Below are 72,089 nucleotides of genomic sequence, written 5' to 3'. Positions count from 1 at the left end.
CATCATGAGCGTGGCATGTCATGTGGTCATGTTACATTACATGCATATCATTATTTTGATGTTAGAGTCTGTCGCTTGTATTAGCGATGCACTTATGTCGTATCATATCAGTATTGCAACAAATCATGTGAACGAAACCACCGCAAAAGCCGCAAGCCCATGAAATGTAAATCGTGACATTCATGACATACGTGTCATGATTTTCATGTTATGACTAGTCAGCTACGTTCGCCATAAGGTCATATTATATCATACCAAGTTTGGTATTGATACCAGTTTCCAAACAGCCAGGAGAGATAAATGTTGTAGGTGGCTAGATAGACAGATAGATCGATGGATTCGCTCAAAGTCGCCGAAATCGTCAAGAAATGCTTCGTATTTAGAAACAGAAAACAGCCCCACTGTCTTTCTTACAGACGTCGTGGTCAAATGACGCAATGAAGTCTGGCTAATCCAAATGTTCCAAGGAACCCCATCACAATATATCATACTGAAGGTTGAAATGGTAACTCCTTTCTTTTAATATGCCACCATGTCTCAATTGGACAGTGTGGTATGTAAAAAGTGTATTATACATGTCATCGCATACGTGTCATCTACGTAATTAAGGCTTCTGCGGTGTACTGCCGTTATCCATGCAGGCTGTCCCAGGGAATTTAACCAAAGGTTAAAAAGATGCCAGATGCACCGGAAGCAATTTTAACGAAACGCCTGCTATTAGGACCAGCATAAAAGTGTACTGCAGCTATTTAATATGCGAAGCATTTCTTTGCGACCTTCGGTAACTTTAAGCATATCTATCTATCTATCTATCTATCTATCTATCTATCTATCTATCTATCTATCTATCTATCTATCTATCTATCTATCTATCTATCTATCTATCTATCTTATCTATCTATCTATCTATCTATCTATCTATCTATCTATCTATCTATCTATCTACGACTTTTAGTTCTCCTGGCCGTTTCGTTGATGGTATCAATATCGAATTTCGTATGGCATAACATGACTGAATTACGAGCATAATTGACTGGTCATAACATGAATATCATGATATCTAGGTCATGAATGTTATGATTTATATTTCATAGTATTGTTGCTCTTGGGGTGGTTTCGTTCACATGACATGTTGCGAAATTCGCGTGGTATGACGTGACTGCATGGCGAGCACAAGTTGCAGACCCTAACGTGGAAATCATGACATGCATCTCATATAAGTCATGAGTCATGACTCCACGCCTCTCATGGTACGCTCGCAGTCGTTTCACTAGCTTCACATACACAAAATTTCCCGTGTGCTCAGATTTGGGTGCACGTTAAAGAACCCCAGGTGGTCTAAATTTCCGGAGCCGTCCACTACGGCGTCTCTCATAATCATATAGTGGTTTGGGACGTTAAACCGCACATATCAATCAATCATTACACAAAATTTGGTGTTACCTCGCGTGAATGCATGCGGAAGGTATATGACTGGTGCAAACATGATAGTCATGAGAGGCGTATCATGTAATAACATACCTAAATGCCACACTCATGATGCGCTCGGGGCCGCTTCGCTAGGTTCACATATTCCAGACTTGGTATTACGTCAAATGAATGGATGACACAGAAATCTGATGGTGCAAGCATGACATTGATGAGATGCGTGTCATGTGAGAGCAAGACAACATGCCACACTCAAGGCACCAATACACTTTGACGTGACTCGGTGCGCGTGCGCGCCGGCATTTGTTTCTACGTGTGACGACAGCGATGCCACGCCAGGCGCCGATCTGCCTGGCATATACTCGCAGGCGCGCGCCGCACTGCGTTGCTCTGACGCATTCGTTTTTTAGCGCGCCCGGCGTCCCTCCGTCACGAAGCTAGGCAGATGCGGTGCTGTCTGGGTAATGTCGTCAGCGCGAAATGCAGCATGTCGCATTTCGCACCGGTTGCCGCCGGATCGCGCCGACAGACGCTGGTCGCACCTGGGGTCAGACTGTATAGCGCTTGCGATTTGCTACCGCAGCGTCGCTGCGCCCAGCGTACGAGCGTCAACAATACGTCCAAGTTTATTTCGCGCTTCATGATGCGCCCGCCCCCGTTTCGCTAGCTTCACGCATACCAAGTTCGGTATTACTGAACGTGAATGGACGACGAACGTATGGGACTTGTGCAAACATGATAATCGTAAGATGCGTGTCGTGTAACAACATGACCGCCTGCCACGCTCATCATGTGTTCGCGGCTGTTTCGCTAGCTCCACATATACCAACTTTGCTTTTGCATAACGTGAATAGACAAAAAAGGTAAATGACAAGTCCGAACATGACAATCATGTTATGCATGTCAAGTAAACATGACTACATTCTACGCTCATAGCGTGCTCGCGGCCGTTTCCCTTGTTCTTCATATGCCAAATTTGGTATTGCGTGACGTCAGTCGATGACGAATGTAAATGACATGTCTAAACACGATAATCATGACATGCGTGTCATGTAAAACTGCATTACATGGTAAGCTCATAGCACGCTTGCGGCCGTTTTGCCAGCTCATCACATACCGAATTTGGTACCAGGTGACGTGAATAGATCAGATGACGAATGTAAATGACACGTTCAAACATGATAACCATGACATGGTAGTCATGCGTGACACAAATTATCTCCGCCTCGGAACGTCATGCTGATTTTAAAGTGACATATCAACTTCATTCGTGCTTCGCATATCAACTATTCCCACTGTACGTGGGATCTGGCATTTTCTTAAACAGTGCATGGTGCTGCCCAAGCAGACATTTATTCCGCCCATGGCTGAAATAATAATATTATCTTGCGTCATACGTCCCAACACCACGATATGATTAAGAGAAGCGCTTTAGTGGAGCACTGTGGATTAATTGTTCATGATGAAGCAAACGCTAAAAATGCACACACACACACAGAGAACCCAGACCATATTTGTCCATCTGCAGTTTTTTAACGCGCGCTGATAACGCACATTACATGGGCATTTATTATTTCGCCTCTAGCGAAATGTGATCGCCACGGCCGGGATTGAACCCGTCACCTTTGGGTGAGCAGTCAAGTGCCCTCATCGCTACTCCACCGCGGTGGACTGCGTGGTTTAAGGAAATTATTAATATCATGAATCGGCACGTGCTCTCTTTATCTTCTTCCTCATAGCCACCGTCATCGTCATCTTCCGGTTCGTTTCCATACCACGTGCGCCAATTTTCTGGCGTGAGATGCAATAGCTCTGATGGACGAAAGAACGAGAACACAGAGGCCGAGAAAAAACTAGAAGATACAGCAAGAGAGAATTCACACGGAGAAACTTTTCGCGCATGGCGAGACTCAACCCGCGTAATCAAAATCAGAATGACGAACTTTTGAACTATACTCGAATATCCGGCACGCCTGGAAGCCAAAGCTTAGCCTTGTAGAGCATAGCACAGCAAGTAGACGGGTAAAGAAAGTGATCTTGAGGAGGATCGACATGAAGCCGAAAATGCGGGAAAGCAAAAGGAATGAGTACAGAGAGGGCGATAGAAGCATAGAAATTCCAAGAAACAAATGAAAGAGAGAAAATGGTAGAAGCTCAGATAACGACTTGAGATAGAGAGAGAGCAAGAAAGGCGGAAACAGTTACAAAATAAGGTAGAAAGAAATGAGAAAGCGCATAGCCTTGTACAGCATAGAATAGCAAGGGCTGTGAAAGAGAGACGTCAGAAGGTAAACGGATTGTCAAGCCAGTGGGAGCGAGGTGCTCACCAGCTTTGCTGTAACCCAGTCATGCGCGACTTAGCGCAAGCTGCTCTAGTTTTTTACATGCACTAACTGGCTAATTATCTTTAATTGACATACCCATTAGTGGCGTGCGCACGTAGAGACACTCTTATTTCTCTTCCAATCGTATACGGTATGGAGCGCTGAACTGTTTTCCAGATATGCATAATTGTAATGAAAATAATTAAGGCACCATCGTACTAGTATTCCTAAACATGAAGGAACAATGAAAATGGAAGGCTTTTCTTTGTGGGAATCGCGATCGTTGCCCTCCGATAAAAACATGCGCTGCGTAGTAGGGGTGCGTGTGTCCCAGAGAGGAGGAGGAAGAAAGTTTAAGCGGAAAGACAGGGAGGTTAGCCAGTTCTTAGACCGGCTGGCTACCCTGTGCTGGGGAAAGGGGTGAGGTGAATGAAAGATGTTAAAAAGAAATGTTGCGAAGAGAGGGAGAAATTACAAAAAATATAAAAAAATTGCGACAGAGGAAAGACAACATCAAAGAGTATAAGACACTAAAGTCAGTCTCTGAGGCCAGTTGTCCGCAAAAAGCGCAGCAAAGCTTTCAAAGCCTTCTGGGCTGAAGGTGGGCTCGGCCAATGACCCAGAATCCTTTGTTCCGACAAAGGCAGATCGCTTACAGAAACACCAGCCACGGGTGTATGCAGCTATTTTTGAGGGGGAAGTGGCACCCCTTTCATATAATCAGGAGGGCACCCCTTTGATATGAGCGGTAGATGACCTATGTGGTGGCCATGAGGACTTCGGCTTGAGGGCTTAACCATTATTGTTCTTTGTACTAATACATTTAAAAATACGTGTTAAAACATATGTTTCAGATATACCCTAATACCCATATTTCTGCGCCCCGCCATGGTGGTCAAGTCGGTCAAGTACTCGGCTGCTGACCCGCAGATCACGGGATCGAATTCCGGCAGCGGCGGCTGCATTTTCGATGGAGGCGAAGATGCTGTAGGCCCGTCTGCTTTGATTTGGGTGTATCCGGTAAAGAGCTCCAGGTGGTTGAAATTCCCAGAGAATTCACTACGGCGTCTCTCATAATTATACGGTCGTTTTAGGACGTAAAACCCCACCTCTCAATCAAACCAACCTTTTGTTATATATTTTCGCTGCGATGAAAAGAAAGAAAATGACTAAACATCTCAACCATGCATTTGTTTCCTAAATTACCAGGCACGCAAGCTCCTTTGACGTCAGCGATATTTCCTGCATACGCATGCGTTGGTTCTCGTTTCATGCAATGTTGTTTTGTTTAACTTCAAATGTTAGACAGCGCTCGCACTGTGTTCTTCTGTATCGGTGCTCTGTCTTGTTCGCGCTGATTTTTCACAACGCACGACCAAACCACTGTATGGTTAAGACGAACGGTGAAATGGAAGGCACTGGAAATTTTGAGGATCTCTGCTCATTAACCCTGCACCGACATCGTTCTGTACGCGGCCTCCACCATTGCACCTCCTCCAAAATCGCACAACCGCACCCGGCAACGAATCCACGACCTCTGGGTCACCAGTCTGGCACCGTAAACACTGATCCACCGTGGACGACTTGCTTTACGACTGTTTATTTATTTATTTATCATTTATTTATTTATTTATTTATTTATTTATTTATTTATTTCTCTCTGTTCATTCTAGTTCTCTCACGCACCGAGTTATTGCATCCCACACCCGAAAAAATTGGCAGATCCGACGTACAGTAGGAATTCATGATATGGGAAGCACGAAAGAGGAAGGGTAACGGTTCACTTTATAATCAGCACAACACCAAGAAGTGGAAGTAAATTATGCCATACATGACTTCCGTGTCATGATTATCATGTTTGGGCGTTTTATTTACCTTCGTCATCTATTAATGTTATCTGACACCAACTTTGGTGGCGAGCTAAACGGTGGCGAGCAAGCCATGAGCGTAGCACGTAGTCATGTTTTACATTAATTCTATATCATGATTATCATAATCAGACGTGCCATTCACATTGTCAATTCTCGTCACGTAATACTAAATTAGATATATGTGGAACTAGTGAAGCGGCTGCTAGAACGCTTTGAGCGCGGCATGTAGTCGTGTTTTACATGAAACGCATATTATGATTATCAGGTTTGGACGTGGCATTTACCTTCGTCGTCTATTCACTTCCCTGAATTCTATACCGAATTTGCTACATGTGGAGCTAGTGCAACGGCGGTGAGCGCGTCATCAAGTGCCCAGTATACTCTGACGCAACGTTGATGCACGCGCAGGCTGGGTGCAGCGACGCCAGGCTAACAAAACCGGCGCGGCCAGCGTCGGTTGGCGCGGCCCGGTGGCAACCGGCGCGAAATGCGACATGCTTCATTTCGCACCGACGACGTTACTTAGACAGTACCACGTCTGCCTCGCTTCTTGACGGAGGGACGCCGTGTGCGCTCACAAGCGTGCATGTGTGAGTGCATGCGTGTGTGACTGCGTGCGTGTGTGACTGCGTGCGTGTGTGACTGCATGCCATATACTGGCAGGCAGGCACTTGCGAGTATATGGCATGCAGGTCCACAATGAGGGTCAGTGGACAGATCCACTGATCTCTACTAGACGGATATCGGCGCCGGGCGTGGCATCACCAGCGTGACGCAATAAAACGAACGCCGGCGCACAAGCGTGACGGCTCACGTCAAAGTATATCGGAGGCTTCAATGTGGCGTGTATTAATGTTCTTACATGACACGCATCTTATGATTATCATGTTTGCATCAGTCACACACCGTCGTCATCCTTTCACCTGATGTAACCCCATATTTTGGCATATGTGAAGGTAGCGAAACGGCCGCGAGCGCATCATGGGTGTGGGACGTATTTATGTAGTTACATGAAAAGGATATATTGATCATCATGTTTGGACGTGTCATTTCTTTATGTTGTCTGTTCGCGGCACGTAATATCGAATTTGGTACATGTGAAGCTAGCGAAACGGCCGCGAGCGCATCATGAGCGTAGCACGGGGAATAAATTTACATTATAGGGGACAATGCTAGCATGACGTATGTCATACACAAAATAAGGTTGAACAATGCACTATACCAGTCTCAATTGGAATGAAACAATGTAAAGAATTTACAAGCAGAAACCCTGCATACTAGCCGGCTACCTCAACGTCGACGTTAGGGACCTGAGGACCGAGCTACACTCAGTCGGCATCATTAACTTCGTCAAAATGCGTACTTTTTCGTTTTTGTAGTTTGTGCGCATTTTACTGAAGTCGCATAGGTGCCGAAAATGATGCCACCGAATGATGTCACAATGACATGTCATGTTTTTACATGACATGCATCTCATGATTATCATCTTTGCACCTGTCACGCACCTTTGTCATCCATTCACGTCCCGTAATACCGAATCAGGTTGATGAGAAGCTAGCGAAAAGGCCACGAGCGCATCATAAGCATTGTATGTAGTCATGTTGTTACATGACACTCATTTCGTGATTATCATGTTTGAACCAGTCACATACCTTTGTCATTCATTCACGTCCCGTAATATGAAATTCGGTGTATGCAAAGCTAGCGAAACGGTCGCGAGCACATCATGAGTGTGGCATGTAGTCATGTTGTTACATGACATGCATGTCATGATTTTGATGTTATGGTCTGTCGCTTGTGTTCGCCATGAAGTCATGTCTTACCAAACCAGTTTTGCAACATATTGCGACAAGGCAGTAGTGGGATTGGGGAATAAAGCAGTAGAGGGTCCCTGCCTGAAAAAAAAGAGTACGAAGTGGATAGAGACTCGTCCCAGTCCGCCAGTTTGCCAGGCATTGTCGTCGCGTGTAAACGTCGTAAATATCTACAAATATACGTTTCCTTGTAAGATTATTGGAGGAGGTGCTGGGTACGCCTACCTGGCTTTCCCGGCAAACCAACACGGAACTTCGGAGTGGTCGCCACCTTCGTTTTCCTGCAATGGCTCAACAGGCCCACCCACAAGAGCAACAGCAGCTGCAGCAGCAGCAGCAGCTGCCTCCTCTGATTCTCCTGCCTTCACGAGACCCCGGAACCTTCTCGGGCACAGGCAAGGACAAGGTGAATGTTGAAGATTGGGTCGCATTGTACGAGCGCATGAGCGAATACTATAGGTGGGACCCTACGTTGATGCCGGCCAACGTTGTATTTTACTTGCGGGATACGGCGCTCACCTGGTATGAGACGCACGAGTCGGAGTTGACCAGCTGGGACGTTTGCAAACTGAAGCTTGTCGAGTTGTTCAACAGGCCATTTGGGCGACAGCAGGCTGCGAGGAAAGACCTGGAATGTCGCGTGCAGACATCGACGGAATCGTATGTATCTTACATACAGGACGTATTGGGCCTCTGTCGAAAGGTGGACGAGAACATGAGCGAAACTAACAAAATCGCTCACATATTAAAGGAAATTGCCGATGATGCCTTCAATCTGTTGATCGTTAAAGATTGCGCCACCGTCGACGCGGTTGTGAAGGAATGTCAGCGCTTCAAGCACGCCAAGAACCGTCGCATAACCTGCCAGTTTGCGCGTCTGCCTAATACGGCAGCCACTTCGACCTGCGAAGACAGCCCCAAGTTCACGCAAGCTACATCGTCCGAAAATGTCCCCCGAATCGTTCGCCGCGAACTTGAAGCAAAGGCTCCTGCAGTCATCGCCTCCGACGGTCCTCAAGACAACGCATCCACCGTCTCCCTCATCCAAGCCGTCGTTCGCCAAGAAATAGCAAATCTCGGCATCGCACCTGTTTGCGCTATTCGCACTACCGAGAGCTCGGCTTCTGTTAACCAGATTCCGGTGTACCCTTCACGCTACCCTTCCCGCTACCGGAACCCTGCTGAATGGAGAACGTCGGATGATAGACCAATCTGCTTTCACTGCTCTCGCACCGGCCACATTGCACGCTACTGTCGCAATCGTTGGACATCCAATTCATCTTGGAACACTGGGACATGGCGTCGCTTTGAAGGCAATTCTCGCCGGTTTTCTACTCCGTACGATCAACAGCCTGCTCCTACTAGCGCTCAGGGCCGAAGGTTTTGCCGGTCACCATCACCCCAAGGCCGCCGATCTCTCTCGCCGATGATTTCTCGATCCAGGTCCCCTGCACGACCTGGGTCCTCAACCTCGGGAAACTAGACCATGCAGCTCCCGGAGGTGACGCTGCATTAACGACCTGTTCTGCAAATCCTCTGTTGACGATTCCTACACGCCGCAATATTTTGGAACTTTTGGTGGATGACGTTACCGTTACAGCCATCATAGACACTAGCGCACAAATTTCAGTCATGAGCGCCGCTCTCGGTATTAAACTGCAAAAAGTGATCACGCCTCCTACTAAGTGTGCAGTAATGCTTGCCGATGGGAGCACATCTACCGTTCTCGGCATGTGCACCTCTCGCGTGTGTATTGCTGGGCGCCAGACCGTCGTATTGTTCACCGTGCTTCAGCAGTGCCCACGTGACGTGATCCTTAATCTCGACTTTCTCTCTGCGCACTCCGCCCTTATTGACTGCTCGACGGGTCTTCTTGAGTTGGAACTGCCTTTTGACTCCACTGTTGCCCGTGATGCTCAAAGTCGCCTTTGTGCCACCGAGTTCCTGCATCTTCCGCCGCAAGCCGCGACCTACGTGCAGCTCGTGTGTGATCCGCCTGTGCTCGATGGTGAATATGTCGTTTCACCTATTACCGACATTGTGCTAAAGCACTTCATTGCTGTCCCGCACACCGTGGTGAGAGTACGCCACAACCAGACCCATCTGTCTCTTTTGAACTTTGGTTTCTCCGCGCACGTGCTGCCTCCTGGTATTAAACTAGGCGTCATATCATCGTTGCAAGAGTGTGATATTTCTGAACTGTCGGCTCAGCAACCTACTCCGCACGTCAACTTGCTCACTGCGCCCAACCTGTCAAGCATTGACATTGCCAAAATGATAGCGCCAGATCTTTCGCCCTCCGAAGCACAAGACCTGCACTGTCTGTTGACATCCTATGCGGACATATTCGATCTTGACAACCGCCCTTTAGGCCAGACATCAGTTGTGACCCATCACATCAACACCGGCGATGCCAAGCCAATTCATCGCCGCCCTTACCGCGTCTCCGCTGCCGAACGCTCTGTCATCCAGAAAGAGGTCGAGAAAATGCTCGCCAAAGGCGTCGTCGAACACTCATCTAGTCCGTGGGACTCCCCGGTCGTACTTGTCAAGAAGGACAACACATGGCGGTTTTGCGTCGACTATAGACATCTCAACAAGGTCACTAAGAAGGAGGTTTACCCCTTACCAAGAATAGATGACGCCCTTGACTGCCTTCATGACGCAAAGTTTTTCTCGTCCATTGACCTTCGATCTGGTTATTGACAGGTCGCTGTTGACCCACGGGACCGAAAAAAAACAGCATTTGTAACCCCCGATGGGTTATACCAATTTAAAGTAATGCCATTTGGGCTTTGTAATGCGCCGGCCACCTTTGAGCGCATGATGGATTCCCTTCTGCGCGGCTTAAAATGGTCCACTTGCTTATTTTACTTCGATGATGTAATTGTTTTTTCACCGACGTTCGCAAGCCATCTTGAGCGACTGTCCAGTATTCTCCAAGTATTCCGCAACGCTGGTCTTCAACTGAACTCCTCCAAATGCCGTTTCGGCCGTCGTGAAATAACTGTACTTGGTCACCTCGTTAACGCATCTGGGGTACAGCCCGATCCGGACAAAATTCGCGCAGTGACTCAATTTCCTGCGCCCTCTTCTCCTAAGGATGTCCGGAGCTTCCTTGGGTTATGCTCCTATTTTTGCCGCTTCATCCGGAATTTCGCCGATATCGCGTGGCCTCTCACCGAGCTTCTTAAAAAAGACGTCCCATTTACTTGGAATTCGCGCTAAAGTGCTGCATTTTCGGCGCTCATTGCAGCCCTCACGACTACGCCAATATTAGCCCACTTCGAACAGACTGCCCCGACAGAAGTTCGTACGGACGCGAGTGGCCACGGAATTGGTGCTGTTTTAGCTCAGCGTCAGCATGGACGTGACTGTGTCATCGCCTACGCCAGCCGCCTTTTATCCCCTGCCGAGAGGAACTATTCCATCACCGAAAGAGAGTGTCTTGCTCTTGTTTGGGCTGTCGCTAAATTTCGCCCGTACCTGTTCGGTTGCAGTTTTACTGTTGTAACTGATCATCATGCACTCTGCTGGCTTTCCTCGCTCAAGGATCCCACGGGACGTCTCGGTCGTTGGTCACTCCGCCTCCAAGAATACACCTTCTCGGTCGTGTATAAATTTCGTCACCTCCATCAAGACGCCGACTGTCTGTCATGGTATCCAGTCGATCCACCATATGCCACAGAGAGAGCTATGGAGGCTTGCGTCTTATCAATATCAGACTTTCTTGATATCGCTTCTGAGCAACGCAGCGACCCGGATTTACTTCCAATCATAGAAAGCCTGAGTTCCGCTACTCCACCCACTTCTCTGAACTTGTATTTCCTTCATGAAGGTGTTCTCTACCGCCACAACATGCGCCCTAATGGTCGTGACCGCCTTCTCGTTGTGCCTTCCCATTTGCGTGTAGATGTTCTTCGACAGCTTCACGATGAACCTGCCGCTGGTGACCTGGGAGTCACCCGCACTTATGATCGCGTCCGGCGCCGTTTTTTCTGGCTCCACCTATATCGCTTTGTGCAAAAGTATGTCGCCAGCTGCGACCTTTGTCAACGTCGAAAACGACCAACATCGCTTCCAGCTGGCCTTCTTAACCCTATTGAGATCCCTGCTGAACCATTCTACCGCGTAGGGCTCGACCTCCTCGGGCCATTTCCCACTTCTGCATCCGGGAACAAATGGGTTGCCGTGGCGACCGACTACGCGACACGTTATGCGATCACCCGCGCTCTTCCAACCAGCTGCGCTACCGATGTCGCCGACTTTCTACTGCATGACATCATATTGCATCACGGCGCTCCTCGACAGCTCGTTACTGACCAAGGCCGATACTTTTTATCTCGCGTCGTCCAGGATCTCGTACGTTCCTGTTCCACGAACCACAAGTTCACAACGACATACCATCCACAAACTAGTGGACTTACAGAGCGCCTGAATCGCACTATCACCGACATATTGTCAATGTATGTTTCTCCAGACCACCGTGACTGGGACGCAACGTTACCCTACGTCACCTTCGCTTACAACTCCTCCAGACATGACACCGCAGGCTATTCCCCGTTCTACCTTTATGGACGTGAGCCCTCTTTGCCTCTTGATACACTCCTTCCCGCTGGTTCAAACTCCCCTGTCACATGCGTCCGCGATGTCACAGAGCGAGCCGACGCAGCACGACAGATTGCCCGAGAACGACTCATACTTTCTCAAGCCTCTCAGAAAGAACGATACGATCATCACCACCGCGAAGTTTCGTATGCACCAGGTTCTCTCGTACTCTTGTGGACCCCATGTCGTCACATCAGCCTCTCAGAAAAACTTTTATTTCGCTATGACGGACCATACAAAGTCCTACGCAAGATCACCAACCTCACCTACGAGATACAGCGAGTCGTCGACGAAGCGCACTCAATGCCACCACCATCCACTGTTGTGCACGTCGTAAGACTGAAGCCTTATGTGTCACCCAACACTCCCCTTTCGTGACAAGCGCCGGGTCGGTGCTTTAACGCCGCGGGGTAGTGCCACAAGGCAGTAGTGGGATTGGGGCATAAAGCGGTGGAGGGTCCCTGCCTGAAAAAAAAAAGACTACGAAGTAGATAGAGACTGGTCCCAGTCCGCCAGTGTGCCAGGCATTGTCGTCGCGTGTAAACGTCATAAATATCTACAAATATACGATTCCTTGTAAGAATATCATATGAATGAAACCACCGCAAGAGCACCAATACCATCACATTTGAATCATGACATTTATGACATACATATCCCGATTTACATGTTATGACTAGTCAGTTGTGTTCGTCATACAGTCTTGTTATATCGTAATAAGTACCTACGCGTCCTGCCTAAGGTGGAGTAGACGTGTAGCTGAAGAAGGTTTGCAGCGCGGACGACGCAATAAAATTGGTAGTGAGGCCACGAGTAGACCTGGGACTGTTCGCTCATGAATACATGAAACGACAATGAGCATGGTGTTTCACCGAGGACGCACCTTTATCCAGCGGTTCTGCCAGAGTGAAATATGTGTGACACCAAGGCCACGCCCTCAGCAGGTGGTTTCGCTGTACCGGAACGAACTGCGCACTGTGTCCATGGCATTGGTAGCTGGTTCCTCTCGGAACACAGTCCGGAACGGGATCAGCTGTAGACCCTAGCTCGCACACTGGAATATCCTATCGGGGACCGAACATGCTCTCGGGGACAAAAGATATTGGGTACCGAACATACCGAACTAGTGCCACCATGCATGGTGGCGCTAGTTCGGTATGCTTGGTACCCGCAGGCCGAACGTCCGGCGCTTCTCAGTCCGCCAACCACGCTGACTTCACCCGTCCGCGTTCCAAAGCTCACGCGCATTCCGCCGTGTTGTTCAGTTTTGTTGTCCCTTCCTAATCACATTGTGAGACTGCGGGCAATCTGGCAGCCTTGTGCTACATGTTAAGCTAGTCATGACGCTGTTTCGTAGTTTTTTCTCGGCACGTGTGCACCATGACTGCATCGATGCTATAGCTGCTGCCTATTAAACGTATTTTCTTTATATCATTGCCTTGTCTACGGCACCGAGCTCTCACAACATCCTCTTACTACAACGTGTCTATGCCTCCTTCGGCGTAAGCACAGCCACATACGTTAGATTGATATTGAAGGTTTTGATACTTTGTGTCTTGCAGTCTAAGTGCAGCTCTCGTTCAGTCAAGTTGCTTCTTGCCCTGTTGCCAGTTGTCGTGAGTCATGACCACTCAGATTAATGTAGCATCCGTAACCATGAGTAACCGCAGCAGCTTTACGTCCCCCGTTGCCCCTTTTTTGCAATGAGCCTACTAGCCCTCTTCTGGTTGACTATGTTCAGATAGTTTCTGTTGACTTTTAGTGACCTTTCAGTCAAAGCTTGATTAGCGGTTAGCTGGACGCGAATTCCAAGTGTCATAAATGTGCTGCTTATTTCGAACCTTTCAGAATGTACAGAATGGAGAGGGATGTAAGTATATAGCGGAAATACTTCGGAGACAAACGCGGAGCGTTCAACTTGACGGTCGGGACCCGTGCGACAACATGCTGAATCGTGGATATGCTGTAAGCTACAGCTCATACACTGGCGTCCGACTGCGCATTCTAAACGATGCCATGATCATACGACCAGTTAAAGGTTCGGACGCCCAATGCATTGCTCACCGTTGTTCGATTTTTCAAATCGGCCACGCTGCATAACCAGAGTGACATGCGAAATAATAGGGACATTATTTACACACAACAACAGGAAGCTTCATTGACGGATGGCACACCTCAACGCTTTCACGAAGAAACAAGGAAAAATAAAGAAAAGTTCTCTTAGCTGACTGCACAAATAAAACACACAACAGCCACACATTGCTGAAGTACAAACTTAACTTCACTGTCCACCCAGAAAAAAAAACAAGCATGTACATGCTTCCCGGTGGCGCGTCCAGATGGCTTCAACGAAGGACGTTCGACACCTTTCCGTCTTCTCTCCTTGCTACTCAATGCTTCACCGCCATGAAAACACCGTTTCATTTTGATGTGAAAAGATGGTGAAACGATTCTTTGGTCCGCCGCTGCTTTAGGGAACAGTCTTCTTGGCAGCTGCACCAGTCTCGCAGTGTGAGTTGTTCCGGAAAACATAGCCGTGACCATGTCCCAAGTCAGCCATGATGGTCTCGACCTCGGCGGGCATTTTCAGTTCGTCGGGGACGAACTCCTGGTCGTCAAAGACAAAGGCTTGTTTGCGAGCCAATATAGGACTGATAGGAGGTTCGGTGAAAGATGCGTCACCTGAACCTGGTGTGAACGTCTCATCAATGTTGGCCTTTGCATCGTGAGAGAACCACGCATTGGTATCTCCACCGCCATCAGAGCTGTGCGCTGAGGGCCCGGGTTGTGGCAGATCCTGCGTGGATTTTCCGGTTTCTTCACACACATCCATTGCGGCGTCCTCCTCCTTGTCAGCGGATCTGAACTGAACGCCTTCCATTCGTGCTCGCCGACAGAAGAGAGCAATGCTTCCGAGTTTCACGATACAATCCAAGAAAACGTGGCCCACTTTATTCTCTTTTTTTTTCGCGCGCTGTAGAGGCTGTGATATATTTTTTTTTGTGATGTAAGCGCGCGAGCCGCTTGTTCCTATGCAGTTGTGAAGTGATGATGATGGCTCCCCCCTTCACGTGGCGCGAACAAATTCGATTTAGGCCTGTGATAATGAAAAATATAACGAAGCTCTGATAAATCAAGAGGATAATTATATTGCTAATGAAGTTATGAAATAAGCTTTTTTAGTGGTAAAGTAACGCGGCTAGATGTTCTTGTTAAAAAAGCTTCAATGAAATCTACTAAGGCGACATTTCAAGAATAAATAAGCACTCGTAATCAATAAAGAATTCATCTGAAACAGCGTAAACATTTCCGTGCATTAAACAGCAACTCAATAAAAGCAGATAAAACAATTATTCACCCTCAAAATTTGTTTCAATGCACTGTTTCGTCTCTTTCTTTCTTCAAGCATATGTGCCATTTTGTTTCTTCCTTCAAGGATATGTGCCATTTGTACTGCATCGAATGCAGCACAAACGAGTTTCGAACTCACTGTCTTTAGGCGGTGCCATAGCAGCACAAACGCACATACTCGTTTCAAACGCGCTGCATTCAAGGTGGTTTCAAGTCCAGTTGAACTCAAGGAGCGTTTATGAATACGGGGGTTAAAAGCTCCAAAAGTGGGGCCAGAAGAACTGCGCCGCACCGCACACTGACCAAAGGAAGCTGGGTTGCTCACACCGCCCCATCTCAATGTTTTCAAGATTCAGCGTTAGGGGCACACAGAAAAGAGACACGAGTATCCCGGGCACAATCCTATGTATCCCGGGCGCGATCCGCTGTCAGATGAAGGCCGCGAGACGTGCGTGTCGCGTTCCACTTTCACCGATGCCGTCTCAAGGTTTCTTTTTTTATCCGCCAGGCTATGTATTCCGGCGCTGCAGTCAGACTGGAAAACTCAACTGAACAGTGACTAGCGTTTCATCGCGCTTCCAGCGAACACGTTAATTCTGAATAAGGGGAATAAATAGCGAAGACATGTGTAGAACTATTACTGGACATCATTTCCTTGTTACTGCAGCAAAGTCTGCCAATTTTGCAAGCTGCTTGAAGGGAGATTTTGCTGATGCTTTATTACTTTGCCGAAAAAATACGAGGTTATGTTGAAGATTAAGAAGAAAGTTTGTTTAGTATTTTAATATCTCAGAGAGTATTTGCGAGCAAGTATTTGAATGTAAAAAGGTAAAAATTCTAGTGATTTTGGTGTGCTTCTGAACAAAAAAAAAATAATTATGGGCATTACCATTCTTTACCTTAAAAAGCTTAGGTCTTTCATGATTATCATCTCATAGCTTTCTCTTTAAAGAAAAGCTTTCTTGAAAAGCAAAACTCTGATGGCAACATCATTCTTTTCTTTTGAAAAGAGCACATGTTATTCAGAAACAAGTCCCAAAAAAACTTAATTTGGTAGATGCAATCGTGATGGTTCAGTGAACTGGGAGCGCGGGGGTAAACACAGGCACAAAGCAAAGAAGAGGCACACAGCACAACTTACTTCCACTCTAGGCTTCTTTGTTATGTGTCACCCTGCCTCACGCACCATCCTGACGGACTTGCGCTCGGCCTGTTCTCAGTACCTTCAGGGTTCCATTGCCCCGCTGGCGGCTAGCCTGCTACAGGCAGCCTCTTGGCGCTTTAACCCTCATCCCATTAGTATAGTCTGGACCTCAGGCCACTCGGGCCTGCCCGGCAACGAGGCGGCAAATGTCGCTGCCCGCGCTTCTCCTGTCTGGGCCGTTGCCCCGCCATGTCCCGAGACGGATTCTGGCAATACCAACCTGACGCGCTTTCGCAAAATTTTGGCTTATTACCGGGCTTCGCGCCGCCTCTACCCGGACCCCGCACGCGGTTTGGAGAAAGCGGACGAACAACTGCTACGCCGCCTGCAGACGAACACCTTTATCAGTCCGGCGGTCGCCAGGCACTTTTTGCCGGAAATCAATGGCACCTGCTCGACCTGTCATGTCCTCGCCGACACATATCACGTCGTAGCATCGTGCCCAGTTAATCCCGTCCCTTTCTCATCCCCTTTTCCTATCCCAACTAGAGAGGCTTGGGAGGAGCACCTGTTCGGCTGCTCTACCTTGGCTGCACAACGCTCCTTGGTGGAGCGCGCACGGGCAGCTTCCAGCTCCACTGGCGTCCCGGAATAGGGTCTTGCCACTCTAGCATGCCGATGGGCCACGTCGTCACTCTCTAGTAGACTTTTTCTGAAATAAATGTTTTTTACCACTACCACCCCGCACTCCCAATTCGCTGTACAATCATGAATTACGAACTATCCCACCTTTTCATCCTATTGAGATGCAATAGTTACGGAGAACATGTTCCTTTCCTTATGAAAAGTTTTCTCATGAAATGTGTCGAAAGACAAAAAGAAGACAGCCTTGTTGCTGTCACTGTCAGACACCCATTTCTGGCATTGCAACAGTGAACAGCACTTTCAAAGCGCTACAGTACTTGAAGAAAAGCGCTAGCCTTGGGCATAAATGTACGTTCCCGTATCAGAAGTTCTGCTTGTAATTAAGCAGCTGAATTTGCTGCTCTGCTGCTCGCCATAAACTGATATTGATGTTTGAACTGTGGGCCACCACCTCTACATTTTCTCCTATTGCGTGTGTGCGTACACGTGCGCTCGCGCATGTGTACGCAGACACTGAAATGGAAACAATTGACTTGATTGTCTCATTGATATTGCACTAGTAAGAATCAATAAATACTTCAATTAGGAAAGTAACAGCTTGTTTATTACACAAATGTTTTGTAATAAATTATTCACCCACCTTTACTGAAGATACGAAGGCACGTTCCCGTGGAAGTAGGCTTTTGACGCAATCCTGGAAGCTTCGTTAAAAGGCGTACATGAGGATTACGAAAAAGCCAACTTCTTGCTAGATGTTATGGTGCGACACTTATGTTTTGCAATATCTGAAAGCAGGAAGGACACTGCGAAACCACAAAGCACGCTGCAATGTCTGGTGCCACTCACGCAAGGGCTAGAGAGGTGTCGCTACAGTCACTATAACACCAACTACTCGCACGATATGAAATATGAGCAGAAGTTCGCGTTAACCTAGCTACCCCTCTCTGGCTACGAGCTTGCATGTGCACTCTCAGGTACCTACTTGAAAACATTCGAAATGAATCCAGCGGTAAGCAAACTAAAACTGCTCTTCTATGATTTCAAGTAAGCCACTATGAACTAGTAGTTCACCAAAGCGCATAATTCTACTTTATGAATCTCTTATAACGATGGTTGTTTTCAACCTATACGTAATGCTGTTGGGGTGGTGTTGTATGTGCCATAAAAACAGTTATTGATAGTTCACTATAGATCTACTGGTCTATGGCAAAGGACGCCGGCAGACGTCTTGAAACGAATGCTTCCCTTTGTGTAGCGCGCTATAGATAATCTGACATATTGGTGCTGCAAAATTCCTTTGTACATGCCTATGCTTTGCGCAAGAGTATCAGTAGCAGAAGCCGAAACTACCAAGCACATCCACCATTTATGGGGAACTGCTTTACTAGTTTAAATTTAGCTATAATGCATTGATGACAATAAATAGAGCTGAGGAAGTTACAAAGATAATGACGGTTTGTCGAAATCAGAAAGACGACTCTGATTTTTTTGCACTACATTCGTATGTATAAGAATATCAGCGTGGTTCTGATTCAGACTGGGTCCTACATCAGCAATCCACAAGAATTACACGAATATCTCCCATATCCGAGTCATCAAGATCGCGAGAGGTATATTTGTTGCAGTGTAGAGGAAAACTGATGCGTGTCAAAGGTAGGGTTTTCCTTACATCTTATAGCAATGATATCCGAAAAAACAAAACGCACGAATTTTCACTATGCAGGTCCCAGTGCTGCTCGTATATTTGGTCATCCAATGCCACGCACAACATCACACCAAGTTGGGTACCTGAGACCAGTATTCGCCGGTTACAAACCTACTGCTGTTTTGGTGCCCTACGGGAGATACGATACCTGTGAACCTGTGAGCACACTCGCTTCTACAATTACGCGCGTACTGGTCACGACAACGGTGGCGCACACAGTTTAATCTGACGTGAATGCACTATGAAACTCGTGACGCTTTCTGATTGTGAACCACAACGGCATGAGTCAACCTAAGGATCGAAACTGCATTAGAAGCGCATTGTCAATGCCAATATTTTTCAAGAATAATTTGCAGAACCTACCATTTAGCTGGCAAATTTCGTACTTTGTTGAACTTCCTGCTTCTCTTTTCCATCTAACTGGTATTTCTTTTGATCTACAATGAAAGCGTAAAGGTGGTAATTGGCGGCCAAACATCTTATGGCGTGTCTTGATCTCTGCTAGCACTTTGACAAATGTAACTGATTGTACTGAAAGCAAGCCCAAAATTGGTGAATGTTCTGAGAGGCCAAATTCTTTCGTTAACACCTCAATTTACTTATCTTGGTTCACTTTACGGGAAGCACTCAAGCTGCGTGGACTACAACTTGAGAATGGCACAGGCCTAGCTTGCTAGTTCCGTCGACTTTCCTGTAGTTTTCTCTGTGCAGATTCGTAATGGTGTTCGTACGTTTGTCGAGCTACTAATTGTATGGTGTCCCTTATCTCTTGCAGCGTCCTCAGCTATACAGTTTTGGCTACGACAATGTGGACGAGTTCGGTAACCGGCTGTTTCGCAGTGAGCAGGGTGATTCTAACAATGTCAAAACTGGCTCGCACGGCTATCGGGACACGTATGGTCTTTATGGGAGAGTGAACTACGTGGTGGACGCGTAGGGCTTCCGTGCCACCGTGGACACAACCAGCCTGGGACGGCCCCTGGAGCATGCGCTGACGCGGTCTTTAATGCTGCAACAGTTGTGGCGCCGGTTCCCTCAGGCATGGCGCTGGGTGGCGCATCTGCACTTCTTGCCGCGAAAGTAGTGGCCCCTACAATGCAGTGGGCTACAGTGACTACGGAACGTACGGATACAACCCTTACGTTAGAACTACAGGCGAGTACGGCTACGCTTCTCATGGACGTAAAGGGTGTGCTGCTAGTGCAGCTGTAATTGGGGAATTTGTCTATGGTGACCACTCTCCCTACGCCTATGGTGCAGCTGGCTACGCTCGTGGTCCCTATGGTGTCTCCGCTGCATATGGAAGCCGGGCTTCAGACTATCATAGATATCGTCGTCGTTAACAAATTCTGCTTGTCACTATGTGCAGCAAGAAAATAATGTTACCTTTAAAAACAGGAAATTAGTGGTGAAACGTGATTATTCTTATTTTTACTTCATTCGCATGCCGAAATACACATGTACATCGTGGAAAGATGGAAAGAGGAGGCTGAGTACTGTCTCGTAGAGAGTCACAACGCCTGCACGTACAATTTCGGTATGAGTAAAGAGATAGAAGAAAAGAGGATAGGATGACGAAAGAGATCCCAAGACAGTAGCGTAAACACCAAAAATTATGAGAATATGGACGAAAACAAGTAAAACATGCAAAACGAAAACCGCCATATTCACGAAGTTGATGATAATGACTGAGCGAAGCTTCAGAGGTAAACTATGAGTGGGCGAAGCCACGCTCATGCCCGCCCGCCACCAAAGAGTCTTTGAAAGTAGAGAACACTGTGTACTCGCAGTGTTCTTCTTGACTAGTGGCGGCAAACTCCCGCTATGGAACAGCGATGAAGATGGCGCTTGATTTCTCATTGCTTATGCTAAAGATGGTGGTCAAATTGCTATCGAACCACAAGCAGTCACCAACGTTTCAGCTGTGGCTGGAACTGCGATCTGGAAAGTCGCACCCAAAGTGCGCATCGGCGCCACCAACCTCATGTAGCGATCACTTCAGGCACTTGGCTTCAGGCGCTCACCCGCACCGCTTGAGGGTGCGCTTGCAGGTGCTTCCGTGCCGCCGCCGCTTCGCCAGCTCTCAGGCCGCATTCACACTGAGCATTCCGGCCGCCGAAAGTGCTCCGAATCCAGTTCGGTGGTGGCGAGATCCGCCGAAAGGGCCCTCTCCGCGCCGATCGCTCTCGGACCGATTTTTGCGGCGTCTGCCGCCGAATCAGTCCCCGCGGACCAATAGGAGCGCTAGTCAAGAAATTTTCAAAAATGGCAGCCAAGTCCTACTCACTTGTTATGCCGCAGTACACGTAACTGAATGTTGAAACCAACGGGAGTTTAACCTACTCTGTGCCTACTTTGCCTCCGTATTTCGTGAAAGAGGTGACCAAACTTGCTGTTGGCGTGACCGAGTTTGTTGCGGTTTTGCAGATCAAAACGAACCCACCAACGCCGCTGGCGTCGGTGGTTTTTCTGCTCTTCGTGCATTACAAAACAGCCACTTGCCAGCAAAGTAAGCAGTACTGTCTTTTCTTGCTTCTTGCGTACGAGAATCGTCGAAGTATACACCACCGTATAGCGTAGTGGCGTTTGCGAGGCGTGACAACAACCGGGTGACAGCGCATCCATCCCGTGTTCGCCCCGTAGTAGATGGCATATTCGGCGGCGCGGGGCGTGTCCAGTGCGAACGACGCTGCGTTTCGGCGGCAGGGGAATTTCGGTCGCTGTAGAAAGCGGATGTTTCAGTGTGAACTAGGCATCATCGTGCACGTTTCGTCGCCGTAGCGCGAGTCCTCGCCACCTTTGGCTTGTCGTAGTCGACGGCGAGCCTGCGCCGCTTCAGGTTCTCGAGCTTCTCCAGCTCTCACTTCGGAGTATTGACGGTGAGCCCGTGCTACAACCACCTTTCAAGCGCTCCGCTCCACCACCTTGTCTTCTTAAATCATAATGTTATTATCGAAGCTCACAGACTGACGACTGTTCAGAGAAAGAGATAGCGCGTTCGGTGGCACGTAGGACTGGCGCGTATGAGTGGAGCGAGTGCAACGAGTGCCACAGAGCCATCTAGTGAGCGTTCAAGTACTAACGATGTGAAAACGATCAAGCCTCGACCTAAAGAAAATTCGCCCTTTCCAAGTACAGAATTACACGTACAAATGAAATTGTTGTTATGCGTAGAAGACATAGGACCGAGGGCAGGGAAAGTGGATTAGGTGGACCCATGAGATTGAAAATTTTGCAGGTATACAGCGGCAGGACAAAGAGCAAGACCAGGTTGATTAGCAGAGCATGAGAAAGACATTTGTCCTGCAGAGGGTGTAGTCAGGCTGATGATGATGAAGCATGCGGACCGAAGGTGACTGTCGTGTAATCTTGTCGATTGAAACGTTGCAAAATGACACTAGAAATATGTACAAATATTGTACGAATATACATATTTGTTAGGATGAAGCACCTGTCTTGGATTTCCAGTTCTTCACAGTTACGTAACGACGCCAAGAGCAACGCCAGTGTTAAAAATACTAGAAAGTAGTGGCTGATATCTATCGCTTGTGCTTGCGAGTATAGTAGCCCTGGCTAGTCTTTCTGTGACTAACTTCAGTAGATGGCGCCTAAGTATACATTGAACTACATTAAACTTTAGCCCGATATGAGCATTGCATCATTGATTGATATATGATGTTAAACGTCCCAAAACCACCATATGATTATGAGAGACACCCTAGTGGAGGGCTACGAAAATTTCGACCACCTGGTGTTCTTTAACGTGCGCCCAAATCTGAGCACTCGTTCCTGCAACATTTGCGCCTCCATCGGAAATGCAGTCGCCGCAGCCGGGATTCGATCCCACCACCTGTGGGTCAGCAGCCGAGTACCTTGACCACTAGACCACTGCGGCGGGGCAGCATTGCATCATTGGGCTACATATGTATTACTTATAGAATGCGATAGGCAGTCCTGCGACTAGAATTGGCGTTTCGCCAACATTACGCAAGCATAGTCTTTTTTTCAAAGGAGCTAGGAGACTTGGCTTGGCTCAGTAATAAAATACTTTATTTCTATGCAGAATATTTGGTTTGATTCTCAATGGCACCATTTGCATTTGTCGGGTCAACACTGCCGATGTCGGTTTTTCTGAACATTCTTGCAGTTGCGCTACCTATGTATGTTCCGGCCGTTCCTCAGGAGACGTAATACTTAAAATACCTGTGGCACGTACGCGCATACCATGGCTGGTGGTACACAGGAATGTGCACCACGTGCCTAGAGTAAAGGATTTGACGGCGTACTCAACGAGATTTTCACAGTGTGTTATGATTAGACAGTTATTATCTTGAAACGTTCTCACCCTTCCATAATGATTCTGGTATACCCCAAGTTAATGAGGTGATCACTAGAGCATCCAGTCATAGGCGGCTGGATAGACAAATACCTAGATTGAAATGCTCAAGGTGTCTACAGTACGCAAATACATGCTTCTCTTTGAAACGTGTATAAGCGGATGGCAGGATTTAAATGCATGGTACTTCAAAGCCAGACGAGCTCTATATGTCTGGTCGCCTCGACACTCTGGGAGCGTAAAGTGAAAGTGGAAAGTAAAAGAATCCGGAGACAAAAACACCAACACGTTGCACTGGATGAGTGGTAAAAATCAATTGACATTATTACAGAATATACCAAAGAAGGCAGACCGCTAAGCGCATGCGCGCTGGTGCTGCTTCATTAATCAAGCATATAGAATCAAAAGAACTTTACTCCCTATCAATTATCAACATTCGCGTAGAACTAGACTGCGCTCAATCATGCAATTTGCTCCTCGTAAACTGTGAACATTGACAGCTAGGCTCTAAATATTGACTGAACTCAACAAACACTAAATATATGCTTGCTTCAGTGCAAATAAACTCAACAGCCTACCCATAAGAATGCCTATTCTTGAATGCGTTCGCCAGTCATATCTAATTAAGTGCACTGTAATTCTGCCTTGAAAATGGATTCAAGTGATGTTTCGCATGAAACGAACTCAATTATGAGGCTGTTGTCAGGATTGTATAACGTTACGTTCCGTGGTTCATGCAGCTCAATTGATATGTGGGGTTTAACGTCCCAAAACTACCAAATGATTATGATAGATGCCATCTTGTAGCTCGAGGAGTTAATCATTTTTGACATATGCTGTGAATGTAAGTCTCTAGAAGACTTAATAGTCCTGGTACACTGCTTGGCGATTGAAACTTGTTACTGGGCGTGTGTGGCTTAGGGCACTGAGAATGACAGTATGGGTGAAAGTTTACTATACACTAGGTGACACCAACCTGCGGGGAAACATTCATTTTGAACTGCTTTGCAGTGTCGGCGGAGGCTGCTTACCATGCTTGGGAAACAGCTGCACTAATCTTGCGTAAAGGATTTCAGCGGTCCGCCGGATCCACCGTCAACCACAAACCCAACGATCGTTTACCGGTTGCAGTCACCATGCGTCTCGATTGGTCTAACTCTCACTGTCTGTGACCCTCGCCACCAGCACAGCCATGCATGACAAGTACAGCGTTTCATTCGTCAAGCTTTGTACAGAAGGATCTTTGTGGGTAATTCAGGATGCGAATGATGTGCGTGCGTCGATCATGAGTTTTCTGCAAGGAAACAGTTCTAAAATGAAGTTATGCCCCCTTCTATTACTTTTGAAAGTGACAGTGCTTTAATAACACGAAACGGAACAAAACGATTTTTAACACATGCTGGAAGGTAACAATCTCAAAAATAGAGCACGAAAAGGACCACGTTCGTTGAGAAAAAATCTCACATTGGGTCTCGTTCATTCTCAACCGTAGGTGTGATTCTGTATGAGTTCATCACCGGCCAGAAGTCTTCTTGGCCCTCGAAGAAGTTTTTGGGTCGTTACCGTCGCTGACGAGTACCCCGTCACGACCACTGCTTCCGAGTGCCACGCCGTTGTGCTTATGCGGCCGCGAGCTTGCTGCTGCAGTCGCCTGGCTACCGCGCCGGCGCGAACGGGTCGCGTATGCGTCATTGCTGGTGGTGACCGTCGTAGTGGTGTTTGTCACCGTGGTCTTGGTGGTGCCGTTGTACGTAACCGTGACCGTCTGTTTGGAAGTCAAGTACGCCACCGGTCGACCCTGCGCGTCCACGTAGATCCATTCTTCTCGGGAGGGGTTGGTGAGCTCCTGCTTGGCCGCGCGTCGCCTGAGGATTTCGAACTTGCGCCTCCGACGAGCCCTGGCTTCGACCTCCTTGGGATCGGGCGCTACAGTGGTCTGGGAGGCTCTGGCTGAGCTAGGTGTGAGCAAAAAACTGAGGAAGAAGATGAGCCAAGATGAATAGAAACACAGGGCAGCTTTGCTTTGAAAATAAACACCTGCAATTCAAGTGAACAGCGCCTAATATCTTCTCACACGTCATCAGCTGCGAACATCATTCAGTCAGCTATCTATACGCATAAAATAGATTACTCTATTTAAATGTGAGCGAAAGAAACACAAATCTCAGAGGCATTACCGACTACTATTTTCGTTCACGTGCAGTGCGCAGAAACTGCAACACAGTACAATCTACAGGCCTCCCTAAACTACTCCATAAGTCCAACGAAACACCAAGACAATGGAAAGCAAGATAACGTCATGTTTTACACATTGGCCGCACGTCGTCTGAGGATCTCTAAGATTGAAGAAATCGCAAACGAGGAACGCTAGCACAAGCAGCTCACGTTGCTAAATATTTCAATTACTTTTTCCAGTCTTTGTTCACCAAAAATGCATACGCTAGCGTAGGCAAGCACTTACAATATTGTATACAAGCCATGGAAAAACTTATAATCAAACGGGAAGGAGTGTTTGAACTCCTCTTGAACCTAGACGGGAAAAAACCTAGTGGACTTGACGAGATTTGTTCAGGATTTTCGAAGCGCTACGCTAAATGAATATCGTATTGCCTTACAGGGATATTTGAGTAGTCGCTAAACACCCATCCCTTACCCTTGAACTGGCGCAGGGCAGCTGTCTTACCGGTATAAAAAGGAGGTCATCGCAGACTTATAAACAATTGCCACCCCATTTCACTCACATGTATTAGTTGCAAAATTTTGGAGCACATCATCACAAATCAATTCACAGAATTCACAAGAACATCACAGAACAACTTATTATACTCATCCCAGAATGTCTTTCGAGCTGGAATGTTGACAATTACACAATTACTCGAAGTTGTTTATGATTTTGTGGCAGCTGTAGATAATTAGCAACAAATTGATATCGTTTGTATAGACTTTGCAAAGTCTTTTGATAAAGTGACTCATGATAAGGTAATTTTTACGCTTCAGGATATTGGTATAGGTAGAACACTAGTGAATTGGATAAAAGAATACTTGAGTAAGCGAAAACAGACAGTACATTTGAATGACAGTTCGTCACGTATACTTCAAATGTTCTCGTGTATCCCCCAGGGTTCGGTATTAGGTTCTTTGTTATTTCTAATATATAATAACGATATCTTTTCAGTGGTTGAACACCTGGTACAAGTAAAACTAATGACTGCCTAATAAGCGGATGACTGCTTAATTTATTCAACTGTAACGAGCAAGCACAATCAAGTTAGAATTATTCGTTGCTTAGAAAAATTCAACCATTGCTGTAACCTATGGGATATGAATGTAAACTACAAATAATCAATATATTCATATATGACTAAAAAAAAAGAGGTGTTATGCCGTTTCAATAATGTATCGACGGAAATTTACCCCTCCATGCTAACCAATTCAAATATTTAGGAGCCACTATTACCCAAAGTTTGGCATGGTGTACACACATAGACAATGTGTGCTTGAAAGCGGTTTTTTAAGAAAACAAACTACATCAAGCTATACACGAGATATAAAACTTGTAGCTTACAAAACCTTCGTTAGACCACTACTAAAGTATGCCTCAGTTGCGTGGAGTCTTTATCAAGACAGCCTGAAAACAAAATTAGATAAAGTACAACGCTGTGCCGTCCGCTTCATATGCTCGAATTGGCACTGGTTAATTTCTCTCACGCAGATGTTCGAGTCCTGTGAACTGGAATCACTTGAGGCGCGAAGGAAAAAGAACCGGTTGAAAGCTGTTTTCAGAATACTGCAAGGACAGCTAAAAAATAACAAAGATGTGTACTTAAGAGTGCCTGGGAAACGAAGCAGTCGTGTTAATCACGGCTGTATATTACTACCGTACCCTTGTCAGAGGGATGTGTTTGGTTATTCTCTTTTTTTTTTTTCGAGTTGCGATTGAGCTTTGGATTGCGTTGCCAGGCAGTGTAGTAAATGGAAGCGATCTTTGCCAATTCGAAAACTTGTTGAACATGTGTTTGAGTGATTGAGCTGCCAGATGATAAGCTTGCATGTTTTCTTGAATTGAGTTTCTTTGTTTTCTTTTCTCCTAGCTGTGTTTAAGCCTTGAAAGGCATAACCAAGCATTGCAGTATAGGCAGACAGTTTTTGCCGATTTGATAAAATATTACACTTGTAATAATGATTGTGGTACCACCTGGGATAGCTGTATATTGGTTCGTTTGTATTTAATTGTACCCTCTCTGTAAGAGCCCTCAAGAGAGGGCTGACAGTAATATGAAATAAAAATAAATAAATTACAAAATTAAGCATAAATAAACCTTATCTGGCACAAAAAATCTCGCATAAATAAGCTATTTTATAAGTAAATAATAAATAAAAATACCTAAATAAATCATAATTCCGCTTCGCGGGCACCAATAAACCACGAAGGTGGTAGCTTACAAAAATGCCTTCGCTTCAGCAAATATTTTAGCTGGTTGGATAAAATGAGTTTTGAATGTGGTGAGCTAGTAGGAAGTGAGATGAAGTGGGCATGAGATGAAACGAAGTGGGTGAATAAAGCGCAAGGAGAGGCGGGAGCAGTGGTGGGAGTTCTCGTGAGCTACGGGAGCAATGAGTAGTGGAAGTGGTGGGAGTAGTGGCACATATACCTAGTTAGTTTCACTCAGTGTTTGGGACGCACAACTGTTTACGATTTATGACTGCCACCCGACATGAAAGCCTCAACTAAAGACAGTTTATCTGTTAATAAATAACCACCTGAGTAAATAAATCACAAAACAAAAATTTAATGAAAACAGGTAAGTTCTTTATAAAGAAAGAATGATGCTGCTTTGTAGCTTCAGTTAATACCTTGTTGTTTTATGTACCAGACCTTTACTGAACGTGCTGACCACGCATGTGATTAATTAAGGCTAGTTGGTGGGTGTAAAACTTGTGCATCCCAACAAGCGCAGTTCAATAAACACAACATAAAAAGACATGTACACAGGACGGGTGCACAAGTGCTTCACGTATACAACTTCGTGTAAGTTTTATCTCTATTGTGTATTCAAAATTTTGTTCTAAGTGCTCGTGCTTCACTAGAAATCAATCAATGACTCCAATGAGCCCCAAGATTAAGCGTGGCTACCACACTAAGGCATGACGTCACGCTGATAATGCGTTTTTATAAGTTTCCTTCACCATGCATGAAATAAAAGCGAGTGCACTTTTATGCATTCAGACGGAAATTACATGGTAGCGATACTTTCAAAATGCCTCTCAATTTTTGAAATAACTTGTTGAGAACATTCTAAATAAAACCAAGTATCTTGGTTGTGAAAAATGAAAGGATTCCTTCAAGCCGTATCAGTGTATGTATAACATGCTCAATATTCATCCTAACTAGATGATAATATTTACCCATAAGATGAAAATGAATTAGAATGTGGCATCCGAGAAAAATTGGCAGATCCCACGTACAGTGGGATTCGATGATACTCGAAGAACAAATGAGGCAGGTTGATATGTTACTTAAAAATAAGCACTACACAATGAGGTGGAGGTAAATGATGCCGTATATGACTACCATGTCTTGTCATAAATATCATGTTTGGACGTTTCATTTACCTTCGCCATCTATTCACGTCACCTGATACCAAAAATGGCATATGTGAAGCTAGCAAAACAGTCGTGAGTGTTCTACGAGTGTACCATGTAGCAAAGCATTATTACACGCAAATCAATATTATCATGATTGGACGTGTCTTTCACGTTCGTCATCCACTCACGTCCCGTAATATCAAATTTGGTATATGTGGAGCTAGCAAAACGGCCACGAGAGCATCATGAGCGTGGCATGTAGTCATTTTGACACATGACACGCATCTCATGATTAACGTGTTTACATTAGTCACATACGTTCGTCGTCCGTTCACGTCCCGTAATGCGAAATTTCGCATATGAGAAGCAAGCGAAACCGCGGTGAGCGCATCATGAATGGCCCAATATACTCCGACGTAACGTTGACGTGCGCTCACCGGGCGCTGCGACGACACGCTAGCAAAACGCGAGCACTCTTAAGTTGGGTGCCAGGCGCAACCGGCGTGACCAGCGTCCATCAGTACGGCCCGGTGGCAACCGGCGCGTAATGCGACATGCTGCATTTTGCACCGACGAGGTTACCTATAGAGAGCACCGCGTCTGCCTCTCTTCGTGATGGAGGAACGTCGGGTGCACTCAAACGCGCATGCGTCAAAGCAACGCAGCTCGGCGCGCGCCTGAGAGCAGGCAGATCGGCACCTGGCATGGCATCGCCAGCGTGACGCGACGAAACCAACGCCGGCGCGCACTTGCGCCGGTTCACGTCGAAGCGCATCGGCGCCTTAAGTTAGGCATGCAATCATGTTCTTACATGACACGTATTTCATGTTTCCACCAGTCCCATACTTTCCTCATCCCTTCACGTGACATAATATCGAATTTGGCATACGTGAAGGTAGCGAAACGGCCGCGAGCGCATCATGAATGTGGCATGTAGTGAAGTTCTTGTATTACTTACATTTCATGATTGCCATGTCTGTACGTGTCATTTACCTTCTTCATGCGTTCGTGTCATGCAATACCGAATTTGGTATATGTAGAGCTAGCGAAACGACCACGAATGCATCATGAGGGTGGCATGTAGGCATGTTGTTACATGACACGCATCTCATGATTATCATGTTTCCACTAGCTACATACCTGCGTCGTCTATTCCCGTTCCTTAATACCATATTTGGTATAGGTGAAGCTAGTGAAACGGCCCCAAGCGCATGATGAGCGTGGTATGTATAATATAGTCATGTTCTAATATGACACGCATGTCATGATTTCCACGTGAGGGCCAGTCACTTTTCGCCATGCAGTCATGTTATACCATACCAGTATTGCGATAGGTCATGTGAATGAAACCACCGCAAGAGCAGGAAGACCATGAAATGTAAATTATGACATTCATGACATACATGTCATGATTTTCATGTTATCGCAAGTCACCAAAGCTCGTCATACACTCATAATATGCTGTACCAATTTTCGTATCGATATCATTATCGAAACGGCCAGGAAAGCTAAAAGTCGTAGGTGGCTTTTAGCCACCTACGATAGATAGATAGATAGATAGATAGATAGATAGATAGATAGATAGATAGATAGATAGATAGATAGATAGATAGATAGATAGACGGACGGACGGACGGACGGACGGACGGACGGACGGACGGACGGATGGATATGATCAAAGTCATCGAAGTTCGCAAATGAAATGCTTCGCATCAAAGAAAAACCCCTTCGTCAATGATTTCGATGATGTTTAAATGCCGCAGCTGGCTTTGCAAGTTTCATGGTTTCAGTGCATTGTGAAGGCTTTGTATTTTGTCGGCAGTGCCCAAGACACTACATGAAATTGTCCCGTCAATATAGTGGGCGCACCATCGCTGTGGCGAGAAGAAAAGACATGCCACTCGCCATCTGCATTCTATACGAGTACGGTGAAATAGGTCATTGCAGAAGGAAGCCGCTGGGAGCTATCAAAAACTTTTCTAGGAGCTACACTGGCTTCCTATGCAGCATGCCAGTGGATATCGAACGATCGTAAACGAAACAAAGGGCTATCTTGTGACATGCTTCAAGCCAGGTGGCCACCGCGCCGTAATGAGCACCGGGAAAGATGCTGCACTACTGATGCTTTGAATAAATGCCATTCATACTCATCGTCATCTTGCACTGGTGTTTCCCTCCTGCGGGTCAGTGAAAGAGTGAGGACAACACCCAGCAAGCACGCAGTTACGGCGAAGACCAACACAAGTCTTTGCAGGCTTTCGTCCGAGACGCCGTCGTCGTCCTCTTGCAGCTTAAAAAAATATTCATTCATTGCTTTTCACCAGCACAGTCCAGCGAGCAAGTGGGATAGGGAGTTTATCAAAATGAGTGATACAACACCAACCTTTAGCTCACATGGAATACAACGTATCATGTTGCACTCCTCCTGCTTCAGGCCACCGTGCCGCCGCCAATGTTCAAATAACTGTCGCTTTCAAGAACATGTAATCTCCTAGGTTTTAGACTCGGTGCATTTGGGTGGTATTGGCGGTATTTTATTTTAATAAATGTACTGCCCATTTTAGCGTGCTCTGAGTCACTAAATCTTGAGAGCGAGTGAGCTGGCACCAAACGTAAACCCCTGCTACCAACTGTATATTCAATAAATGCATGATTAGACACAAGGTTATTCGTGGGCACTCACAGAATACCACCCATGTTCTAGATCAACGATCAGACAGCCGAGTGGGCCGTTCTGGTGCACCTATGGTAAATTACAAGTTAACGTCATAGTTAAACGAATGAAAGGCAAACAAATAAGAAAACCGGAATATTCAGCTGGTTTAATAAGTTGTGATAGCATACATACAGCCGTTACCTGAACCATTGCGAACAAGGTCTTCTTTGTCGTCCGTCTAACTGTCAGTATGTGGCCCTCACCCACTATGGGAAGCTGTATGAGGAAGTGGTGTATAAACAGAATGAAGTAAATTAGAAGTCTGCAGCAAAAATACATGCATAAAAGTAAGCTCCAAAAGATGCAACGTATCTTTTTGTAACCAAAGCAGCGAAGTGCACGAACTAAATAGACCCGTGTGCTTTCGCACCACGTTCCGCTTGCCGTCGTTAAAGGCGCAATCAAGAAAAGCCATAACTACAGCTCCGGCTCCCAACAGTGGGGTACGAGCTTGTCCACTTTGAATTTGGCGAATCCCAGTCGCGGGCTTCGTGGTGTCCGCCATCCTTGTAGAACAGAGTTCGTCGACTGTGACTGTGAGGCACGACTGTGAAGAAGCTGCCCGGGCTCAGGATCGGGCGGCAGTATCCTTATTGTTCTTTGAGAGTTCATTATTTTCCGGTAACTGTATTGGTCTTTTTCAGCTGAAGCGAGTCATTCAATCTTGATGTCATTGTGTTCCCCCGGCCAAGAACACTCCCCTTGGTTAGCTTCCACTCCCGCCAAGGATTGGCCGATAGACTATTTGTTACGCAGTGGAGCGAGAAGTGTCCCTGTGGCGCTGGTACCTACAGATGGGGGCAGTATTCCGATGAAGAACCCAAAGGCGATTCAAGTGGAGCTTCGAAAAGCCACTTCGCATCTCCAGGAGATCACTGAGGTCCGCCAGTTTGGTCGCGGAGGCATCATATGCTGTTCCGCAGATCAGGAATGCATTCGTGAGCTCCTGCAATGTTCCGAATTTGCAGCGCATCCGGTAAGCCCATTTATTCCGGCACACCTCGCATGCTCGAAAGGATTAGTCCGCGGTGTAGACACAAGCCTGACACCTGCAGAAGTGCTCGATTTGTTTTCGGTGGCGGGTGTAATTTCAGTGTACAGGTGCACCCGTACAATTGACAACATAAAATCCCCAACGGAATCGGTGATGGCGACCTTTTTAGGAACAGTCCGACCTTCCGAAATTAAGGCATGGCCACTGATCTATAAGGTAGAGCCACTTTCCCCCAAACCCCTGCAGTGTTTGAAATGTTGGCGATATGGACATAGCGTCAGAGGGCGCCGATCAGTTCTTAGATGCCGTCTGTGTGGTGAAAATCATGACAGCCGCAAGTGCAGCTCTGAAAAAGAGAGGTGCTGCTTATGTAATGGGGCGCACCCTGCAGACTCCGCAGACTGTGCAGCAAAAGAAAGGGAGCTTGCCATATTGGATATTGTAGAACGCAAGAGGTGCTCTCGGAGAGAAGCCGTTGCAGAAATGCAGGAGGGATCCAAAGGATATGCAGGTGTTGCAGCACGTAATACCACCGCCATGGATGCATCTCTCGCAACATCTATCGCAGAGGCCGTAGAGAAGGCTACGGAAAAGGCAATGGAACGCCTCGCAAACAATCTTTTTAAAAGCATGGCACAATTGGTTTCCAATCAACAATCTCAAATTCTAGGTGTAGCATCTACGAACGATTGGGCTCCTCAGACATCATTGGTATCGCAGCGTACGGAAATTGAAGTGCGACAACACGTCAGCGAGCGGTTTCTCCTGAGGCAGGGACTTCCAAAACAACGGAAGACGGTGATCTTACGGATGATTCGGAAGCATGTGCAGATATAGATATGGACTCTCATAAGGCTCTGAAGCGAACCCGATCTCCCCAATCAAAAAACTCTTCGCATAATTCGAAATCTAAAAAGTATCTATCCAAAAAAAATTCTTTGAGAACATGTCTAAGAAAGACTTTTTGCGAAAGGACATTTTGGACCAAGCAGTTTCTGCGACGGTTCTGTCGCCAAAATAGGTTCACTAACCGTATTACAGTGGAATTGCAGATCTATATTTTCCGCAGCCACAGACCTATCATACCATTCTTCACAACTTTCCGCGGATATTATATCACTGAAAGAAACCTGGCTTTCAACCAGCCAGAAGTTTTCCCTAAAAAATTATCGGCTATTTTGATTGGACCGACCTAGCAGAGGTGGTGGGCTTGCTGTCTTGATAGCAACTAAGTTTGGTCACAAAGCTACGATCTCTTATCGTTGTGTGACTCCAGATTGTGAAATTTTGATAGTAGACATAATATTACCAGACGCTTCTCCCTTGTCGTTTGTAAATGCGTATTTTCCAGCCGGGGTGCAAGACACACGAAGTCTAGACGATATGTTTTCTGCCTGCAGAAAGGATATATTAATCACTGGAGACTTCAATTCACATCATGTGGCCTAGGGTTTTAAAACAGATTTAAGCGGAAAACGCTTGTGGGAATGGGCTATTGACAAGAATTTATCTTGTTTAAATTCGCAATCTGCTACTTTTGTCCGAGGTCTCTCTAAATCTGTAATTGACTTGACATTTTCAGGCTCATCTCTAAATATATGTTCGTGGCAAACTTTAGACTGTGCTACTAACAGTGACCACTTGCCTATTAGTTTTGTACTGAACTTTCCAAGAATACATGTCGCCGAAAAGGCCCGCTCTTTCCTCAACTATAGAAAATTAGAAAACGACTTGAGGGCTACTTTTGATCACCGCAAGGACATACAAGGTGACATTAGGGCTATGAGTTTGTGTGCAGTGTTAAAAAGATCAATAAAAGACGCAACGTTTAAATTAGACCCGGCCACAAGAGGTTCTTTTAGTCCATGGTGGACTGAATAGTACATGAGGAGCTATAGAAAACGGAAAGCTGCATGGAAACAACTACTGGTCAACCAATGTCCAAAAAATTGATGTGATTATAAATTCGCAGCAGCAGACTTCAAACGCACAGTAAGTAATGCAAAATATGGTTATAATATGAAACGACATGAGTATCTTTCTAGGGCTAAAAACAAAAAGCGCTCTTCAGATTTTTAAGATCTCAAAAGATGTTACCACCCGCTGAAAACATTGCCTCTTCTGTTCTTTCCCCCCGTGAGCTCTCTGATTTAGTAGAAAATATTGCGAAAGGGCTCCAAGATAGATTTATGTCAACTATTCCACTGCACATTGTGAACCCAATGGCAGGCGAGGATTTCGAGGAGGTTACTTTAGATGAGCTGGCAGAGATAATAAGGCACTTATCTCCTTCGGCACCTGGACCAGACGGGGTAACAAATGCAATGATGAAAGTAATATTCGAGATTTGTCCAACTGAAGTACTTAATCTGGTGAATTTTTCTTTGACAAAAGCTTGGATACCTGCGGAATGGAAGCTGTCTAAAGTGATTCCACTTCTTAAAAAGCAGGAAAAAGGATTCGCCTTGGACAATGTAAGGCCGATATCACTCACGTCAAATCTGGTTAAGCTAATTGAAAGAGTTTTGAATGCCCGGGTAATAAAATATATTAATAATAACGCAATATTAAACCCCAGTCAAATTGGTTTTAAATCTGGTTGCTCAATATGGTGTGCGAATGTTGATTTAGAGAGCCGAATACAACTGGCTCGGCGTCGCCGCCAATACTGTGCTTTAGTTACTCTATATTTGGCTAAAGCGTACGATAGGGTTGAGCATTCAATTTTATTAAAACAGATGGAATATCACCACTTTCCCAACTACATCACTGCGTGGGTGTCGGAGTTTTTAAGAGGGAGAGAATATTACTGCTTTAAAGATGGGTACTCATCGAATAGATATAAGCAGACACGTGGCGTTCCACAGGGGGCTGTCCTGTCGCCACTTTTATTTAACATTTTCTTAACCTCCATTCCATCAACTAAGGATATTCAGTTATATGTGTACGCGGACGATATTGCTTTCTTTGCAAGTAATACCGACCTTCAATCATTATACCAGAGTCTACAAAATTATCTCAATATGATAGAAAAATGGCTTAAAAATATTCATATGACTCTGAACGTAAAGAAATGTGTGCTTCTTGCATTCTCTTTTCTGCCGCCTATCAACATCTCGTTAATGTACAGTAATGAGCTCATTCCGCAGGCGAATTCTCTTAAATATTTGGGCATCATATATAATGACACATTAAATTGGAGAAGTCACATTGATGATGTGTACTCCAAGGCAACACGGGCCATGGGGTGGCTACGGAAGCTTGCAAACCGTAAAGCGGGTTTAAGAAGAGATGTGCTAATAATGATATATAAACTTTATGTGCGGCCCATCATGGAATTTGGATGTGTATTATTTTCTGGCAGCGCAATTTATAAAATGAGACCCCTAATACTGCTGGAAAGAGAAGCGCTGCGTTTGTGTCTGGGTCTACCAAAGTTTGTTGCAAATAACGTGTTGTATACGGAAGCTCGCCTACCTTCTCTGCTAAATAGGTTTAAAATTCTTACTGTGCAAGCATTCTTAAAGATATACAGTTCACAACAAAGACTCTCATTTTACGCTTTCATTCAAGAACCGACTTTATTTTTCGAAACCCATTGGTCGCGACTACACACCCCGCAAATAGTATTTGCACAAGCGCTACTAAAGCAACTGAATGTAAAAATTAGACATATTGGTCCAATACACAACCTAAAGTCAATTCTTAGCATACAATTCGATGATATATTTCCTCATAACGCGAAACAATTGGCATATAGGTATTTAAATGACCAGTTAGCAGATTATCTAGCTCACCTAGAGATAAGCAATATCATAGCGACTGATGCATCTGTGTCAAAAGAAAAGGCTGGGGTTGGCATCTTCTTTCCTTCTTTGGACTGGTCCTTTTCGATTCGATTCCCAGATTATACCCCGGTATTCATTGCAGAATTATTGGCCATTGTTCTTGCCCTACGCAAATTGCCCTCAAGCGAATCATTAGCAGCCCATTACAGATTCGTTATCAGTTTGTAATGCACTTTCTGCGGCAGTAAATTCAGAGCTGATGAATACGTTTCGGCATTTAGTACCGAAAAACGTAAAAAAAACTGCATTTGCTATGGGTACCAGGCCACCGCAGATTATATTTGAACGAAATGGCGGACTCTTTAGCAGCAGTATCCCTGGGTGGGCCCACCATCCCAGTTTTGCCAGATACGGCTTACGTAACCGCACTAAGGTTCCGAAATGCTTGCCTGCAATGGGGAAAAGGTAATTTAGATAAATTCAAAGATTTCGAGCATTTGAGCTATTGCTGGAATAAACAGTGGTGTGTATCTCGCCAGTTAGAGGTCACCTATACCAGATTGCGTTGTGCAGTTCCACAACTAAATTATTACCTTAACAAAGCTCGGCTCAAGGCGTCACCGCTATGCATTTGGTGCAACGAAATTGAAACAATCGAACATTTCTTTTTATTCTGTCATCGTTATTCTTATCAGAGAAAAAGATTTTTAGTAGCCCCATTACAAAAGCTAGGAATACAAGTAAATCTACCAGTAATTTTATCAATTGGCGGAACTTCATTTGGTTACTGCCACAGGGATGTATGCTCCGCTGTGTTTGATTACATCAACGCAACTAAAAGATTACCATGCTAGTGATCCCCTACCTTTTCAGATCTTTAGTTTATAATTCGTAGTTATGTCTTTCAAAAACAAAAGATGGTTTGACCGCTTGCTCAGCAAACATTTTTGTTTTTTGGTAGTATTATTTTAAGCTACTTTTTCAGATTGGCTTCATTTTCATTTTAGTTTCATTTAAGTATCCTGCCGCCCGGTTCTTGGCCCATCCCCCTTTGTGGGTAAGCGCCATTCATCAGAGGTCATCAGCATCAGCATCAGTCGCAGCGACTGTACCTCGTTGGACGAAAAACGTTCGGAACCCGCACTCTTAGACTTAGGGGCACGTTAAAGGAACCCACAAAGTGTTTTTGACGTGATCAGAAAACATGGGCGATCGGCACTTGACGCTCCTTAGGAACACGTGAGTCAAACGCTGTTGCGCAAAAAAAAAGCCTTCTCTAATTTACAAATATTTCTCAAAGTCAGCTAGCTAGAAATCACTCCTTCTCTCAACAAATAATGCCTCAAGCTCAAATAGCGGTGCCATACACCCGTAGTTTGTGGCCTTTGGCTATTTTGAGCATCGTTATGAAAAAAAGAAAAGAAAGTGCTTAGTGACATGACGCGTGACGGACAAAAGTACCATCTTGGCCCCTTTTCATTACCCTCTGCGCGGCTTTCAGCATGCTCACTTGTATGAAAGGACGGGGAGAGCTCTCAAAGCGTGGGGCATGTTTCTGTAACTGTCCCCATATATACTTGGGGCAGTCGATTCGTGAGGTAATAGAATTCTTTGATAATTACATAAAGAAGTGTTGCAGAGTTCTTTTAAAAAATCTTAGGGGTGGAATTCCTCAGGGCGCTCCACTACGTTCTCCCTCAAATTCACATCGTGGTTTAATTTAAAGAACAATTATTTTTATAGGAACATGGTTACATGCGTGTCGCTAAACAAACCAGAGGTGAAGTGTATAGAAAGTGTTGCATACCTTTGAACTGTTTAACTACAGCACCGTTTTTTACTATGCTATTTGGGGATATGTATATGTCAAAAAAAGGAAACAAACAAATCTGCATTGTTGCTGCCTCTTTCATATAGCCATTTCATTAAATGTAACAGTGAAGAAGAGGTGGCAAGCACCGTAAAACTTATAAATCGGCAGCAATGCTTGCTGGTATATAATATTGTACCATAAGTTCTGTTTGTCTTTGGCCAACAACCTATGCAATAAAGTTGTCTTGACGTCTTCAATATGCACCACTATCTCTGCGTTTTCTGTTTTGTGTGTTTGTGCGAGTGTGCTAAGATCTCACTCGGAGTAAAATGTTGCAAATGTAATATAACTTCATAAATTGAATAAATGACTTGAATGCCTGTTTCGGACTTCAATTGCCGGAAGCTGTAGAAATTTTAAAGAAATAATAACATTGTATGGTATATGTTAATATAATCTAAAGAATATTTCAACAACATTTACTCTAATGCGACGGGTCGTTTTCCATTTGCACGACCCTGCAGGCTTCCTTACGAGGCATGAAAGACAATTACGTAATAAACCGACTTCCTGCTGCATGGCATGGCACGACACTACTGTTTTGCAATATGCGAAAGCAAGGAGGACACTGCGAAACAACAAAGCGCGCTGCAATGCCGGGTACCGTGCACGCAAAAGCTTGACAGGTGTCGCTGACGGCACTATAAAACGCACAATATAAAACCACGAGGAGGCATTCGCATTCACATAAGCTTCCCTCGCAGGATACGAGCTTGACTGTCCACTCTCGTCTGCCAGCTTCAGAACATTCGAAATGTCACCGGTGGTGAGCACCTATAATGGTGTCTTTGCAATGCACCCAGCATTTGTTGACAGAAGCATCTATTACGTTTTTGGAGATCAGTAATGTCGAAAGTTGGGTTAGTTGGTGATGGTTCATGATTACTTATGAAACAGCGCACGACGACAAGCAAAAAATGATAAAGTTCCTTTTGAGCTTGTCGTTGTGCGCTGCTTTCAAAGTAATCATGTTCTTCGAGAAATGGCGAATGTTCATTGTGAAGTTGAAGCACAACATTTTGGGGGGCTTTAGAATGCCCCACGATGGCAATACCGAGAACAACGGTATATGTTGCTAGGAAATGTGCTTAAATGAAAGCTTCAATATTGTACAGCGTAATCTAGCATGTGTGAGATGTCTGCGCTATAAACGTCGTCATGCACGTTTATCCTTTGCAGAAGTACAAAGCACATATTACAAACTCTGAGTGATTTTATCGCGGGCAATGCCCTTCATTAGTTCTGCATTGGGGTGACAACTATAAGAATTATATCTGAGATTTCATGATTACCATTTTGATATGTTTTGCTTTGTATTACAAAATGTAGTGAGCTCCATGGGAAGGTTTCATCTTTACATTTTGTACAGCATCAACTTACTACTCGGTTTGGAGTAAACAGAATGCCGACGTTTTCTCAAACCACAGGTGCAAGTGCTGCTCGTCTATCTCGTGGTTCAATGCCACGCGCTCAATCACCACCCCACAAACCAAGTTGGATACCCGGGTGCAGTATTCGCTGCTTACAGAGCTCCTGCTGCTACCGCTGTGCCTTACGGAAGATACAATCCCTACGAATCTGTGAGCTGACGTGTTTTTCTATGCTGCTAGCAGTCCGTATAAGAATATCAGTGATAAGGCACACAAGGCGCATGTACTGTAAAAGTGCCGTCAACAGGCTTCATAAATCAATGCGCTATTGAAACTTTGTGGCTTTTATATTGACGATACACAAACTCGAACAATACTAGTGCACTTCAGCAGCACTATCGCTTCTGTAGATTGACGTCAGTGCCGAAGTTTCCCATAAAGATTCTGAAGTACCTGCTATTTCACCTAGTTCATGTTCCTGCTTCTCCTTTCTCTCATATCTTTCTTTCATATTACCTACAATAATGGTGGGACAGGTGTAATGAATAACGAAAGTCTTATGGCATGCTCTTATCTGCCGTGTTGACATCTGTCAAATGCAGTTGACTATTGATTGACATGTTCTTAATGACTGAACTTTTTTTTGATGGAATTACTTTTGTTCATTCTACGGCAAGCACACAAACCAAGAAAATAACGTCTTGATAGTTATATAAGCCCAGCTCCAGTTTTCAGCAGAAAACATCCTGCAGTATTCTTTTTGTGGACTCTCAACGGCATCTGTTGCACAATTACTCTTGTTGGGCCTAAATTGCTTTGAATTTTTTTATCTCTTGCAGCCTCCTCAGCCGTACAGTTTCGGCTATGACAATGTGGACGAGTTCGGTAACCGGCAGTTTCACAGCGAGCAGGCTGACTCCAACAACGCCAAAACCGGCTCGTACGGCTATCGAAATGTCAATGGTCTGTATCGGAGGGTGAACTACGTGGCGGACGCGTACGGCTTCCGCGCCACCGTGGACACGAACGAGCCTGGGACGGCCCCTGGAGCAAGCGCCGACGCGGTCTTTAATGCTGCACCAGTGGTGCCACCGTTTACCTCAAGAAATGTGCAGGGTGGCGCAGCTGCAGCTTTCGCTACCAGAGTGGCGGCACCCTACAATGCTGGGAGTTACAGTGGCTATGGAAGATACAGATATAACCCCTATGCTAGCGCTACCGGAGCGTATGGATTCCCCCCATACGGGCGTCAAGAGTACTCTGCAGGGGCACCACCATTTATTGCACTTTAATACGTTGACCAGACATCATTCGGCTACGGCGCGGCTGGTTAAAATGCAGGCTACGCTCCTGGCAGCCCTTATGGAGCCCGTATTGAATACGGAAGCTGTATTTCGGCTTACGACGGAATTCGTCGTTGTTAAGGAATCTTTCGGTTTTGTTATCGGCTTAACAGAGAACAGTCTTATAAATCTTAGTTACACTTGTGGCAATGTACAGCAATAAAATAAAGTAATCTTTAACATACTAGTAGGAAAAGTGCTGTGGTTTATGTTCATTTTATATCGTATATGTGGGAATGTGCACCACTAGGCATTGACTAGTGTATATAGCAGGGCAACTTGACATGTATACATGTTAGCAAGCATCGTGATAAACAAGATGGTCACACAGGAAAAAAAAAGAAATATCAACAACACTTGTTCTTGTATTTTGTTCCTGTGTTAATGTGTCCATCTTGTTTTTCGCCCTGCTTGCTACCTCGTAAACATTCTTTTGCTCAAGAAGCAGCCTTGAAGGCCGACCATCGTCCTTCAGCTTTGAATAACGCGTGCTGACTTGAAGGTTAGGACTCATCGGTTCTTCAAAGCAACGTAAGTCACATATGTGAAAATTTAGGAGGTACAGCTACTATCAATGACGCCCGTGCGTGCATACGGCGAATTTGCAGCGGAGATGTTTTATGAAGTAGCTCCAGCAGCAAAAGTTTATTTCATTCGTGATTATTAGGATAGAGTTCAGGTCTTCATGCCCATTCTAGAATAGCTATGCTCATTTTAGAGAGAAAATATATCTCAACCATAATATCATCACACGAAGCAGGCAAAAGGTGTTCTATGATGTGGGAAAATGTAAATCGCTTCAATGTTAGTTGAAGGTCGCAGAATGTAGAACTAGCTGTTAGTAGTCAACTCACCAACAATATCACAAGTTAGGCATTTCACCCGAATGATTGTTCATATACACACAAGAAAACCATTATGCATAATCAAAGCAAAAAAATAGGAATATTATTTGTGGATTCGCGGTTAAGTAGCGAAGGAGGTTCAATAAATGGCAGAGACCTTGTGCTTACCTAAGCACCTAATGAAAAAGAAAGTCGTAGGCCAATGGCAACTTCTTGACAGTAGGGGTTTCGAGGAGATCGGTCAGGCGCTGCGCGAGGACGAACTGCGGCTGAAAGCAACTGTTGAAGATTGAAATAAACGCAAGAAAGGTTTAAAGTATACAATGTCAATTATAGCGTCAAGATATGAATATATAGCGGAAAAAGAAAACAAGAAAAAACCATAGACATATTGGCACACTGAAAGTAATCAAGCGATTGCTACACATTTAGTGGCAAGTTTATCAATTTAGACTGGATAAGGTGCGCACACAGACGCGCACACTAGAAGAATGGGAAAAATCACAGCATATCCACGGAGTGAATGATTATGAGTTGGGCGAAGCGTCAGACAGCCTGTTTTTGCTTATGTTCATCCACGTGACCATCCGTGCGTCCATCCATGTGTCCTTCCATCTGTCCTGCGTCCATCTGTACGTACGTCCGCGTATCCGTATGTTTATTCGTCCGTTCGTGCATTCATCTAGTAAACACTTCCCAAGTACCACCATCTCGCATCTCAGATCCCCTGTGGCACCTGCCCGCTCTAGAGCGGGTAGGTGCGAGTGGTGGCTATGCACAACATCGGAAGATGGACAGAGCCATGCCTTAGGGAGCTTTGCTTTAAAACGCAAGCACCATGAGTGAAACAGTTTATTGGAAAGAGAACAATGTTCTACATCTGTGTCATTTCTGTCACATGACCTGGCTATAGTGAAACAGCAAAAAATATTACCAGGCCTACACAGAACACGCAGCACAGTCACAGCGAAAGCTCGATCAACCTTCTTTGCAGAGCCTATTGTGGGGTAATTTTGGAGCAAACAATGCATGTGCACATGCAAGGTATACCTAACGCCATACACCATCCTAAACACCATGAAGATGGCATTTGGTTGAATGACAAGTGGGGTTTAACGTGCCAAAAGCATCATACGAGTATGAGAGACGCCGTAGTGGAGACACCAGAAATTTCGACAACCTGGCGCTCCTTAGCATGCACCAAAATCTGAGCACACGGGCCTACAGCACTTTCGCTTCCACCGTAAATGCAGCTGCCGCAGTAAGGATTCGATCCCGTGACCTGTCGGTCAGCAGCCGAGTACCTTAGCCACTAGACCACCGCGGTGGGGCTCATGAAGCAGGGAAAGAAGGCCCGCTATGCCGTTATTTATTGTTCTGTGGATAAGCGATGTACTTGCTACACACTTAGGCGTGACGACTGGTTGTTATTTTCTTCGATGACATATCGCACATGCTCACACGGTTGCCTGCCAGACTTGGCAACTGTATCGAGTGTTTTGCGAATGAGTTACAAGCACAACCATCATTATGTGGTTCAATACCCGACTGCCATGCAAAGAGCTCAGCCTCAAATCCCATTCATTCCCAGAAAATTTTTCTAACTATTTTTTTTATTTCGCACGGTAGTGGTGGCAGAAAAACATCGTTTGTGGGAGCGCATAACTACGGCGCCAATATCGGCTCTTGCTGTTATCTCTCACAACAACTTGCACTGTAATACATAAGACCCCAAACACCATCACTGTCACCATGGCCGAGAGCACAGAGTGGCTGCTTACGAACCACAGGGTAGGCGGTTGGTTCGATGAATGAAAAACTTTTTGGGGTCCTGAAGCATTCCACCCTAGTTTTAAAGAGGTAGGATTGCGGGCCGCTCCCCCGTAGGGACTAGGAGGTATAGCCTGACCACCGCATCGTGAGCCTTCTGGACAGCCTTGAGTTGTTGTATGAGGACCGGGCTCTTGAGCATGAAATGGAAGGCATTTTCCAAAAATTGTTTATACTTTCTTTGTAAAGAGGGGCACCTCCAGAGAATGTGGCCAAAGTCACTGCGATCGTGACAGTCCGGACAATGTTCTGAAATGTCGGAGTATAAGCTATACGTTGCGAGGTTGGGGTATGTTCCCATCTGAAGCATACGAAGATAGATTGCCTGTGGCTTAGACAATTTTTCGTGTGGCAGTGGAAAGGACCTATGGCCTAATTGATAGTGCTTTGTGATCTCATTGAAGATAGTCTAAATGTCCATAAAATGGAGGCTGGGGGCTGATTTCTCTGTGAAAACCGTGCAAGCCCCGGCGTTGTAACTGAAGCCTCGAGCCTTGAAGGGGGCTAGATGGTTGACATTGGAAAAGCCCTGTAGCTTCGAGTAAGCGAGGTAAGCAGGGAACCAAATAATAGTGTGGTGGGTAAGTTTCTTGTGGGCGAGTGTTCTAAAAGCTTCCTTACACTCGAAAGTAGAAGCGAAGACTTACAACAATCCGTATAAATATCAGTTCTCTGTGAATCAAGGAGAGCTAGTGCAAAGGTCATCTGCTATATAATTTGTGGGACAGCCAAAATTAACAGCCATCACTGATGGCACATGTCACCCAGGTCGATGTCTTCACCTTATCTTGAGAAGTGAGGTTAAAGGTATGGAAGCTTTTCCACTCTGTGAATTTATAATGCTTGATGTAAGATGCTTGTTGCTTGGTGTGCTTGGTGCTTGGTGTCAGTAAGAGTGGCTGACTTTTTTTTAGTATATCTCTTTCTGGTTATATGTTTTTGTTTTGCGTGATAGCGGTTACGTAAACCACTAGGGGTGGACAGCTACCCACTGCCATAGTGATGTGTTAACACCTTTCGCTGTAAAAAGAAGAAAAAAAACACATGGCGCAAAAAAATGTCTCTCAAGATCAGCCTTGCTTCTTTTTCTGCTGTTTCACAAGCCAGATCATGTGCCAGAAGTGATATATAAGCACATGCTTGTTTCTCTATTAACTGTAGTTTTGAGTTGGTGCCCATTATGTCCTTTTTTCTAGTGTCCGTGTCAGTGTGCTTTCCTAATTCAGTCCTAATGTGAATCGATACCAAATATCTCAATTATTCATGCTACTTCAAGTCCATCAAGTTCAACTGTTGGGTGAGTGGATGACTTGAAATAAAATGTTTGTAAATCAATGCCCAAAGCGGGAAGATTACTGCAACATACAAGTAACTACGAGCGTCGCTTTCATTTGCTTTCACCCGCCTTGTCCGCTTGTACGCACTGCTTCACATGCGCATTGTGGCGCTAATATAGGAAGCCTGGAACAATACGGTTAAGCTTCGTGATTTTTGATTGCTTTTTGTCCATTTCTCACTGCAACTGACTGACTGGGCTACTACAGCTCACCAGTTTGAAATAAGGTGGTTCAACAACTATTACTGTTTTAGTTGGGCTGGTATGTCTTGTCCTCAAACTGAACGAAAGTGCACTGAAAAATATAGGTTAAGCAGCAACACAGAAAAAGCATGCTTTATTTAGAATTTCCATGGTAAACAAGCTACAACGTGTGTTCAGTAAAATGCTGAGGCAAAAGTTCGTAGGAACAGACAGTTTAAAGGTAAATTTTTTGAATCTTGATTTTTGAAACACAGGACGGCTTCTTTTCTAAATTTCGAGGCATAAAAAATGACAAAAACGTCCCGAAATAATTGCGACAGGTGGGATCATGAATAATCGTATGGCAAATATAATGACATTGTTGAAGGATATGACCTCTGAGCCCCTGCGACGATGTGTAGCATATAGAAAACTGTGAAGCTTGCACTCGTGGCGCAATTCTCCAACCATCTGTGGAGCTATATTGTTCGACTTAGCTAAGTTTTGGTAGCAATACCAAGCGTTTGCTAGAGATGCTGTTTTTGATGATTGTACTAACTACTGCTAGACGTGGTTATACATATCACGCGACTACATGAAACTTGATGTTACGATTTGAGTCACCTTGTGAAGTGTTACGTTGTTTATGGCAGGTACATGTCACGTGACCAACACGACAGTGCGCGCAGTTAGGAATGTCAGTCAACATTGCGGGATTTACGAGATCAGACATTGCGTGATCTTACGTGATATTTAGTAACACGATGTTTCCTAATTCTAGGCCCGAGACTTCTTACGTGATGGCACGGTATATCAATCATATTGGTGTTACGTCAATTTTTGTTTGGTGAACAGTCCGCAAAAGTGGTGTGGCTAAATTTTGTTCAGCTACAAATCTGGCGATAAAGACAGTACATTCCACTTTGGCTGCTTTTGGCTTCAAATGAAGCTCCTTTTCGAATTCACCAAATGGGGACCCTCGCTTAGCGTCTCTTTATTTCCGATTTTTCATGTTTCATTTGCAGTTCGTTGTGACACACATTACGTGGACTCATGGTTGGAAACGACTCAAGCCGAGCACTTGACGGGCACACTCAGAAATCATCCTGACCGAACCTCGTGCATAGCGTGATTGATATGTGCAGTTTAAGGTCCCAAAACCACCATATAATTATGAAAGACGCCATTGTGGAGGGCCCCTAAAATTTCAAACACCGGGGTTTCTTTAACGTGTACCCAAATCCAAGCACACGTGCCTACATCATTTTCGCCTACATCTATAGTGCAGCCAACGCAGCCGGGATTCGATCCCGTGACCTGCGGGTCAGCTGTCACTACCTTAGCCGCTAGACCACTGCAGCCGGACTTTCCCAATGTTCAGGCAGTGGCTAGAGTGCAAAGGGCCCGGCAGCCTAACCACAGCCTTATATCTATGGTGGGGATGGTAGCAATAAAGAACCTATAAAAACGTCCTAATGAGCTACACCGTCTTTCAAATGTGTTAAGAGGTTCTGCGTAAACGCTGCTTTCATGACGGATCAATTGTGCCGTCAGTTTGCACTTAGTGTAGGTTACTTGTTGATTTTTTTTCAATTTTCCATTTTGTTTTCCTTATTCTATAATTAAATTCGCTCATCCACGGCGATTTCGCAATTGCAGTAGTGACTCTGGCGAATTAGTGAGTGCCGTAGGTACGCTTTCGATGATATAATTTTTTTCTCCCCACATTTGCCTGAGAAAACCCCTAAAGCCCAATAATAGCGCATTCACTATTGCAAATATTGTCACGTGATTACGGATAGAAAACGACGTCTATTCACAGGAACAGCAGCACTGCACGTAGAGCCGAACCGGGCACCAGGACCACGAGCACAACAACCAGTCTTCTTTTTCACAATAGCACATACACGCATTGGCAAGGCTCACTCTCGTTCCATGTCCATAGCATTACCTCCCTTCAAAAAAAAAAGCACCGCCTTGATGCTCAATGCCGATCAGAAGTGAAAGTAATCACGTACGCGCACAGAGACGCATGATTAAGCAGTCTCGGGTGGTTCGGGGGTAGTGTGGCTTCATACGTGACACATGAACAATGTGCGCCTGCTGGGAACGTCGAGATCACCGACCTGTATCTTCAAGCAGGACTTTGGAGTTGACATCTGTGAGACCCTGTAGTACTCTTAAGGACCGAAGTAGCGGTGAAGTAACTTTACCGAGTGGCCCTCTTTGGCGAACGTAAATCCTTAGCCACACCAGATCACGGGGTTGATTAATAAGGTGGCGATGGTGAGAGTTGTACCTCTGCGAGTCGATGCGTTGTTGTTTTTGGATCTGCTTGCGTGCAAGCTGGCGGACCGCGTCGGCGAGCCTGATAAAGTCGTTCGCATCAGTAGGAATATCAGTCATGTCGGGTAAGAGCATGGCATCCAGCATCGTAATTGCTTCTTGGCCGTGAAGCAAACGGAAAGAAGTGAAACCTGCAGTCTCTTGAACCACAGTGTCGTAAGCGAACGTTACGTATGGCAAAATTTCATCCTTAATTGGTTTTGCAATTTTAGTTTATTGCAGGTTGATTGTAGGTTTATTGCAACCAAGCGAGGGACAGGACAGGACAAACAACTTTATTTGGTCCTTTCAGTTTTTGCTGTGATGAACGCACTGATTACCGTGGTAAATCCCAATGGTCCAAAAAACCTCGACCCTCTTCCGGAGGGTCGAACAGTGCGTTGTGATTTGGTTGAGGAAGTGTTCCCTGGACACTTTCGAGGACACAGTCCACTACTATGCGTCCAAGTTAGTCTTTACCTTTCATTATAACTACAACACTGCATAATATTTCATTGAACGTTCAAGGTTTTTGCAGTCCGGCAAAGTAGGCAGAAGTGATTAATATTGCCCGTGCTGAGAATTGTGATGTTTTGTGCCTGCAGGAAACAAATTTCTTCTCGCTATCCGACGTGCTTGCTTTTAAACGAAAGTTAAACCTAGATTGTTATTTCTCTTTCGCTTCATCTCGTTTTACGGGAGTAAGCAGTAATTTGAAAAGCGAAGCATTACTTAGCGAAACTGCTATGAACGCATCATGAACGTGGCATGTAGTCATAATGTTACATAACACGCATTTTATGATTTTCATGTTAGGATCTGTCGCTTGTGTTTGCCATGCAATCGTGCCATACCATACCAGTTTTGCAACATGTCATGCGAATGAAACTACCGCAAGAGCTGCAGGACCATGAAAGGTAAATCATGACATTCATAACGTAAATGTCATGATTTTCATGTTATGACCAGTGAAATATGTTCTTCATACAGTCATGTTATGTCATACCAAGTTTGGTGTCGATACCGTTATCGAAACGGCCAGGAGAGCTAAAAGTCGTAGGCGGCTAGATAGATAGATAGATAGATAGATAGATAGATAGATAGATAGATAGATAGATAGATAGATAGATAGATAGATAGATAGATAGATAGATAGATAGATAGATAGATAGATAGATAGATAGATAGATAGATAGATAGATAGATAGATAGATAGATAGATAGATAGATAGATAGATAGATAGATAGATAGATAGATAGGCTCAAAGTCGTCAAAGTTCGCTAAGAATTGCTTCGCATTTAAAAATTGGAACACGGTCACCATCCCTCCGCATGCTTCGCATAACGTCGAATCCCAGGTACGTGGGATCTGCCGAAATTTTAATATATGTGATCATCGGCCAGCAGCGCTTAAGGCTAGATTTTCCTTATCATCGTCAGTTAGACCTTGGCGTCTTGAGAATTTCATTTTGCATGACGCGCGTTCACGCTCTAATTTAACTAGATTCTTGCGCGCATCTCTGTTCGGATCCATGCTGGAAGCCAAGGACGCGCTCAAGACAAAGTGGCGTTTATACACCGCTCAGTAGGAGGGCATGCCCTTACACACTGTCTGTCCGATCATCTAGCGGACACTTCCTCAAAGCTACATATTGCTCTCCGTGTTGATCGACTAACTTCCTTGATGCGCACATAGCAGCGAGAGTTGTTTTTAACGCCTTATTGCAGCGTCGTCGATGTCGGCGGCTGCTTGGCGCTGCAGACGTAACCCATGAGCTCACCCTGAGGCTCTGCGCTTTGCGAAAAGCTCGCTTCTCAACCAGTCGTGTCCACTACGAACTCAGCCTTCACAGCCCTTCCAACTGCGTTGCCACATGCGCGTAGTCATTCAGTTTTCACAACTTACTTTGCCAACATGGCTCATACGACGACGTGATGGTATCGTGGTAACGCCGAGACAGTCACAATGTTAAGTTAGCTTCCTCATGTTTCGCCTGAGATGGCTGCACAACTTAGCGCAAGTCCGTCAACTGATTAAGCGAAAGAGGCAGTGTCTTCTATGAAGCGGGGTTCGGCCCCCGAGCCCGAAGGGTTGCTCATTGAGTTTTATTTAACCTTTTCGGATGACTTTGGTGCCGTTTTTGTGTATGTTATTAGCCGCTGTTCGGAGAACCCTGACTTCTGTGATAGCTTTCGCGATGGTCGAATTGTTTTAGTACCTAAAAATGAGCCATCGTGGTTTCACGCAGAAGAGTGGATACCAATTACGCCCGTTCACATTGTTTACAAATCTTTCGCAGCAGTCATAACTCAGAGTTTGAGAACCCTGATGCCTTCCTTAATAGTCTCTATCAGGTGTGCTCTATTCCTGGAAAAGCAATTGACAGTCTCCCTTTTGTTGCGCGTGATGCAAGTGCGTAGACGATGACAATATCAGTTCGGCGACTCGTGGTTTCACTTGACCAAGAAACGGCGTTCGATCACCTCGAATGTAGCCTCATATTTAGCGTAATGGCAGCGTTTGGCTTTTTGCAAAACTTCATTGAGCTTCTCAAAAACGCGTATAGAAATAATCAGTGTGTGATGACGTTTATTGAACCGGAGAAGTCGCAACGATGTCGCAACGAAAAATGGCCGTACGACAAGTCTGGCAAAAGGCGGCCCAGGTTCTCGTGCAATCAGAGCACGTGGTTTTTCCTTCTCTTTGGAAGGCGCATACACGTTAGTGCGTATGCTCCACTACAATACCCCCCGGGTTGAAGAGTAGCCATCCTGGCGACTCAGGGAGTAGGCACAATGAGGGGGTCGTAGTAGGGCTTGAGACGGTCGACGTGTACGGTCTCGCGTCCTCGACGGCGCAAATCTGGTGATTGTGTTAGGGGCTCGACGATGTAATTCACTGGGGAGGTTGCGTCAATGACACGGTATGGACCATGGTACCGGGCCAGAAGTTTAGAAGACAGGCCAGGAACGTGCGGGGGCACCCAAGGCCACACGAGGGAGCCAGTACGAAACGTAGGCGCTATGTGATGAGCGTCATCATGCCGGGTTTTTTGTAGACCTTGAGTCTCACTTGTCATAGACCGAGCCAACTGACGGCAGTCTTCAGCGTATCTGGTGACTTCCGAAAGCGGGGAGCACTCCGATACATCAGGGCGGTACGGGAGTATGGTGTCGAGTGGGTGGGATGGTTCGCGGCCGTACAACAGAAAGAACGGGGAAAAACCGGTAGTCGCTTGCGTCGCGGGGTTGTAAGCGAAGGTAACAAAAGGCAAGACAGCGTCCCAGTTAGTGTGGTCGGAGGAGGTGTACATCCTCAGCATGTCGCCAAGTGTGCGGTTGAACCGTTCAGTGAGACCATTCGTCTGTGGATGGTATGCGGTAGATTTCCGGTGGATGATGTTGCATTCAGCGAGAATAGCTTGGATGACCTCCGACAGAAACACTCGACCCCTATCACTGAGTAATTCCCGTGGAGCCCCATGGCGGAGAATGAAGCTGCGGAGAATGAAGAGTGCAACTTCGTGGGCGGTCGCTGCTGGTAGAGCTGCAGTCTCAGCGTAGCGTGTCAGATGATCGACGCCGACAATAATCCACCGGTTTCCAGAGCGACTATATGGGAGGGGGCCATAGAGATCGATACCCACGCGGTCGAATGGGCGAGCCGGGCATGGGAGCGGCTGTAACATGCCAGTAAGGTGCCGCGGAGGTGTCTTGTTCTGTTGGCAAGTGGTGCAAGACTGAACGTATTTCTGCACAAAGCGATACATTCCTCGCCAGTAATACCGTTGGCGCAGCCTTTTGTAGGTTTTCAGGACACCTGCGTGAGCACTTTGAGGGTCTGCATGGAAATTCATGCAGATGTCAGAGCGCATATGAGTTGGGACAGCAAGGAGCCACTTCCGACCACCAGGCATGTAGTTGCGGCGGTACAGAATGCTGTCTCGCACGGAAAAATGGGCTGCTTGTCGGCGTAGCGCTCTCGTGGAAGGGACAGCAGACGGATCGGTAAGGTAGTCGAGTAACAATGCAAGGTATGGATCTTTACGCTGCTCCGAAAGCATGTCAGTGGTGTCTATTGGTGACAAGGTGGTAAAAAGTGGTGACAGAGAAGCCACATCTGGGGTCAAAGGCGATCGCGAAAGTGCATCGGCATCTGCATGCTTGCGACCGGAACGATATACTACACGGATATCGTATTCTTGCAATCGAAGTGCCCAACGTCCCAGGCGTCCGGACGGGTCTTTCAATGTGGACAGCCAACATAGAGCGTGGTGGTCTGTGACCACGTCGAAAGGGCGGCCGTAAAGGTACGGGCGAAACTTCGTCAAGGCCCAGATTATGGCCAAACACTCCTTCTCTGTCAGGGAGTAATTCAATTCAGCCTTCTTGAGAGCGCGACTTGCATAGGCGACTACGTATTCGGCTTGGGTGCCTTTCCGTTGTGCCAAAACTGCACCAAGACCGATGCCACTTGCATCGGTGTGAATTTCTGTGGCAGCAGCGGGGTCGTAGTGACGAAGAATGGGTGGTGAGGTCAGCAGGCGGCGCAGCTGGTGAAATGCGTCGTCACATGCAGGTGACCATGCAGATATACCTTTGCTGTTGGAGAGCAGACTTGTTAGAGGTGCGATGATGGACGCGCAGTTGGGCACAAAGCGACGAAAGTACGAGCAGAGACCGACGAAACTTCTTAGAGCTTTCAGTGATGTGGGCAACGGGAAGTCAGCGACAGCCCGAAGCTTATCGGGATCCGGAAGAACACCGCCTCTTGTGATGACATGTCCCAAGATGGTTAGTTTTCGTGCTGCGAAGTGGCACTTTTTGCAGTTAAGTTGTAGGCCCGCAGAAGTTAGACACGTCAGAATCTCGTGGAGGCGAACAAGATGTGTCGGGAAATCAGACGAAAAGACTACGATGTCGTCCAGGTAACACAAGCAAGTTTTCCACTTATGGGCACGCAAGATGGTATCGACCATGCGCTCAAATGTGGCAGGTGCGTTGCAGAGCCCAAATGGCATGACTTTGAACTCATATAGACCATCTGGCGTTACAAAGGCTGTTTTAGGGCGATCACATCAGCCATTGGCACCTGCCAATACCCAGAACGCAGATCCAAGGATGTAAAGTACTCGGCGCCTTGTAAACAGTCCAGAGCATCGTCTATTCGTGGTAGCGGGTAGACATCTTTCTTCGTAATCTTGTTTAAGCGGCGATAGTCCACGCAAAATCGAACGGTGCCATCTTTTTTCTTGACCAGAACGACAGGTGATGACCAAGGGCTTTGAGAAGGCTGTATCACTCCACGTTTAAGCATGTCGTCTACTTGCTCCGTAATGACGCGGCGCTCTTCGGCGGAAACGCGGTAAGGACGCTGTCGCAGAGGCAAATGTGAGCCGGTGTCAATAGTATGAGTGATAGTCGTGGTGCGGCCCAAAGCAGGTTCTTGAAAGTCGAAAGAAGAGCGAAACTTGTTAAGGAGAGCAACAAGTTGGCGGCGATGCGAGAGGGGAAGGTCTGCGTCAATAGCATTGTCGAAGGCTGACAAACTTGATGGCTCAGACGCATGAGTTATTGCGGCAATGTGACATGGCGTTTCGTCGGGAAGAATAATATCATCGATATGGTCGACAGGTTGCACATATCCCAACGTTTCACCACGAAGTAAGCTGATGGGGTAGTTGCAGTGGTTGGTAACCAGCATTACGGTTAAACCAGATGCAATTGTAAGAACGGCAAATGGGAGAACGATGCCCTTGCGTTCAGTAAAAACAGGAGATGGCGTAAACACCACCGTGGCGTCAGGTTGCGCCACACATGAAAGGCTTACAGGGACCGAAGCTTCCGGGGGCAAGGTGATGTCGTCGTCAGCGATGAGTTTGCAGAGCCGAGGAGACCGGTCGGGTGGTGGAAATTCATATGTTGGCACAAGGGACACTTCGACACGGGAACAATCGATGATAGCTTCATGACCTGATAATAAACCCCAACCGAGGATAAGGTCATGAGAGCAAGATGGCAGAACAAAAAACTGTACGACGTACAAAACATCTTGGATGACGACGCGCGCCGTACACAGAGCCGAGGGATGAATGCGTTGCGCGCTAGCCGTGGACAGCACCATGCCACAGAGAGATGTGGTCACTTTCTTCAGTTTCCGACAAAATTTGACGTCCATCACAGAAACGGCGGCCCCGGTATCAATTAACGCTAATGTGGCGACTCCCTCAACATCGACATCAACAACATTTTTCGGCGAAAACGGAGGCCTTGGGAATTGCGCACAAGTTGCAGTTCTTGCCTCCGGAACTGCACTGATTAGTTTCCCTCCTCAGGAGGTGGTCGGCGACGCATAGGCGATGGCGACCGGCGACGAGGGGATGGGAAACGAGCAGTCGATGGGCGGCGATCCGAGTCTGAGTGCCTCTGTTCATATGCAGATGCGGTGGCCTGCTGCGGCGCGTAGGTAGGAGTTCCGAAGTATGCGTTTGCAGGTGTGGGGCGACGGCGGCAGAAGCGTGCAATGTGGCCAGCGATGCCACAGGCGAAGCAGATAGGACGATTGTCTTGAGTGCGCCACTCATTAGATCGATGGAAAAAGCGAGGTGAGGGCCTGTAAACTGGAGGCGATGCCGGAGGAGGTGGAGCTGATAAGGCGACTGGATGCGGTGGGGGCCGCGCGACCACAGCTGCGTAGCTGAGAGGTGAAGGTGGTGCAGGTGGTGCGTAGCCGACAGCTGAGAGATTAGGCGCTACTGAAGTGCACGGGTAAGGGGCCTGCACTGTAGGGAGGACATCACAAATTTCCGTGCGTATGGCCTGCTGCAGTGTCGTAGGCAGGCTTGCGGTGGGCGCGTCGCTATGCGGCAGCAGGGAGAGCTGTCGGGCGACTTCCTCCCTGATGAAGTCTTTGATCTGGTTGGACAGACTTTCTTTGCAAACGTTGGCATTTGTGAGTGTGACGGCCGAGATCGAATCCGGCGGGAGGACACTCTGTCGGGCGATGGAACGCTGACGGCGCAATTCATCAAAGCTCTGGCAGAGGCTTACGAGGATTGCCACCGTGTTCGGGCTTTTCGCTAGCAACATCTGGAATGCGCCATCCTCGATGCCCTTGAGAATCTGCCGAATTTTTTCTTCTTCGGGCATAGATGGATTCACACGCTTGCAGAGGTCGAGCACGTCCTCTATGTAACTAGTAAACGTCTCGCCAGGCTGCTGGGCTCGGTGGCGCAGGCGCTGGTCAGCGCGGAGCTTGCGGACCTCTGGTCGGCCGAACGCTTCAGTGACGAGTGTCTTAAAGGAAGACCAGTTGGCGATGGCGGTTTCGCGGTTCGTAAACCAAAGTTTAGCTACGTCTGCCAAGTAAAATATAACGTAGGCGAGCTTAGAGTCGTTGTCCCACTTGTTACTGGCGCTTACGCGTTCGTACAAGGAGAGCCAGTCCTCGACGTCTTGCTCGCCACTGCCGCTGAAGATTGGTGGGTCCCGTTGGCGAGTAGCGCCGGTTGGCGACTGCGTCAGTCATGTTTTGCAGTGGTCTCTCGGGCAACTTGCGAGAGCGGAGCTCCAGGTCTGCTTGGGGATCTCAGCACCTCCACCAAATGTGATGACGTTTATTGAACCGGAGAAGTCGCAACGATGTCGCAACGAAAAATGGCCGTACGACAAGTCTGGCAAAAGGCGGCCCAGGTCCTCGTGCAATTAGAGCACGGGGTTTTTCCTTCTCTTTGGAAGGCGCATACACGTTAGTGCGTATGCTCCACTACAAGTGGACGTTGTTTTTTGATGGTATAGAGACTGCTCCATTTACTGTTACCTGTGGTGTTCGCAAGGGTTATCCTTTATTCCCTGTGTTTTTTTTTGTACTTAGTCCCGAAATATTTCTACGCTCGCTACTTGTTGATCCATATTTTTGAGGCTACCACTACCGGTAGCAGTACCGTGAAGGTTACAGCATTTGCTCGTAACATCACATTGTATTTAAATAATGAGGATAGTTTATATCTTCGCCTACAACGCTTTGCTGAGTTTGGGACTATTTCAGGTTCCGCATTGAATTTTTCTAAATGTCGATATTTATTCGTTGTTTCTCTAGACGCCAGTCTAAGTGCTTTTTTCGGTCTTCAAAAAAGCGACTGCGTTCACATTCTGAAGCTTTTTTATACTTCCTACGGTATGCCAGCCCCTGTCTGGGTATCAGTAGTCGATAATGTAAAAAGACACGTCCAGAAAGCACAAGAGTATGACTTACAGATGTTCGAAAAAGGGTATTTGGCACAGACTGTGTTTCGCGGCCGTGCATGGAACCTCTCTCATGTCGTACGGCCCCCATTATGAGTAAATGGGCCATTGAGATCCCTCCTCGAATTATTTTTCTGGTCAGGTGGAACAGAGCTAATTTGCCGAGCACAACTTGGGCAACCACGGAAGAGCGGAGGATTCACTTTCACATTCACAGTCAGTGTCTGTTTAGTGCATATAATCTGCATGTCTTTTAATTACTAAGTGTTTGCGTATGCCCCGTACGCGTGTGAGTTATTGAACACTCCATTAAAACACTGTAAATTTTGCAATTTAAACGCATCTTGATACCTGTCATACATATTTGCTAACATTTTCACCAAGTTTTGTAAATTTTGTACATATATCATCATGTAGATTCTGAATATTGTGATTATTGTATGTATGTATGTTAGTAATTAGTGTAATTAGTGTTAATTAACATCTGTTAGGGACACCCTACTGATTTGGACATTTTTGTTTAAAGGTACCCTATATGCTGTTGTTAGTCATTTGTTTTTTATTTTGCTTGTTGCACAGACACTGGTTCTATGGGTTTGCAGTGTCCCATGATAGAATCAACTTTTTCTAAATATAACTTTCCAGGACAGAATCGTTTGTTCGAAGGAACAGACAAAGCTAACTTCGGCGTTGAAGGAACCTGCGGAAGGCCGTAGTATTTAAAATCGCTATGCTTGCGTAGAGCGTGCAGCTCAGTCACCGTGAAAGCTGGAAGAGTAGACTTTATAGGTTTTTTATACATTGTTCAGGTAATTGCTACGAGCACACTTGCAGGACACCCCAAACGACATAAGTAATATTTTTGTGCAGTAGGCAGGAAGTCACTATGCTTTTCTTTGTAATTCTTGGGGAAAGCATGGCACCTTTTCCACACTTTAAAAGAATTTTCGCCATTCTTTGATGCTGTGGCTTAAAACGATAAAGAAATATAGTGGATGCTTTAGTAATCGGTTAGAGCATTTGATGACTCACTCATTACGTAATTGGCAGTGTGTGACGCCTAGTTGTTTCTTGGTTGTTCTAAAACGTCTTTCTTTACCGGCATCAAGTTTTACCGACATCGGTGAGTTTGGAACGAAGTTTCACGCGCAGGCTCGACTTAGTTCATTCCACCGAATTCAAACACATTCTTCTATAAACTGCAGTTTGAAACATAGCCAGTAAACACATCGTTAAAAACAAAAGGTTTTTTTTCTTTGATCTCTTAACTGCCGTTCATGTAATGTGCTGAAAAAGATTGAACATTGCTTTGTTAGCTGCAAAGATGCCATTCTGTTTTGGGATGTCCTTTAGTGAGTACTGAAAAAAAATGTTTGGTCTTTAATTCTCACACCATACGTTATCTCCTACCAGAATCAGTTGATGAAGTGCCATACTATATGTTTTTCGTCATGGGAATGTACAGCTCATGGAAGAAACGTATGCAGGACCGCCATTCATAATTCATTACCCCATCAAGCACACACTCCATTCAGATGGCTATTCACCTCAAAGACATTTACGACAACCTAGACCTTAAACCTGACTCGTACTCCATTTTGGTGAGGTGTTTCGCCTCAGCCCTGTTTTGTCTCTATAACACAATGTGGAGAACTCTCTTTGTGAAGAACTCACGCTGTGATAGCCATTGAGTGTTTATTAGTAACGCTTGAGTGCTTGTTGCCATGTGATTGTACGTTTGTTTGCTTCATTTTGTCTTCATTATGCAAATAATTTATTAAATACCATGAGAGAACACAGGCACAGTTCAGTGGTATAGAACTAAGCTGGCACGTAGTGAATCCGGGTTCTGATGTCATCGTCTTCTTGCTGTTTTTATAAACTATGTTTTTTTCCGCGCAATAGTTATTACGGACACCGGTGGCAGCGACGGACCACTACGGCGCGACAATTCTTGTTGAGATCTTATAACAGCCTCCACTGAAAAAGAAAGAAAATGTAAAAAGAAACAGAAATATATAGAAAGAGTGAAGGTAAAAGAGGAAAAATGATGGAAAGACAGAGAGAAAAAGACAGAAAAAAGACAAACGCGAAAGAATCACTACAGTGAGAGAGGGCGTAAGAAAGAAAGGCGAACAGAAAGAGAAAGAAATATTAAATAAACAATGAAAGGAAAGGACAAACTAATCGTAATACACTGAAGGACAGACAAAGAGAAATAGGTAGGTATTAAAAGATACGGAATATAATAAAAGAGAGGGAACACTCATAGTCATGTATGGTATAGTATAAGTGACTGCTGGCAAAGAGATGAAAGGTTTGAAGCTCATTGATTGATTTGTGGGGTTGGACGTTCTAAAACCACCATATAATTATTATAGAAGCCGTAGTGGAGGACCCCGGAAATTTAGACCACCTGGGGTTCTTTAATTTCCACCCAAATCTTTAATGTTCACCCAAATCTTAGCACATGGGCCTACAGCACTTTCGCCTCCATCGAAAATGCAGCCACCGCAGCCGAGATTGCAGCCGCTGCCGCCACTAGACCACCGCGGATGGGTGAGAGATTGGGATAATTTAGACAAGCCAGGACCAGCTAGTTTCCCCCAGCTGTACTGTGACGCAGCCTTGCGTGACTTAGCGCACGCTGCACAATTTTTTTTTATTCATGAGCAGTTTTTAAGATAAGTGGTTCAACATTATGTTTTAAATATTGGGCAGAAGTTACAATAATATACACTTTTTTCAATCGGTTGGATGCTGCTTTTTTTCTGTGGATGTTTTAAATGGTATATGTATACACCGCCTTTAAAATTATCTATCCCGCAAAATGGGCTACGCTCCGTTACTGAGGAACAAATAAATGTACCAATATTAATTGATTAAGTGATTTGCGTTTCAGTAACCGGGTGCAACCCATTAATGGTGATCGATAATTCTTATGGCTGTATGTATATGTGCGTTATTTAAAAAGACCCTAAAGTAAGAACAATATAAGCCAGAATGAAAGCGCGATGTTTGACAACGTCTAAAACGACAATATTGTCAACCACAGTGCTCTACTTACCGAGAAATTTGGGTAAATGCACGAGAGCACATGCGCTACATTAGGACATTCGAAAAATGATCCCGATTACGTCAGAGGTACCACGTAAAATAATCACTAGTGATCAAACAAACTGTATTATTTGAAAAACATTCCATGCATCAGGAGACGTAAATATTGCTTTTTCGTGTCTTTCTGATTCATAGAAAAACAATTGGCAGCATATCCACGGAGTGAATGATGGAGAGTAGGATGAAGCATTCGTTCGTTTATTCGTTCTTGCTTCCTTCTGTCCATGGGTCTGTCTATGTGATCGTCCATGCGTCCATCCGCCCGTCCGTGCATGCGTCTGTTCGTGCGTCCGTCCCTGCGTTCATCCATGCATCCGCCACTGCGTCCGTTCATGCGTCCATTCATATGCATCTGTCTGTGTGTCCGCTCGTCCATCTATTCAACACTCCAAGTACCACCATCTCGCATCTTTTCATCATATATTCCCCATAAAGAAGCACCGCCATCCAGCGGACATTCCAAGGACTAAACGAGAGGTGGCACGCGCACACTTTCTTACGGCTTGCGCTTCGGGTCTATTTCCCACCTTTAACCACCTCGAGTTCATGGTATATGCTAGTTCATTGTATTCATAGCACTGCGGCTCAACGCTCGGTAAACCTTTCTAAAACTAAGGAGGTTACACCCAGCGAGTATATCTTAGCAACCCCTTCTTGTCAGATATTGCTCAATGTACACGCAAATGGCTGCTATGTGGATTGCAGCGTGCGCGTTAACTAAAAGCCGAATGCTCCCGTTTTTTATTCCCCATTAGAAGCCATTAGCATGTACATTGAGCCCTTTTTTATTGTTCAACAACGCACAGAAGAAATCTCTCACCAGCACCACCTTGGGGGTCATAATGTTATATTTGTTACACGCTACAACGGCTACGAGGGACGAATGGGTGCCGTTATAAGAAGCTTCGCCCCTAAAAATGCCGGACGGTATTATGGGGAATGGCATGAGCGGTTCAAAAGTTCTATTTTCGGCTGGTGAAACTGGACAGGTCATGCCATCTAGCGAGGCCCAGTTGAAGAAGTAACGTCTGCCATTTCATAGGCCATTACAGGAAATGGTTTAATGTCTCTTGTTTGTGCTTCGGCGCCCACTACTTTCGCTTTGCTGCTACTATATAGTGTGAGCGGATGCGCAGTAAAGACGGGCAACGTTTTGCACGGCACCAGTGATGTGACACCCTCCGCTTGAGGTGGGTAAACTGAAATGGGCTAACCCAATGCGGACCAGTAAAACTTGATTTTATTTTAAAATAACCACTTGCTCGGCATAAAACTAACACAACGAGGTTTCTGGACCGCTATTTCAACAATCAACGTCAACTTATCAGTTTCCTTTAGTGTCCATTTAAAACATCAACGAAAAAAAAGTGCGCAACCAATTGAAAAAGCACTTAATTTTAGGCTCTACAGAAAAAATTTAAAACGTAACGTTGAACCATTCTCTGTAGTGTCATTCATAATTAATTAGGACAAAAATGTGCTGCGTAACGGAATAAATACAACGTAACACCCAATCAGAAATGAAAACCTGACGTGACAAGCTCATATTTTGACTATTCATTTATCCACCAATCATTTTTTTTGGCACTACTAAGCTGAAAAAGAAAGAGACCACACCATATCCACGAAGTGAATGATGATCAGTGGGCGAAGCTCCCGGGGATAATTAACCCCCGTACATTGCCTTTCGATCCTACAAGAACGGGACAACGCGTCTGTACATTATTTACAAAGCTGTTTATTAATCACTATGTGCACACGGTGGTGAGATGTCCATATCGGTAACCTATTGGTTATGAATGTGGATATCCATTGGTCATGGAAATTCATAGCGAGTCACGCTGATGAACAGGGGCATGGCTCGACCATAAGGAGCTTCGCCCATAAAAACATAATAGGAACGACATTTTCAGGCGCATTTCAAGGTAAGAAATCGAATGTTCTTGCTGGAAGAGCCACTGCATCTGTTAATGGTGTCATTCTCGTGTAAAAAAAACGTTGGTTGTATCATTCTATTACGGCGGCATGGCATTTAAAACGAAAGTCAATTTTTCTCTCTTGTGTTCAAAAAATGAATTAGTAACAGGCAACATCAGAAGTAGTGGTAAATCGTTTGCAGGTGGTGTGATGTATAGATATGTGCAACCCGCAAGAGTCGAAAAGCATCGCTACGGAAAAATTTTCTTTCTCCCCGAAATCTGCACCTAGTTAGCAAAGCGTTTATTGTATATTTAAAAATGTCAGACGTATAGTGGTGTTTATTTCGCATACCTCTTCAATTTAAACTTTTCGGCGAAATAACCCACGAAGCAAAGCTAATTCGTTCTCCTGGCGAGTGCCTATAGAACATTGCTGTATTCGGGAGCTAGCCATAAAGATAAACACTGAAGGCAGTGGAGAGACTAACAGCTACAAGGTTTGTAAAACGAACTCGATTTGGCTACAAAAAGATTTCGAAGAATCACAAAACATAGCTTATTTGGTTAGCGTGCGTGCATGAAAGTGCTTTATTTCAAGGATTTTCGCAAGTACATAAAAGCATTTACGGTACTCGTAACATATGGAATTTGTCATTATTTTTAGACTCAATTCCTTTGCAAAAGAGAAAAAAAAAACGTCTCACTGCTAGCTGTGTGGGGCATAACTATTAACTTCTTGCAATAGTCAAAAATGAGACACTATCTGGACAAAACAGGAGAAGTTTCCTACTGTTGAAGAAAGCGATCATTGTTTGGTGGATGGCAATGTTGAGAGAACATAATGTTTTTTTTTTCAAGAACACTCAAATGTATACAAATAAATCTATTGTTTGAAGTCAGCACCTATCTTCATCGTTTATTTTTTTGTTGTTGTTGTTGTTGTGCACCCTTTCGTGCGGAAGCTTAACGTTTGGAACTGGCCCACTCCCACACCTCCACAAAACAAATGGCTAACTTGTTTCTGGTATCACAGAGACCAATAATTTTTGCAGTCTAGTACCATCTATCGAGGTACATGGTGCAATCTTGTTTAGAAAACTATATACAACGAAATGCGTGAAGCCTGCCGGAAAGCTGCTCCTCCTATGTGGCTATTTTTTAAACGAAGGTGATTTGAGATTGATGCTCATTTCTTAGCGTTATTTGCTGGATCTCAATCGGTTGCGTCAATCTATATCACCTTTTCTGAATATATTTAGGCCGCCATCTTAGAAATACAAATCGTGAGAAAACACAGTGATTACCTGTAGTGGCAAGCAAAAAGGTGTAAAATTTGATAGATTCAATGACTAGTTGCTTCAGACGAGATAAAATATTTATTATTTTCTGGTGTAGAACTGTACGTTTCTCGTTTCCAGCTTAATATCCAATCAAACACCTAGGTTAAAAGAATAAATAAAGTATAATATACATGCCTTCATTTAGTAGAAGATAGATTAGCGGATCGTTTATCCAGTTATATCGATAAACTGATTTCAAAAGAAACATGTCAGGAAGCGTTTTTCTCGTGCGTTTGAAAAGAGTGCTGAATTAACATGAAACACCAAAAAAACATGACAATCCTACAACCACTTAAACGATGTTGAAAGTACAGAAAGGACAATCACGCAACAAAAGAAAAGGAAACCATGTACGCCGGCGTCAGTGTCACCACTGTCGCCACTGTACAAAAAGCGTGACGGCGTGAACTTTCCTCTGCGCCCGTTGGCAGCCATGACGAGCAACAATTGTCGCTGGGTTTTTGGGCCTCCGGGTGAGCCAGCTACTGACCTAACCGTGAAGGGTTTATGTGCATGTAGGACGAAAAGTATTTTGCGAAATACGATGACTCAAGCGACCACAGTGAGAGAGGGCTTACTTTTGTTGTTGTTTATTCGCAAAGATTGTGCACGCCTTGTCGGCAGAGAGTATAAAAGCTTCGCCACAGAGGTGAAGAGCCAGAAAACAGTGGCTGTTTACTCATTCGGATAGCTGTGTTCTTGCTCAGTGAAAGCTTCAAAGCAGCTGGAATGTTGTCAACAAAGGTGAATTTGTGGGGCATCACGCTTTAGGGTGCAATTTCTTAATTTGTCAGTTGCTTTGCTGGTACATTTATTGACAGCTGTCTTTGTAACAAATATAGATAATTGTAGATAGCGGTCGCCAGTAATGATGCGGGGAACACCATCCATATTTTCAGGATTATGACTGATGCCACGTAACATTACTCTCCCAAATTATTTCTGTAGCAAGATTAGAGATCTAGATACACCTCAAAGCAGGAACAAAAATGTTTATTTCTACTTTTTTTACGTGCATCTGTTTAACTTATGATATTCTGTCGACATGACCCAAATAACATTAACTTTTCTGCTCGTCGTACCTATATCTCTCCGTATTCATGATCATAAACTCTAAAGTTTACAACTAGACCATAAAACAATTTTTATGGTCATTGCGGAAATCTATGAGAATCGTCTTCGCGAATGCAAGCAATAGAACTTCAAATGCCTAAGAGCAACATTACAGCATCTCTGAAGCCATGCTTGTATTCAAACCAGCAGCTGCACTACGCTTACTGTCCACGATACAAAAATGTATGAGCTGTGTTGGTGTAACATTCTTTCTGCAACTGCTCAGCCCTTCCAGCTTCATTCGCGTACATTTTTTTCTTACTGAGTTCGTAGTAACTACGGCTTTGTAGTATATATTTTGAGGTGTACCGAATGATGCTTTAAGGCAGAGGCTAATCAACTTTCTATTTTCTCGAAACCGGTGAGAACGCTTGAACATTTATGTTTATAAACGCTGGTGTTTTGGACAGGTTCAGGTTGTTCTTGCCTGCATCGCGGCAACGTCATTTGGACTCAATAACCATCAGGGAGGGGCAGGCTATCAGAACCCTGGTTACAACGGCTACGCTGCTCCTGGGGGTGCTGTCCCTTACCAAGGATACGCTGACTACGCATCCGTAAGTGACTGAGATTGTTTCGCACCTTCCTCGCTCATTGTAACCTTGACAGACTGAGATACAATACTCTGAATGCAGCATTATATGTAAAAAAAAACATTTCCCACCATCGTGTACCACTGGCGTCTCACAAACATCTTATCTTGCCCCCACGATTACAAAATTTCGTCTCACAATGCCAAGGACAGTCCAGATGGAGGGAGCGTAGGAAGGTGGTGGGGAGAGGTGAATGGGTCGAGAGAATTCATACAAACGTCACCTATAGATGTCATTAAAAACAATGCCACTCTGATACTCATGTTGTAGGTCATTTGTGACGAAGATTAGGCGTTAGATTTCGAAACACATGTCAATTCTGTTTTTACTGATCACTAATCCATGGACACCAATACTGATATACGCCGTCTTCACTTCACGGTGATGTTGCAATTAACAGCGACAGTATGGGATGCCTCACGAAAAAATGCGTGATATCAATCACGCGTATCTATAGCTCACCTGAACAAAGCGCTATTATTGCCATAGGCAACAAAAGTAATGCGACAGCTATTTTGCGAAGGCAAAAACACATAAAAGCAGCGCCTATCAGTCTCTTGGTGTACCCATTCAATGACGCACACGTTGGTGTACATGTTAGTTTACATGTAGCCTACACGTACCTTGGTGTAGTACACATTTGCGGCACGTACCACACTGCGACATATACCATGCGCGCACGCATATACATTTACCTTGGTGTGGGTGTACCTCGTCACAAACAATCACTGTTAGCATATAAGGTCTTACTGATTGTTTGTCAACATATGTTGGAGTCTCATTTTCGCAGAATATATAACTAGAAAATTCACCCAGAGTCACTGCTTAGATAATGCCGAGTTAATGAGCATATGCGTCGAAGCGTTCACGCTGCTGTCGCTCTTTGGCGAATATTTCTGGTAATGTTCATGTGAGGAAGAGAGTATTTCATACCGCTTCGGCACGGCTTCACATTCCACAAGCGCCGTTATCTTTTAGATCATTCGCCTCAACTCCGCATAGAGCGTATGGCGCTAGAAAGCGAACGTGAACAATTCATACGGCAAAATAGAACATGCTTGGCGTAGAAATCCCAAGTCTGTGACCAAAGAAACCTTGCGCAATATGCAGTATACATCAATTCTTTTTGTTTGAAGAGTAATTGTCTGCTTGCGCGAAACAGGGAATTAAGTGCAATATAGGCATGAGAAACGCATTTCTATAAGGCACAAACAAGCGGCCAGCGAAAAAAGCTGTATCGCTCACAGGCGGCCATATTGGGTAGTCGCCTATATCCTACACAACGTTTGGGCATATCACATTCAACTTCTTTTTTTTATGTATGTGCTTGTGTACAATTCTTATACACCTTTATGCGTATGTTCTCTTTGAAATCTCAGACGAGTTTCGCGTTGTATCAAGTATTTCCAAATGCGTTATAGCCATACACCGACGCTATAAAATTATATTTGGCATTGCTCAATGAACGTAGTGTAAGCAACACATTAATGGCTCAGTGGTAAGCCTGTTGATCTGACTATACAGCTATCATGGCACACATTGGAAAGAACAAGAAACAAGAACTTGAAATTTCTATTGTTTTTCTGGGACAATGTTCGTAAACTTATTATTGGAAACTTACAAAAAAGCATTTTCATTATGTTACGCAGTGTCCATTAGAAAAAAAATGAAGTTGTGTTTGTCCCTGCGAATGACCTTCGTCACCTGCGCAATCATCTGAAAGAACTCAAAGCACTCAGAAAATCTCTGCACAATACTCAACTCGAAAAGTGATTGATTCATTAAAGTAACTTTACAGAACACGAAAATAGGCCAAAGCTTATTAGTATATTGAAGCTATATCCCGACTTACATACTCATAATCCAAATCTTCATACTTACTTCTTTTCCACTCATTCCCCAACGCTGTGTAACAGGTCACAACAGTAATTTAAGCCCACCTTTTACCTTTTCGAGCTTAAAACGATTCCCATCTTCCACAAGGGCGAGTAAAATCTTGTCCATATTGGTGCAAAAATACAGCTTAGTAGCTAAGCAGCAAGTTCATTTCTAGCTTCTGGTTTTTTTTTGCTTTTTTTTTCTTTTGTAGCCGCCACAGCCGTACAGCTTTGGATACGACACGGTGGACGAGTTCGGCAACCGGCAGTTCCGAAGTGAACAGGGTGACGCAAACAATGTGAAGACTGGTTCATACGGCTACCGTGACGTAAATGGCATATATCGGCGAGTAAGCTGCATCGCCGATGCCAATGGATTCCGCGCCACGGTGGACACCAACGAGCCAGGCACGGCACCGGGCGCCAGTGCCGACGCCGTATTTAACGCCGCTCCCATAGTTCCACCAGTGCCCGCTGGAGGGGCGGCTAGCGGCACATTTGGCGCCAGAACTACAGCACCTAGCTACAACAGCTACGCCGGCGGATACGGTAGATATGGCGGGTATGACCAGTATAGCCGTGGTGCTGGTGGATACGGATACGGTGGGTATGGCAGCTACGGCAACTCTCTGAACGGACCAGCACTCGGCGGCTACGCCTACAGAGGTTCAGCTCCTTACGACTACGGTGCTGCTGGCTACAATGGAGGACGCTATGGACCGGCCGGATACGGTAGTTGGTCCGCCGGTGCTTCACGCCGTCGGCGATGAGTGTTGTTTTCCGTGCACGGGATTTTTCTTCTCTATTGCGACCTCGTGTGAGGTCACTCACATCGAATGCGTGATTTTTTTTTCACTTCACGTATGTTCTGTGTTGCCCAAAGATCCAATAATAAAGTTTATTATTCGCCCATTTGTTTTACAAGATGGACTTTACATAAGCTATAACACTAAACTAAGTATCGATCGCGCACTTTATAGCCCTATCAGGTTGCATGAAAATATTGATCTTAGGTGACCCTTTAAACTAGTCTGAGAACTAGCACAAGTATAATGGAAATGCGCACACGTAAAAAGAAAAGCAGTAAAGAGCCAGTAGTCACAACCTTTGAAAGTTGCAGGGCGAAGAATCACAGCATAATGAAAATGTAGCGACACTTGTAGCTGTTTTTTCATGGCTGCCTGCACTTAGTTAGGGCTGTGACAATGCTAGCGACGTTTTTTTTGTTTTTCAGGGCTTATGATTGTTATAGAATATGAAATAGAAAATTAGATGACAACTGGCCTCGCCAGGTAAATACAAGGTGTAAACGAGAAAAAGCGCACAGACCAAAGAGATCACGAAGTTAACATGACGTTTCGGCTGCCCATGCGGTAGCCATATTCACAATACTCAACTAAACGTGTTCTTTCTGGTCGGCGACTTCTCGCGTGTACACTAAATATCAAATATGGTTGCGATCTGAAAGCATCTGTATATATGGTGGTTATAAGATCGGTTGATGCAATATTTTGTGTGGGATGGACGCCCAAGTGCTGATACTGATCCGTTATTCCCAATATATTCTTATTAGAGGGGCCCTACAACGCTTCGACGTCCACATTTTGCAGCGACAGAGTCAGTATGTGGCTGAATACTGAGACGAAGAGAAAGAAAAATTACCAAAATCGCTGCATGGTTGCACAAAATTTCAGTCTTGAAACTTCAGAACTCCAGGAGACGAGGAGAAAAAAACGCTCCCTTTCGCAATCTAATGTCCCGTGGATATGAATGGCCAGTTCCAGCCGTCACTCGCCTTTTGAAGAGACATACCGGACGACTCGTCCCGAGTCGGCTGTTTTGCAGCACGCTTAACATCGTCTCGCAAATTTTTTTGAATTTTCCCTTTAAAACATATATGAATTTTAGGGGCGAAGCTCCTTACGGTGTGGGTTTGTCCGTCCGGCGATGGTGTATGTAGTCACCGGTGACACACACCTGGAAGAGTGGTCCTTAGAATGTCCGCTGAATGGCGGCACTTGTATATGATGAATACATGATGAAAAGATGTGAGGCGACTCCATTTGGAGTATTCACTAGATATAAAGACAGACGGATAGACATACAGATAGGCACATGGAGTGATGGACGCACAGACAGAAAGACGGCCGCACGAACAGACGCACGTACGGACGTATAGACAGACGGAGGAACGCATGGACGCATGGAGGGACGCACTGATGGGCGGATGCCCCAATGGTCACACGGATGGACGGACACATGGATGGACGCATGGACGTACGCATAGACGGACAGAAGCAAGAACGAATGGGTGGACGAAAGCACGGACTGACTGACGAACGCTTCGCACCACCAATCATCATTCACTCCGTGGATGGGCTGTGATTTTTTTTCTCTGGGCAGATAATAAAAATTCTTTCATTATATTTAGCGCACAATGGTGTGGCTTATCAAGGACCATTAGAATGTTGCGAGCGACTTTTGTCAAATTGATCCAACGACCAGCCAACGTCCTCGCTTCCACGTGATTAGCGCCACTTCCAACTACAAAATCTCTCGCTCTGCTAAAATTCGCTCCATGTTTTAAGGAGTTCTAGTCTCTTGAAATGGTAACAGATGACAACACGGATTGTAGCTGTTTTTATTACTTCATCGTATTATTGACCAATTTACATATATTTCCGCGTGATATTTCCGTCATCGTAGGCAATGAATCGGTGCTTTGTCTAGTATCATTTATCCACGTGCAACGCTCTTCCTTCGGTTCATTTCTTGTTCTGACAAATCTATTAACTGTAGGTAATACCCACTGTGGTGGGCTAAGGCTATCCTAAATTTTTATAAGGCGTATGAATGAAGTAGTTTACTGAGCACTAACGAACGGGTATCGAGCAACAAGCATTATAAAGAAGTTGGTTGACCACTACGTGGCTTTCGCTTTTGATTCATTGTTTCCGAGTATCCAATTCATCACCGCGAAAAACTACGGGTATCATCATCGTTGCCCGTTCTTTTCCTTCGGAGGTAGAAGCGCCCGCTGCCACGTGTCGCAGAAGAAGAAACGCCCGTTCGTAGGAGGTCGGTAGGCTTACCTGTTCTCAGGATTTTTCGCATTATACGGCCGCCCCATTTATATATAGTATATCCCCACAGCAGACTAGGCAAGCTGCCCCAGCAGAGTCGGTTTTTTCTCAGCCGTCTGCAGAAACATGTAAGTTTACTTGACCATATGATCAGGCCCTCGGAGCCTATATATATACCTGTTGTCGTAGTGCGAATTACACTCAACCACAGATATGGCCCCGTTTAGATCCTTGCGTAGCTGTTCGAAGACAACCACGTGTCACTTGTGAGATGATTCAGAATATCTTTTTGCCACGAGATAGTTCGTTTGTTGCTAACACAGATGAGGCTAATCAGGCCCTGCTTCGAAAGCTACCAAACGTCTTGCATGTCTTACGAAGTAATTCAAATGAATGAAGTGCTTCTGGGATTATATATAAATTACCCACACACTTTTATATGACCAGATGACACAGTTAGAAATAATAGTAGACCTAAGTTCTTCCACTTTCTTTCAACCAGCATAGCCCAGCTGCCACCCTGGTTCATGGAAGCTCCGTTTGCTTGCAGCATCGCATTAGATATATATTTGCCCTAGTAGCGAAACTCAGTTTTTCATTAAAATAGAAGTAAAAATAATGTATACTTTTTATCTCTTAACTGAGATGTGGTGTGATGTAGACAACACCAAAAGCTTGAGTATACACATTGCAGTGTTGACCCAACGATGAACGCCAACCCAGCACAGCCTGGCGTGAATCCGGCTCAACCACTCAATCCAGTGGGTGCTGCCGCTGCAGCTTTGCCAGTAGGCCTCGGTGGCCAGAATGCCGCTGCTGGTGACCCGGCAAACCTGGATCTCATGGATGACCCCGACATGATGCCGGCCGAAGTCCTTGACCTGGGCAAGCCTATGGAAGAGAGGAACCTCGTGTAAGTGCTGCTTCATCAGAGAATAAGTACGATCGAGCGCAGGAAAATGAATGTACTACACGAGCTATTCAATACAACATCGCCATCATGGTCACAGGCTTGAATCGCGCAGACAATAGCTAAATACAGTGATTTCAAGCCAGCAATTAATTCACTTGCTTAACACTACGTCGCAGTGTAAAGCACAGCCTGATATGGAAAAGCTTCCTCTCTTTTTATAATATTAAGGTAGCACCAGTATGAATAAAAGTAAAAAGGCGCAGAAAATAATAACCCCTTCGGACTCCTGAAACAAGGCTTGGGTCTTATCGTGGTCACAATATTCCGGTAAATCAAACAGTTGAAAAACTCACAGCATATCCACGCAGTCAATGATGCTGAGTAGTGCGAAGCGTCCATCTGTCCATCCTTCCGTGCTTTTGCCTGTCTGTCAGTCCGTACTTCTGTTTGACCGCACTTACGTCCGTCTGTATGTCTGTCCATCCATCTATCAACTACACGAAATTGTGAACTAAAGGAAAACCACTAACGCTATGTAGTGATATTATTTCCAAGGACATATACACACAACGCCCTCCATTGACCAATTCATAAACTAGAGACGGCTACTGTACTACTACTACTACTACTACTACTACTACTTTTACTACTACTACTAACACTACAGAGGAGGGAACGGCCCGCAGCCCGAGGAGCTTCGTCCCTAAAAATCTGAAAGTTAAGCCAGTTCCACGCTGTGAAAAGCACCGGACAAACCATCAGCACGCGAGTATAAGTGATTGAGCAACGTCCATCCGTGTAATAAATCTACCAACGGAGTTTGAATGTGCGCTCTTACACGCGATTGGTGAAAGCGAGATTGTGTGATTTGGCTGCAGGCTACGGCGTTTCAGCGCAATCCTCAATTCGGTGATTTTCCGCTGGGGCAGCCTGAATCCTCCAGAATGCGTGCTCTTTGTTATCTACATGAATTTCTTACAAGACCGTGTGCCTTGCCTTGATTTATTACAAGTAATGCACTACAAAGAAACATGCAGCTCACTTTTCTGGTATTTTGCTCCTGAAGTCCAGCTTGTTATGCCTTTACTGTAGCCTTAGACAAATACATCTTTTACTCAACTACGCTAATTTAACTGCCTTGAACACTTGGCGCGGGCGCTGGGTGGTTGCTGTAGCAAGTGTTCTGTTTTTCAATTCCATGACAATCGTCAGCACAACGCATTCATGTCCGTATCGTAACTTCATGTTCCACAGGTTGGGCAACGTAGATAATTATTTTGACAAACGCCCATCAGCCACCACGACCACGGTTCGAGTCCCGCTTTGGGAATAAAGATTAATTTCTTTCATTTATCTTCGTCAAGTGATCCTGCGTGATGTCTACGATGAAAAAGACCGCACAGAGTAGGCTTAGGCAGCGTCACGCGAAAAGAAGTGAAAAGTGGCAAAATCTTTCGCTTCAAATCACGCCAGACACTTACACGTGCTATACGATTCAACTGTAGCTATATCTTTTTTTAAGAAACATGCCCTGTATTTGCCCTGTTACTGGAATGGTATGAAGCCTTTGTGTTCTGTACATGCTGTAAATAACTTTTAAATGCGGAAGCATCTTATACTCGCGCCTTGTAGTGCGCCGTCCGCGCCGTCCGCACCGCTTCTCGAACATTCGACAGCTGACGCGCGCGCATGCGCCGTCGCGCCGTCGCCCACTCTTCCACCATCTGTGCATCCCTTCCTCCTCTACACACCGCGCGCGCTTCACTCCTCCACCATCTGTGCACCCTTCCTCCTCTACACACCGCGTTCGACATCTACAATTCTCCTGATTCTCCAGTGGACGCGCATGTGGCGTCGCGCTTCGAGAACATTCAACAGCTGACAGTGCATGCGCCGTCGAGCTGTATATATACTCAAGGTCGGCGCTCGCTCGCTCAGTTGCCGCTCGTCGGTTGGTTTGTACGGCGCGTCGACGTCCAAGGTCGCGGTGAAATGAATTCCAACGAATCCACAAACACAATGATCGACGTCCCTTCGACCAGCGCCGCCCTTTCGCATACGTGTGTACGTGTTCACTCATTTAACACCCCCTCCTACAACCACGTTAACCAATTTAGCCATCGACCCAAGTAAGTCGCAATTTAACACCCCATTTCACAACCACGTTAACCAATTTAGCCATCGACCCAAGTAAGTCGCACTTTAACACCCCGTTAACCAATTATATGCTCCGCATCCTCCTCAGTGTTCCCCCTAGGGAAGCTGCGGGCAATTTTTTTTTCTAAACACAAACATGCCAGCCCAGTTAATTAACGGGTGCCGCTATAAGGAGCTTCACGTCTGCTGCTTACTCCGGTTTGCAAGTGCTAAGGACGTCCCTGATTGTTCTACGTCAGGGGCGTCCGTCAGTAGGAGTCATGGTCCCCGTGGCGTCTTGGACGCCTTCGAAGGCGCTTGTCTTCGACGTTGTTGTCC

The 72,089-nt window shown here is 45.4% G+C and overlaps 2 protein-coding genes across 2 annotated transcripts; both read left to right on the top strand.

Annotated features, from left to right (window-relative positions):
- Nucleotides 1-38,874: 38,874 nt before the first annotated feature.
- LOC119177904 (uncharacterized) lies at nt 38,875-41,050 on the top strand. Its single transcript, XM_037429089.2, has 3 exons — nt 38,875-38,949; nt 39,611-39,763; nt 40,393-41,050. Exons 1-3 carry the CDS (start codon nt 38,938-38,940, stop codon nt 40,843-40,845), a joined length of 618 nt encoding a protein of 205 aa, XP_037284986.2. The 5' UTR covers nt 38,875-38,937; the 3' UTR covers nt 40,846-41,050.
- A 2,443-nt stretch (nt 41,051-43,493) lies between these two features.
- On the top strand, nt 43,494-66,495 carry LOC119187268 (uncharacterized). The gene is made up of 3 exons (XM_075866957.1): nt 43,494-43,532; nt 63,559-63,705; nt 65,831-66,495. The coding sequence occupies exons 1-3, from the start codon at nt 43,494-43,496 to the stop codon at nt 66,386-66,388; spliced, it is 744 nt and encodes a 247-aa protein (XP_075723072.1). The 3' UTR covers nt 66,389-66,495.
- The last annotated feature ends 5,594 nt before the right edge of the window (nt 66,496-72,089 follow it).

Source organism: Rhipicephalus microplus, chromosome 1 (genome assembly GCF_043290135.1).
Source record: "Rhipicephalus microplus isolate Deutch F79 chromosome 1, USDA_Rmic, whole genome shotgun sequence".
Lineage (NCBI taxonomy): Eukaryota > Metazoa > Arthropoda > Arachnida > Ixodida > Ixodidae > Rhipicephalus > Rhipicephalus microplus.
The sequence above is the reverse complement of the archived record's forward strand: the minus strand, read 5'-3'. Positions and strand labels throughout refer to the sequence as shown.

What these genes read in the sequence shown, in the direction of transcription:
- LOC119187268 (XM_075866957.1), top strand. Translation starts at nt 43,494, where the DNA reads ATGGCCGAGAGCACAGAGTGGCTGCTTACGAACCACAGG. An exon ending in GGCTGCTTACGAACCACAGG is followed by an intron (nt 43,533 to 63,558) that starts GTAGGCGGTTGG and finishes TGTTTTGGACAG; the next exon opens with GTTCAGGTTGTTCTTGCCTG. An exon ending in GATACGCTGACTACGCATCC is followed by an intron (nt 63,706 to 65,830) that starts GTAAGTGACTGA and finishes TTTCTTTTGTAG; the next exon opens with CCGCCACAGCCGTACAGCTT.
- LOC119177904 (XM_037429089.2), top strand. An exon ending in GATACAATCCCTACGAATCT is followed by an intron (nt 39,764 to 40,392) that starts GTGAGCTGACGT and finishes TATCTCTTGCAG; the next exon opens with CCTCCTCAGCCGTACAGTTT.